This window comes from Ascaphus truei, chromosome 1, assembly GCF_040206685.1.
Source record: "Ascaphus truei isolate aAscTru1 chromosome 1, aAscTru1.hap1, whole genome shotgun sequence".
Taxonomy (NCBI): domain Eukaryota; kingdom Metazoa; phylum Chordata; class Amphibia; order Anura; family Ascaphidae; genus Ascaphus; species Ascaphus truei.
Genome location: NC_134483.1, coordinates 398,241,808 through 398,313,896, shown reverse-complemented (window position 1 = coordinate 398,313,896; position 72,089 = coordinate 398,241,808). Strand labels below are relative to the sequence as shown.

General features: G+C 42.7%; 2 protein-coding genes and 1 long non-coding RNA gene across 4 annotated transcripts; 1 reads left to right on the top strand and 2 right to left on the bottom strand.

The window, feature by feature from the left end:
- Positions 1–12,974: 12,974 nt before the first annotated feature.
- LOC142501906 (uncharacterized) lies at positions 12,975–18,946 on the bottom strand. Its single transcript, XR_012803600.1, has 2 exons — positions 18,784–18,946; positions 12,975–13,181 (listed from the first exon to the last, which is right to left on the bottom strand). It is a non-coding gene; the product is annotated as an uncharacterized LOC142501906 (long non-coding RNA).
- A 917-nt stretch (positions 18,947–19,863) lies between these two features.
- On the top strand, positions 19,864–41,319 carry ETFDH (electron transfer flavoprotein dehydrogenase). Of its 2 annotated transcripts, none has more exons than XM_075612461.1 (13): positions 19,864–19,883; positions 21,784–21,930; positions 23,013–23,242; positions 23,736–23,817; positions 26,316–26,434; positions 26,676–26,753; positions 29,143–29,289; positions 31,498–31,638; positions 33,693–33,836; positions 35,913–36,081; positions 37,053–37,235; positions 37,886–38,107; positions 40,419–41,319. In XM_075612461.1, exons 3-13 carry the CDS (start codon positions 23,021–23,023, stop codon positions 40,580–40,582), a joined length of 1,671 nt encoding a protein of 556 aa, XP_075468576.1. In that variant the 5' UTR covers positions 19,864–19,883; positions 21,784–21,930; positions 23,013–23,020; the 3' UTR covers positions 40,583–41,319. The 2 variants fall into 2 exon arrangements, with proteins under 2 accessions (XP_075468576.1, XP_075468568.1); XM_075612453.1 differs by lacking the exon at positions 19,864–19,883 and adding an exon at positions 20,133–20,302.
- Positions 41,320–41,479: 160 nt separating this feature from the next.
- Positions 41,480–70,558, bottom strand: PPID (peptidylprolyl isomerase D). Its single transcript, XM_075612473.1, has 10 exons — positions 70,356–70,558; positions 65,718–65,858; positions 64,771–64,877; positions 61,448–61,636; positions 48,793–48,915; positions 47,786–47,892; positions 46,084–46,225; positions 42,894–42,980; positions 42,771–42,813; positions 41,480–42,029 (listed from the first exon to the last, which is right to left on the bottom strand). Exons 1-10 carry the CDS (start codon positions 70,438–70,440, stop codon positions 41,941–41,943), a joined length of 1,113 nt encoding a protein of 370 aa, XP_075468588.1. The 5' UTR covers positions 70,441–70,558; the 3' UTR covers positions 41,480–41,940.
- Positions 70,559–72,089: the final 1,531 nt, after the last annotated feature.

Genomic DNA, 72,089 nt, shown 5'->3' with positions numbered 1-72,089 from the left:
CTGTGTAATTATTGATCTTTTTTATGTTCTAAATATTTTGTGATATATCTCAATGTTATTACCCCTCCCTTCTTCCCCCCTTCATATAGTTCTCCTCTAGTTCTTATCCCTTCTTCCTTCTTTTCCTCCGCCCCCCCACTTCTTTCCCTCCCAACCCCCCTCCCATTTCCCCCCCCCCCCCAACCATTTCCCCCCCCCCGGCCATTTCCCTTCCCCCCCCCGCCATTCCCCCCCCCCCCCACCTTTTTTTCCCCCTTGCCCCCTTCCCTTTAGGGGTATGTTGTAATTTTTGATGCACCAGGTGTATATATGATTATCTGTCTGGGATTTTTGTATCTATATACTGTATATGAATGTCGGATTAAGATGATATTTAACATATTATCTCTATAACTATAATTGTTCCTATTGAAAAGAGTGGTTAACGTATGGTATTTAAATACTGTTTGTTGGATATGGTTATTATGTATCCCTCATTCCTTTGAGGTTTATAATTGTTTGATAACACATTCATAAGAGGAACTATATCCTGTGTTTTATATACTGCCAATGTCCTATTATGATAGCTATGAGAATAAAATATCTCTTAAATATTCAACATTGATTAATATTAAAAATATTGAGTATAATCTATGATGGTCTATAAATTTGTAACACTATCCTGGGAACTATGCAGAACTTGAATACATTGCATATACAGTATGGTCTGTGATGTTTGACAACATTGGTTGTGAGATATAGGGTTTTGAACACACCTTATAGAGGGTAATTAATGTCCTGTCAACACTGGTTGTTTCGATGTAAATTTTTCTTGGTTGAATCGTTTGGAAATCTGTTTAAAATCATGGTCTGTGTAGCATATACTATGAGCACCTATATCTAAATGCATTGGGGATATTGGAACCTTCTCGATAGATTAAATACTGCACTGATTTATATGTAGGAATTCATATGTCTGAATACAATGCAGATAATGGTTACTTCACTTGAACATAAGTTATGAGGTATTGGTTCATATCATACACTCTATTTGTGTTATTAACTTGTGTTATAATGCCAATTTAACATTGCATTTGGATTTAGTTTTTATTTTTGATGTCTGTATTACCATTACTTACCTGATATAGAACAGGGTAGTGGATAATTACTGGAAGAATGCCCACCTGGTTTTAATTACTGGAGTGGTATAAATACAACCCCTCAAGGACTACACACTCACCCCCTGATGAATTGTTAAATCAACACGAAACGCGTAGAGGTAGAGTTTGCATTCAGTGACGCCTGAGACCGTGACGATGGACACCGGCATCCTGCACTCCCCCACGAGGACACCGTGATAAGCTGCCTGTGATTGCAGTTGTGGCTGCTCCGACTATTCACCAGGACTTTGTCTCCTTTTGAGGTTACTACTTCTCCCCCATTGTGTGTGGGACTATCCACTTACTGAAGTTTACATCTGTGACCTAACTGGGAGATCTGAACGTTTTTATTGTACGTTTTGTTATTTGTTGTTTTTTACATAAAGTACTGCTTTCTTTTATTGAAATGGTCTCTCTGTGCACTTATTCTTTTAATTTTAGTGTTTTACCTTTGACCCCGTTGATCACGGGAGGAGCATTAAGCTGCAGGAGAGATAAGGAACCGTAAAGAGGACAAACAGTTACTTACTATCTACAGCAATATTCAGAACATGCAGAATAAAGTGCGAGGGCACAAAAACTCCCACTGTCATCAATAGGAGTTTCCGTGGGAAAGTAGAGTGATTGGTACTTCCAGCGCTTAATAACACCTTGTAAATTACAATGTATCTGAACCCGAGTCCAAGTCTGCATGATACAAAGGAGAAACCAGCTACAGTGTGTATTGTTCTGAAGATGTGTGTGGTGGAGATTCTCAGATGACAGCACAAGGTCAGAGAGCAATGACAAACTGTAAAACCCTTGTTGAATATGCCATAAAAACTACTTCCAAAGCCCGTTTTCCATCCTAGATTTTACGGCTATTGGGAAAACTGCAGCAGGATGAGAACCTGAAGTATAGCAGAGTGACAAGGAATATATGTTCACTATACAGATGTAAAACAGGGACAATGATAGGTGATCCAACTGCCAGTCTCGACAGATAAAATATTTGGATGCACAGTAATTCTTGAGGTCTCTGTATCCCTTTACTTATTTTATGAGCTACAACAAATATTTTGCTGACACCCCTATAATCACACCAGAGAAGGAATCGTTGAATTGTAGTATTTTCCCATTAAATTATAGTAGCAGGGAGGTGGGGATTACATATATGTGCATCTGTGACAGCTATTATATAATAATGTGATTTAATAGTGTAACCCCCTGGTCTGCCCAGTAATAAGAGAACACTGCCCCTAGAAGGCACATCTCCATGGACATATCACTGAGCTATGCCAGTAAAAAGGCTGGTGAAAGAGGAGGGACTATAAGGGGGAGTGAGCCTGGAGTGCTGGGGGAAGCCATCACAGTTTAGATCTACAGTTAGCTGATACAGTGAGGCTGTGTGCAGAGATTCCTGCACAGAGGGACCTGCATGAGCCTCACAAGGTGAGATGAGAAAGGATAAACAGAGCCCAGCAGCCCAGACTGAGAAAGCAAGCAGACAGGAGCTAGGGAGAGACTCTGCAGAGGATAGCCTCAGTCAGAGATAGCAGCAGCAGTCTGACAAGGCCACAGACAGACTCCCTGAGTGGAGTACTAACGGATCATAAGCCCACCACACTAAGGGAGCTGTGAGTAGAAGTAGAGGGGATCCTCACTACAGAAAAGGGAACTGAAGTCTTTGTGAAGACAGGCCTGCAATTGTACCACAGTGAATATAAGAGCTCCAACGTTCATGCTAGCACTCACGACTGTGCAGCCCCCTATCAAAAGTGTAATTGTATGTATATGACCCTCACACTGATGTTTTATATTGTTGGGGTTAAAGGAGTTGGATATATAAATGTAAGGCTGATGTGGAGGATGTGAGAAGACACCTCCAGGAACTAATGGGAGCTGGCATAATATCTGAATCCAGAAGCCCGTATGCATCACCCTTAATGGTGGCCCAGAAAAAGAGTGGAGCAGTGAGAATGTGCATTGACTACCACCCACTGAATATAAGGACCATACCAGACCAGTACACGGTGTCATGTATAGACGATGCATTGGATTGCCTCACTGGGAGCAAATAGTTTTCAGTCTTGGATCTTTGTAGTGGGTATTACCAGATCTCAAGGAGCAAGCATGATAAAGAAAAGACTGTGCTTATATGCCTGTTGTGGTTTTACCAATTTGAGCACATGCCCCAAGGAGAGTCAGGGGCCCAGCTACGTTCAAAAGGCGAATGGAACGTGTAGTGTGAGATATGAATCTACTCTAAGTATTGGTATATCTGGATGATATAATAGTATTCGGAAAACCTTGGAGAAACATGAGGTTACGTGAAAGTGGGCTAAAATGGTCAGTCGGCAAATGTCAGTTCTGCCGGACATCTGTCACGTATGTAGGACACATCGTATCAGAAAGAGGAGAGGCTACCAATCCCTCTAAATTAGAGGCCATTGCATCTTGGCCAAAGCCTACCCAGCTGACAGACTTGCAGTTCTTCCTGGGGTTCTGCAGATATTATAGACTGTCACGTACGGCACACCTGTGAGCATGTGACCTGCATACAAGACAAGGATTAATACACATCTCGCAAGCTGTCCCACTTTTCACCTTCGCAAAGGTCCCTCAAATTAATAGTATCTCTCCTAAATCCGTCCCCATATACCATCTATCACACAAGTTAGCACATCACTTAGATATGCAACCAGAGTTAATACACACGGCTACTCTAGCCATCTGTCTACTCCCACTACACAAGAGATGTGCAAAAATATGTAATTAATATATCTGCCAGGGTCTCAGGTCCCTGTTTGTTATAGAAAAAACTAAGCACTTAACACACAAAACTCTGTTGCAGCAAAATGTGTCCAAAAATGTAAATACTCCAGAGCGTGCAACAGTTCATTCAGAGCGCCAAAGCATCACTTATTAAATGTTTTAAAATATATATAAATACAGAACTTAGATTACAGAAAAAGGATTACAAGAACATACAATTACAGTAAATGCAGTACAGTTACTTAAAATAACAGGATAAAACATAAAACAAAAATCCCTACACTTGTTACCATATGTCAGGATTTTCTCCCAGAGAGATAACTGGCGCAGAAATAAGACCACGTATTTGGTCCAAAACACACCTCTGTTGAAATCTGATTTTCATAATACCTTGCTAAGTCTTATGTACTATTTTTTCCCCATTGAAACAAGGATAAGCCCACTCCTGTCATAAATCAGCTACAAAATTTACGGTTTTATGACAGAGTAAAAAAAAAAAAACGTCTACCAAACAACGTTTAAGTTTTGCCTCAGTATATAAACGCACTCATAACTTCCCTTCTCTAATACCTAGATATGTGAATCAGATCAATAGATTCAGGTGGTCATGACGGACACAACGAGACTAAGTATAACCGTCTTGCCCCTCTATTTGAGTGACAAATGGATATCTGTCCCTTATCTGCTAGACCTCACATATCTGGCCTCATTGCATGTGACTCCATGCCACGATTACACACATGTAACTTAGTATGCAATGTAGATGACATCACGTGATATTATCTTATTTAATAAAGTCCTCCAACGAAGGCATACCCTGTGTGTCACCTCTCTCTGGAATGCACCAGTAATTATTCACAAACCTTTAGTTTTCTTTGAGGCGGACAGAATAGTCTCCGCTTATCGCTTATGACCTTCTAAACAACACATGTCACTTTTAGTGGGCCATGCATGATAGCTCCCCCCTCCCCCCATTCAGTCCTCTTTGAAGACCAGCACAGACCAAGGAAGAGTCTTGACCTGTCATAAACCAAATATATTGTATTTTTAAACCCAAACTGCTGCCATATTAACCCCTGAAGCACCAGATTGATTAAAATACATAATATCTCATGATATTATCATAACAGACAGTTCCTGAACAACTTTTCGCCATAGTACAGCCTTTGACACAGTTGACAAAAGGTTATCCACCACCAAAAGGATGCAGCATGACCATGGGGCCACCAGTCAAGACTATTTTAAAATGAATGAGCCGTTTGCGCATAGATGGACTCAGAAGTGCAAAGAGGCTTTTCAAGCCATAAAGGCCCACATTTGCAGATCCACAAAAGCCCTACCTACTGCATGTAGATGCCAGTCTCGATGGGATGGGAGCAGTGCTATACCAAGAGCACCCCGAGGGACTAAGAGCAGTTGCATTTATGAGCCGGGGGTTGGTGCCATCAGAAAGAAATTTCCTAGTGCACAAACTGGAGTTTTTGGCATTAAAATGGGCGGTAATGGACAAACTACATGATTACCTATATGGAACCACTTTTGTAGAACACACAGACAACAATCTCATTACTTATATTCTAACATCAGCGAAGCTGGATGCCATGTTGCACAGGTGGTTAGCAGCATTGGCTACTTACAACTTCAGCCTAAAGTACAGGTCCGCGAAACAAAATATTGATGCGGATGCATTGTCGCGAATTCACTGTGACCCTCAAATCAAGGATGGACATTGAAGAGACATTGCTGCAGCTGGAGTGCACGCATTGTGCCATCAAGTAGAAGTACCGAGACAGGTCACGACTTCAAATCCGAATAGAGTGGCTGACATTCTGGGGATCTCTCCTGCCGGAGTTCCCTTAGCGCACTCTCACCCTGCAGAGTTGACCATGGAAGGATAACCCCGACTAAACTGACAGGGTCTACCCTGATCTCAACAATCAGACTCAGGCTTGAGAGAAGTGCTCAACCCTGAGGGACCAGATGTTGCCCCAGGCAGTCATCAGAAAGTACCCAGAAAGTCAACTCCTTGTGAAGCAATTGGATAACCTGTTGCTTAAGAGTGGGGTAATGTTCAGAGTTGCTAAGAAAAGGCAGCGCCTGGTAACTAAGCAACTGGTACTTCCATACCAGTATAGACAAGTGGTCCTACGTTCCCTACACGACAATCATGGCCATTTGGGCACAGACAAAACAATGGGATTCGTAAAAGATAGATTGTATTGGCCCTGGATGGCGCGGGATATTGAGGAATATTGTAAGAACTGCGGAAGGTGTGTGCCCAGAAAGACTTTGCCTAACTGGGCTGCACCATTGACCAATATCATCAACCACTGGACTTTGTCTGCATGGACTTCTTGTCCTTAGAGCCAGATAGCAGGAACACCAGTAATATTTTAGTGGTCACACATCACTTCACCCAGTTTGTGCAAGCATTCTCAACAAAGGACCAATTAGCCACTAGATGCCAAAGTGTTATGGGACACGTATTTAGTCCATTTTGGACTGCCAAGGACGCGACTTCGAAAGCCGGCTCATTAAATAATTACTGCGCATCAGTGGGATAAAGAAGTCCAGGACCATGTCTCACCACCCACAAGGTGATGTGCAACCCAGGGAGATTCAATAGGACCCTATTAAATATGATCGGTACCCTAAATAACCAAGGAAAGAAATGATGGACTCAACATGTGCACCACCTAGTTCATGGGTATAACTACACCAAGAATGACTCCACCAGGTATTCGTCCTATTGTCTAATATTTGGATGGGAAGCCTGATTACCCATTGACCTGTGTTTGTGGCGGCAGATGTCACATCCCCAACCACGTATTTGCATTATATACAGAAACTCAGGGACTAGTTACAAGAAGCATACAGGTTGGCTACTAGTGCAACTGATGTAAATAATCATGGAAACAAAAGCCATTATGACAAGAGAGTGCACGGTCAAGAGCTACAAATACAGGACCGAGTCCTTATCCAGAATCTGGGCATACCAGGAAAACACAAAGTAGCAAAGCGCTGGAAACTACAGCCTTATGTGGTAGTAGAGAAACAACAAGAACTTCTAATATATCGAGTAAGACCCAAAAAGGGAAGTGGGCCCACAAAGAACCTACATAGGAACCACCTTCTACCAATAGGTCAGTTAGTACCCTGCCCTTAGAGAGAAATATTCCAGGAGAACCAAATCAACCAAGGAGAAGTGAACGACTGAACAGAGGCCAGGGTTCTGGTACTAATCCATTAAGCCGCTGTAGGCGGGACAGTGATGAGGGTTATCCATGAGAAAGAATGTTAGGACATCTATCCAATATTCTGGAAAGGAAAGAACTATCTCCCCCTCAACAGGGTCCCCCAATGCAGCCAGTAGGGCCCCAGGACAGAGAAACAGATGTTATCCTCGGGTTGGATCCTGAGGCAGAGGAATTCACCCCCATGGGTCCCGTTGAGCAAGACAGTGAATCTGAAGGAGAATCAGTGATAGTTGCGAGCTCTCCATACATGAGTCACCAGTACCACTTGGGTTCCTTGAAGGGTCAAGGGAAACAGAAGTCGTACCCCCAGTAATAGCATCACATCCCAAGAGGGAAACTAGGCAACCCATGAGATTGACCTATGCTTCTCCAGGAGTTTCGACAGAGATCCCCACGGTTAGTATGGCTAGATGGGTGGTACCCTTAACCTGGAAATAGGAGGCCTTGGGGATGGTAGAACTCTGTGGTGTAACAAGGATGCAATATGTAGGAACTGCTGGAGTATTAGTTCTACTGTTCCCTTGATGCTATGTGCATAGGCAGGAGTTATTTATTAGTTTAGACTGTTGGGAAAAAAGTTCCTGGCCTATTTGATCAACTTTTTTTTTTAGCAGGGGGAGGATCCAACCCCCTGGTCTCCCGAGTAACAAGAGAATACTACCCCTAGCAAGTACATCCCCATGGACATATGACTATGTTAAGCCAGTAAGAAGGCTGGTGAAATAGGAGGGACTATGAGGAGTGAGCCTGAAGTGCTGGGGGCAGCCATGACAGTTCAGATCTGCATTAAGTTGATGTAGTCAGGCTGTGTGCACAGCCTCCTGTACAGAGGGACCTGCATGAGCCTCACAATGTGAGGGGAGAGGGGATAAGCAGAGCCCAGCAGGCCAGACAGACAGGAAGCAGACAGGAGCTAGGGAGAGACTCTGCAGAGGATAGCCTCAGTCTGAGATGGCAGCAGCAGGCTGACAAGGCCACAGATAGGCTCCCTGAGTGGAGTTACAGCGGATCATCAGCCCATCAGACTAAGGGAGATGAGTAGAAATAAAAGGGTTCTTCGCTACAGAAAAGGGAACTGACGTCTTTGTGAAGACAGGTCTGCTACGGTACCATAGTGAATATAAGTGCTCCAACGTTCCCGCTAGTACTTACCCGCGGAATCGTGGGGACTCTGGGTCATACACACACACGACTGCTCAACACCCTGTCAAAAGTGTAATTGTATGTATATGACCCTCACCCACAGGATCACACTGATGTTTTATATTATTGGGGTTAAAGGAGTTGGATATATAAATGCTTCTTTGGTTATTCAGCATGCGGTGTCATGTCCTCTATTCAGACTTGTGGTCGCGTGAGTTTTGCATATCTTTATTCTTCAGAGCTACACAGGTTAAAATGAGGTTGCCTTTTCATGAAGTTACATAGTTAATGATGGACGCATGTCTTTTTTTTCAACCTCAAGTTCGACCTCTGCTAAATTTAGACATACTTTATCCTATATCTGTACTTACAGTATATTGATCCAAAGGAAAGCAAACAAAAAACCCCAGTGAAATATCAGCCAATGATATCTCATAAGGGGGAAAATAAATTCCTTCCTGACTCCAAGAATTGGCACTCAGATTACTCCCTGAATCAACATCCTTCCCATGTATACTTATTTGGTATATCCCTGTATACCTTCCCTTTGTAAAAAGATGTCCAACCTTTTTTTTAAACAAATCTATTGTATCTGCCATCACAGTCTCCATGGGTAATGAATTCCACATTTTAACTGCCCTTACCGTAAAGAACCCTTTCCTTTGTTGCTGGTGAAACCTCTTTTCCTCCAACCTTAAGGGGTGACCCAGAGTCCTTTGTACTGCCCTTGAGATGAATAGTTATTTTGAAAGCTCCTTGTACTGTCCCCGGATATATTTGTATATAGTTATCATATCCCCTCTTAGACGCCTCTTTTCTAATGTTAATAAATCTAATTTATCTAGCCTCTCCTCATAAGTTGTCCAACCCCTGTATTAATTTGGTGGCTCTTCTCTGCACTCTCTCTAGTTCCATGTCTTTTCTAAGGAGCAAGATAAGATCTGGTTTGCCTTTGCAGCTACTGCATGACTTTGGGCACTATTGCTAAGCCTGCTTTCTACAAACACTCCTAAATCCTTCTCCATCAAGGATTCCCCTGATATATCCCCATTTAACTTGTAAGTCACCTGTTTATTCTTGCTTCCCAAATGCATAACCTTACATTTATCTGCCATTTACCTGCCCAAGTTTCTAGTCTCTCCAAGTCCTTCTGGAGAGAAATTACATCCTGCTCTGATTCTAGTTGGCAAAGACATCTTGGGGTTGTCAAAGTTAGACGAAAAAAAGCTGATAAAGGAATAGTATTTTAGAGAAGCTTTCAGTTAGCAGTATGCTGAATTACCCACTTTATAAAAAAAAAAAAAAAAAGGATCAGTGGCATCTCCATATTCAACACAACATATGCAACAAGGTAATAAAAATGAATCAAGCAATTTAGTTAAATATTGCCTAACGCGGTATATATTTGCCATGATCCTACTTGTTTACATATGTAAAAGTACAGAAGGGTAATCAATTTTTTCATACGCATCTTGACCATTACTTAAAAAAAACTATTAAATCACCTTTATGCATATGTCATGTTCCGAAGACTATACAATATATGGAAACTATGAACTGGCGACTCCAAACGTGGGCACCGTCTGGCATTGCTTCAGATTGTGCCTTTTTGAACCAATGTTAACATTTCAGTCTATGGAAAACAAAAATACAATTCCAATGCTCCTCCCAAATTGGCTTGCAATTTACTCCACATACATACACATTTCTCTTATTCCTGTCAGCCAGACACTCACCACCTCTTGTGTCAGTCTAAATTTCACGCTCTACGGAAGAGGTGGCGTGTGTCTGTGGCTGACAGTAATGAGAGAAATGTGTATGTATTGTTATTTTTCACTAGGGAATTTGGTCACCTCCAGTTTTCCTTCACAATAAGGGAACTGTGTTACTGGATTATGCATGGTTTTAATTGCACTGTGTTAATGTAAATTTGAGCATCCATTTTGTGTTGCTATAATTTCTAATTTCAACCTAGCCTTTTTAGAAGACTGAACTTTGAACCTGTTTTGTACTCAGCAAGAAACCTTATCTTTTCTTGCAAGATGTTTGTTAAGTAAATGTCCTGGAACCAGATTCCATATTTCTCTGTCTCCCTTTGCAGTTCATGGGATTCATTTCTCCCTAGTTCAGCTGCCTGTTATTTCCCGTCCCAGCAGCTTGCATGTGAAAAGGCAACATTTTGATACACATGTTGTTTACTCAGACATAGTCAGTGAGTTGCTATAGCAACCTCAGCCTCTCTCTCAGAATGGGCTAGTCTGCTCTCCCCCTCTGCCTTGCTCACAGATGGTCTGTCCCCAGGCTATCCTGCTACCAAGAATTCCCTCACTTCCTTTTACTTCCAACACTGGCTGAGTGAGTACCTTCTGTTAACTCTCTACTGGCAAGGCCTTATCCTTTTCACCTGCCCTTACTACAAAGCACCCACAGAGATACACCTTTCCAGCACAAACATCTCATCCACAAGTCCCTTGAACAAATCAAATTGCGGGAATCCCGCGATGCAGCCAACTGGAGAAAGATAACTTTTGCCGGCGACGGGTGACGTCACCCATCGTATCGCCGTCGCCATCGGCAGCACTATAAGCGCAGCCTTATTCAAACTGCTTGACTCCAGGCCTGCTTGTTCTCTATCCACACATTGAATGAGACACCTCGAGAGAGAGCTTTCGGAACTGTGGAGAGGAAACGCTTGCTGCGGGGCAGACAGGCATAAAAGCATTATAAATTTACACAAATTGCATTATGCATCATTAATGTAACCCTTTCAGGGCACTCACATATTTTACCAAGCTTAGGCCATAGAACAGTAAGAAATTGTATTGAGTGTAGGTGCTGACTATATTTGGAGTTTACCTTGACTTGGGTTAGCAGGCTTGAATCATGTTTTGATCAAAAGATGGAACTAAATTACTCCTTGTTTATTAGACTTCGGCTCTAAATGTAGAAATGTCGCTAGTAAATTGCAAGCCAATTTGGAAGGAGTGCAGGAATTATATTTTTGTTTTCCATAAATGTAAGGACAATCTTTTTACCAGCTGCATACTTCATAAAAGGGAGGAGCACACAAGTATTGTGTATTTGCATTTAAAAATCTATGCAACAAGTAAAGCAAAGCATGGTTAAAGGTACATTTTATTTACATTGCATACACATTAAGCTTGTGTTAAGTAAAAGTGTAATAGACTTTAGCTCCATAGCAAACATATGTATGTAAAATACACATCAAGGTTCCACATTTATTATGTTAGTCTTGTCAGTCGCCACCCTTCATAAAGTAAACAAACAGCAGTACTCAGGATCAAATAATCTCTGAGACGATACAAAGGTCGCCCACCTGTACTAACTTACCACCTCTCTAGGTTAAGAGGCAATGGGAAACACAGCACAGAAGAACTCACAATAAGACAACACTTCTCCCATAAATAAGTCCCATTGTTTAGCTTTATAATGACGTAGACTGTAATGATAGTTAGATATCATATCTTTACCATGACTTACTGATCAGCACTTGACATTGGCAGAACTTAGTGGGCGGTACAATTTATTAAAAAAAAAAAAAAAGCCATACAATGTCAAATTGTCTTTACAGTGACCTGTCTACATCCCCATTCTCTTTTTTGCCGATAGCAACTCAAGGTCATGGAGATATCAACAAGGAAAATGAGAGACTGATGTAAAAGACTGTCAACAAAGAGTTGATAGTCTTTTACATCTGTGAACACCGAAACCTCCCACATTCCCATCACTCCACCAGAAAAAAAAAAAAAAAAAAAGCAGCTGGCCATTCTGCATTTTAGCAATATAGCCTATAAAAAGATGGTGAGCGGTGCGAAGGACTCCAAACTCCTACAACTCTTCCATGCTCGTTACTGTGCATCTGATGCTCTGCAAGTCAGATGAGCAAATATTAGGATCCCCAATGGCTACTAATTTAATATACTTCTACTTGCAGAAAAGCACCAAGATGTAACCAATGCAACAGATTGCAGCCATTCATTCACTTTGGTTCCAAGGTCGAACTAACCACTAAGTGAAAGGTCATGGCAAACACCAAAAACAGCCAACTTAAGGTTATGGTTTATTATTTGGGGGGGGGGGGGGAAATCAAGAAAAATGTCAGACAATGACAAAAACAAAAAAAACATTCTATAATGGTTGCCCTGGTTCTATAACTAATGTATGCACAAGTGGAAAACAGTCAATAAATGGTCACCTTCACATGTAGGCACCCACACAGGTACCTATCACCACAATGAAAGCACAGCATCTGCTTGCAATTAATATAGCACACTGACAGATAATAAATCCCTTCCTAGAACAAAATGTTGCTATTCTTATTTAGTGTAACCTGCCAACGTCTGAACAAATAAAAGAATGTCCTTTTAAAAGTATTAAATCAGATACACAATAATTTGGGCAAAGTACCGTAAAAAGAATCTGTTGAATAACAAAATATGCCAAATTAAAGCATTATCCACCAATAACTGTATGGGGGAAAAAAAAAACCATGAGATTCAGTTAGAGATTGTGCCCCAAAATATGTTGCAACATTTCCCATCTCAAAGGTTACTGCATGTAAACATCAAAAATGTAACCGCAAAGTCCTTTAGATATTTTTGTCAGCCCGAATGTGAACTGTCGTTATTGAATATAAAACATAACACTTGTGAAACTTGGATTGAATTATGCCGTGTATCCTTTATGTGGATTCAGAAGTTTCTTTGTGATATCAGCTGGTGGGTTTTAAAGATTCATAACCCTCTTTCAAAAGGTCTCGCCAAGTCTTTAGGAAGCGGGCGTTTTCTGTGCATCTGGCAGCAAGCTCTTCCACCTGGGATGATACAGCTGAGGTTATTTCCAGGAGCTTGGTCAATGAAAAGGCAGCCTGCAAAGCAACAGAAAAATAAATAGGTTTATTGTATATATGTGTGTATGTGTGTATGTGTGTATGTGTGTGTGTGTTCAAAAACAAACACCTTTTTAAATTAAGAAAAGTTAAATTATAAAATGCAACACCAACTAGTCATGAACTATGCAAGAAAATAGCAGGAAACCATCATCATAAAGAAGTGGGTTTTTTTCATCATTTTAATTATATCCATTTCATCAAATGAAAAGGATATAATTAAAATTCCCTAGATCAAAAATATGCTGCTGGCGTTTTAATGTCAATCACTAGTTTAGTTTACTTCTCACAAAAAAACAATACTGCCTAGGAAAATGTTAAATCAGGAGGGAACGTAAATGAATATCCTTAAAATGACTAGTACACCTAAGGAATATAAAGCGTGGGCACTGATAGAAGAAACGTTTTCATGTATGTCTAGTATAAAATTCATTACAACGTTAACGTGTATGAGCGGGCCCTGTGATTAGGGACACTAATAAAAGACGGTTGTACTACAAATGTTATTGGCGCCTATACAACCTCGCTACCTCATCACCCAGCTGCCTGAATCCAGCACCTGTGTCATGGTAACCCATACGGCGTAGCCATATATAACACAGATGCTGTCTCCCTAGAAGCCCGGCAGAGGGTTACATAATAAAAGGACATTCTCTCACCTTGCAATTTAGGCAGCAGGTAGAAAATTACCCATCACAGATTAGACAAAATCAAAACCTGCCACTGTTGCTTTTCTCCTCATATCTCCTATGTACTAAAAAAAAAAATCTGGTTTTGCAAACACCTCCTCCTGAACATTTGTATCAAAAGAAAGGCATTTACTACTTACTTTGAATGCAAATTGAACAATTCAGTGATAAGAAGGTCATTTCCTGTCAGTTTATATTAAGCTTTGCAGGCCCCATTGTCAGTGATGCGATTAAAATTAAGTGATTGACACATTTTAGTTATACTTATCAGAAGTATTAAAAAACGTCTGATTTCTCTTTTGCAGCAATTTTAAAGGGGCAGCCCAAACACTGTCTTTCTTTATGTGGGTTTTTAAATATGTTTGAAGTAGGGGGTCTCCAGAGCTGAACCAAATTAAATTTCAGTTCCGGGGACCCCTTGCTCCAGAGATACAGACCTCTGTGCTGTTTAAAGGTCCTGGTCACCAGGGCCAATAGGAAGCCGCACCGGGTGACGTCACAGCTTTCTATTGGCTCACAGAATGCGGGAGCTTTGCAGCGGCCATTATGAGAAACCCAGCTAGTGAGCCGGTACTGCTACCGGCACCCCCTACGGAGGTATCTCAGGAAGCAGGGGGTCCTGCTTCAATCCTATATTATTAATTTTCTTTTTAAACACGCATCGCTTGGACTGCTTCTTTAAGACAATCTGGAAGCAAAGGCCTCGTTCAGACAGAAAGCGATGCGATGTGCGCGCGCTTACGTGTGCGCACACGTTTGCCACTCCTTCGCTGTGTTCTATGGGAGTTTTCAAATTGAAAACGACGGCGAAGTACAGCGTTGACGCCGCTGCACTTGGAGACGAAAAAACGACAGGGATTAGGGAGTGATCAACTAAATCATACAAATTGTAGTATAGAAAAATAATAGCTTCCAATCGATAATTATCAATAGAAGTAGGTGCAGCTGTGAATTGAAGTGAATCAAGGAAAATAAGGGATACAAAGTGTTTGTATCCCTGGAGAAAATGCACTTATATGCACACTACTATAGTGTAAAATATAACCTTTAATACTGAATACTTAAAACATATATTACCGAAAAGAGTGATGTAATAACCATTAAAAATAGATTAAATGGTATAAACAGATGCACCGAGATAAAGCGCTCATAAATATAGATACTCCAGTCTATAATTGCTACTGGAATCCTAGAGGCTAAACAGGGTGCAACCAGCCAAGGTGAGCCTGAAAGCTCAGCACTTACAAACACTAGCACAATAAATGCGTTGCCAAAGTCAGCAGCAGGGATTGAACACTACATGCCCATGAATCCAGTTAGCAACACTGTATCAGTGAAACCATTCCCTAGCTGCTACACTGTTTTTATATATTTGGCTATGCTAGTGAACTGCTGGAAAAACACTATGTTAAAACAGCCCCATAACGGGGGCTGATGACATAATCACGCGCCCAACGCGCGTTTCCCTCCTATTACGGAGCTTCGTCAGGGACAATTTTACACATAGGGGGAAGCGGACGCTATTTAAACACTCAGGTTGTCATGGAAACAATAACAACACGCCGCTAGGGCGCATGCGCAAGAAAACGCATGCGCAACTGCCAGTGAACATCCTAAACATGTCTTTTGTTACCTTTTGTAATTAACTGTGATAATCCTTTGTACCTGGGAGCTTGTAGTCACCCTCCAAGCCGTGATAAAGGGACAACACAACGCCGAGCCGATCGTAGAACACTACTGCGCATGCGCAGGGTAATGTAATACAAATGCATCTCCCTGCCCTACGCACGCTCGTGCTCGGCTTCAGTTGTCATTGCGCATGACGCGCCTGATAGCCACTGTAGCCATCAGGAAGCCGTTAATACTGCGCATGCTTGAGGTGATAGATAAAAAAGGCTAAACCTACTGAAAACTGTGCATGTATAGGCAGATAGATTTAATCCTGCCTTACATCCTTTTCATCATACATATATATAAGGTGATGGAAATGTTCAATAGGTACCTCATCAAGGTTCCAGAGCACAAAATAAATGTTGCTGCTCAAGGCAGCAGAGGAAAGAATAAAATCAAGGATGATACATGCAGTATTGCCCCTTACTTTATAACAAAAAGCGCAACCATGTCCATAAACACAGTGAAATTAAAATAATCAATTACACTATATTTAACACACAAAAGATGACATAAGTAAATAAGTGTCACTGTAAATACAATGTGAGTGGTTATTACAACAAGCGATAAACCCATAACAAAAAGAAAGGAAATGGGTTTATAATTCAGGCAATATAGTCACTAGTTCTAAATGAAATAAACCTCAATAATGTAGTGTATATTGTATTGTATTGAATTGTATGTCTTTATTTATATAGCGCCATTAATGTACATAGCGCTTCACAGTAGTAATACATGGGGTAATCAAATAAATAACAGATAATATAAATAACAGATCATGGGAATAAGTGCTTTAGACATAGAAGTAACATTTCGGAAGAGTAGTCCCTGCCCCGAGGAGCTTACAGTCTAATTGGTACGTAGAACGTACAGAGACAGTAGGAGGGAGTTCTGGTAAGTGCGTCTGCAGGGGGCCAAGCTTTATGTATCGTGTTCAGAATATCCACAGTGCTATTCATATGCTTCTTTAAGCAAGTGTGTCTTAAGGTGGGTCTTAAAGGTGGATAGAGAGGGTGCTAGTCGGGTACTGAGGGGAAGGGCATTCCAGAGGTGTGGGGCAGAAAGTGAGAAAGGTTTAAGGCGGGAGAGGGCGTTAGATACAAAGGGGGTAGAAAGAAGACATCCTTGAGAAGAACGCAAGAGTCTGGATGGTGCATAACGAGAAATTAGGGCTGAGATGTAAGGAGGGGCAGAAGAGTGTAAAGCTTTAAAAGTGAGGAGAAGAATGGAGTGTGAGATGCGGGATTTGATCGGAAGCCAGGAGAGGGATTTCATGAGGGGAGATGCTGAGACAGATCTAGGAAAGAGTAGAGTGATTCTGGCAGCAGTATATCAATATCATGTAGGTATAACACAACCAGGTGGTAGGACTGCTCTAAAATAAAACATAAATAATATATGTAATAACCAGAGGTTCAAAAACATGTGTAAACGATGTAGGGTAGCAAAGACACCATAACCAAACAGCAAGGGATGGAAAGGGGGGGCAGAGATCAGATGAATGGAGTATAAGTGAATCCTTCATTAAAGCTCAATATCCTGCATGTGTGTTTTTTTTTTTAATAAATCAGTTCTGTAGTAAGAAAAAATACTTTTAGCATTTTCTGTTTTTAAAAAAACAACTTTGAAAGACCAATTTTCTTGTATTCTATTTTAACAGCCATTTGCTAAGGCACTGCCCCTTCATGTCCTGTCACAAGCCCTGGCACACCCCTTTGTCAGCCCTGCCCTCCCTCTAGCACATGTCAGTGCAGGAGTGCTCATGAATATTCATGAGCTTCCACTGAGGGAGTGAAGCAGAATATAAACAGATCCCTTCACTAATTATGTCACCAAATTTCGACCTATCAATACATGGAGAACGAATTGACCTGCAGCTATACAGTTCTTTAGGTAATTAGAGATTGCACACATGAAACTATTGGAGTAAAAAAATAAATAAAAATAAAAAAAATAAAAAAAGACTGAACTGCAGCTTTAAGTCCAAAGGGACTTCTGGTCTTCAATTTATAAATCCATTCAGCTTCAATTCTCAACAGCATCTGATCGACATTGCCACCTCTTGCCGGACACTTAAGATGGTAGATGCCCATAAATTTAAGGCTGTCAATATCTCCATTATGAAATTGCGTAACGTGTCTGGCACTTGGAGACAACTGAAGTTGTAATTTCAAGCAGCAGCCGCATCACGTGTACTTCAGCAGCCAATCACAAACACTTTTTTTTTTTTTTTTAAAGTCTCGCCTTCAATTGTGTCATTCTGTCTGCTGGGGATGAGCGCACATCGCCCAGCAGACATACGCGCGGACGCGCAGCAAGGTAGCTGTTTGAGCTCAGCCTAAGGCTGGAGCCATGGTGCCTTTGCCCGTGCAGAGGCAGGTCAGTGAGTGGGCGCTTACCTGGCCATGGTGGACGGGCAGTGGGGGGCATCATGGAGTTGGTTCGCCCTCATTGGCGTTCACATGACCGGCCTGTCGCGCCTAGAAATCAGTTTGAACTGATTTCTTGCGCAACGCGCGCCACATGGACGCGAACATAAGGCAGTCTGTTCTCTTAGCGCACGGTCTGCTGTACCATGGCCCCAGCCAAGGCTGCGTCCCTGCTAGCGCTGAGCGTGTGGCGCTTGACGAGGTGACTTGCATATATATATATATATACATATATATATATATATATAGATGCAAGTCCCCGCTCACGCGATGCGCGCGTATGCACACACTCACCGGTGCTCGGGTAAACAAATTTTTTAAACTTTCTAGCGCGCTCAGCTTCCCCTGCAGCGTCCCCAAATGCTAATGGCCACTAATGGGGAGCTCCTTCCCATTGCCTGTGTGACATGGCGACCGCAGGGACATCAACTATTTCCATACATCACAGTGACAGGCGGATTCTTGGCAGTATTAAATACATAATCCACTTTAAATTTATTTTTGGACCGTTTAGGCCCTTGGGGAGCTGAATGTCTGCATTATAACTTAGTATAAATTAGTACGGGATGTTAAAGCTGCAGACAAAGGGATTTCTCCCACAAGTATTTCAATTAACAGCTAAAAACTTCCAGCCCCGCCACACAGCCGCTCCCTGACGTCACACAGCCGCTCCCTGACGTCACACAGCCGCTCCCTGACGTCACACAGCCGCTCCCTGACGTCACACAGCCGATTGGCCATCACGCAGTTACAACGATGACGTAGCCACAAATAGCATTCACTTTCCCTCACATCATCGATCTGCATCTCCACCTCCTCCAGCAGCTCCTGCGGGTCACGCAGCTCCGCGCGCGCATCTCCGCCGCCGGTCTCAGCCATTCCACCAACGTCACGACTCCCAGGCTCCCGCGCAAACCGTTTTCGAAAGAGCAGAGGGAGGAACTTCATCGCAGCCAATCAGACAGCGTTCTGCTCTCTCGCGCCTGCGCAGTTACTGTCTGCAGGAAATAATGTGACGCTACACGCACGCGTGTGACGGCAACACACGACTGGCCTCTACCAAACTAGAGCTGGCAACTGCCATGTTTCTGTATGTGATGAATAACTGCCCCCTCACCCCTCAAAAAGGGGCAGTTTTACATTGCACAACATTAGACGAATAAGAGTCAAAGTGGCTTATTCATTACAGATCGGTAGCGCTGAGTCGCCGCTATCACACTCTATTGAATAAACCCTTACATCTGTTTTATGAAAAACGTTAATACACAGAATGATACCATCCCTTCTTTTCTGTAAATGTCAAGTAAAACCTCCCAGAACATCACAACACACGCTTCCCATGTGGCAGCCTTTAGATGTGTGTTAGGTATCCTCATCCGCTTTAAGAAACACTGCAGTGGACAGTAACTGCATAGTGTGAAATCCTTCAGTAGTTCACTGTTTTTAAGATTAGTCTTGTCAGATAACTTGTGTTTATTTAGCCATTCCCTGCTAAAGGGAACAGGTGCACATTGGTGTTAAATAAGTATATTCCATTAATTCCTGTAGGATACTTTTATTATTTAAGAGCGCGCCCGTCACCGACATCAAAACTTTGCATCAAATCACGTTTAATGTCATTCACAATTGTACTTATTTTTTTCTATAATGCTGACACTGTGTGCTACATTTATACTGTACATTACAGAATCTCATGTCAAGTCTCGCTGATCTTCTGTGAATCACACTGATTTGAATTCACTCTCACGCAATTTTAGTGCACGCTGCTCCATAGAGTCTCAATGATAAATATATATTTTTCATTAAAATGTTATTTTTTCAGCCAGAGCCCCAGTCATTGGAGGTCGACATCTCTGGAAGCAGCATGTTTAATAAGAGGTGCTACTACTTAGGTAAATTCATTTGTTCATTGCAACTCTTTGCTAGGTGGCACAATCGCATTAAAGAGGCACAGAGAAGACACAGTACTGTACTGTATTGCCTGAGTCCTCCAAACACTGTTACTGGTAGGCTCCCTGGTACCCACTAGTGCTCGCCTCTATGGTTGTAGTCCACCTCCCTTTGACGTATTCTACCGGGGGAGGCCCCGCACACTACATTTCCCATGAGACTCCGCGGTCGGTCACGACGCCTGTGTTTTGTGATTGGGGCAAGGTTAGGTGCTGCTGTACTGGGACCTCAGTGCGCTGCAGGCTGACACTGGAAGCTGCTGCCAGAGGAATAGTGCTGCGACCTTAGAGGCGCCTGCCCTCTGGTCAGTGAGGGAAGGAGAGAGACAGCATGCTGCCTCTTTGCAAACACACAATGCAAGGTAAGCACATGTCACAACTAATGTTGCCAGTAACACGTACCTGGCTGCTAATAGCTGCGTTCATTTCATTCTGGGTATGGTACATCTGCGCCTGCGCTGGGGCCTGGGATTGACTTGCATAGAGAAGTTAATAATCTGTTTCCAGTTGTCAGTTTAATAGATATGTGCGTGTGTTTATATGTATTTGACACGTGTGTACACACATATCCACACACTCCCACGCACCAACACTCCCTCCCCTTCTCTCTCTCTCCTCTCCCCCCCTTCTCCTATCCCCCCTTCTCCTCTCCTCCCCTTCTCCTCTCCTCCCCCTCTCCCCTTCTCTCTCTGAAGTTAGGTAAATATCAAAGTATACATGTTATTGGTGCCCAGGATGTGTCCTTTCCTTGAGCTGAGTTTTTAACATTGACATCCACACAATAGCAGTAGCACTGCCCCTCCTGGTCACATCCAAATCTAGGGGAAAGGTCAGTGGTTTTATAAGTGGTGTATACAGTACCTCACTCCTTTTTATAATAAAGTCTGCGAACACCTTTCACACCAATCCTGCCTCTTAATTGGTGTGGGGCGCAGGTTAGGAGCTGGCAGAAGATGTCTGTAACCTTATCGGTTATTAACTTGCTAACAGAGCGTAAGATGGTTAAAGGGCGCAGTTTTTTTACGAGTGATCTGTAACTGCAGACTATGCATCATGATAGCTAAATTAATAATGGCAAAGGTGCATGTGACTTACATTTGACCAAGATAGTAGCATTGCATATGATTTCCACACTAACACTGTGGACAGTACATGGGGATTTATGGGTGACCCAAGATAGAGGCCTCATTTGTTGTTATTTTTTGTAGAAGTGTTATTTTAAATAAAATGTAGAAACTTTGCAGACAATAGGAACTGTTAGTTGGTGAGTGATCAGCTGTATAAAGAAACCCTAACCTGTATTGCAAGACAGCACAACTGCGTGCTAGGCATGAACCACTTTTCTACAGCCACCCTATATAGAGCAGAGATAATGTATGCAGGACCAGACATGGTCCAATTTGCAGGCAAAATCCCTGTCCCAATGACTTTACACCTATTGTAATGTTTGCCACAAGTAGGTAAGTGTACGTTCCCAGGTAGCAACCTGTGCTGTTAGAAATAGTCTGCCCTTACTCAACAAGGACCACAAAAATGTCTAACTTTTTTTTCTTTTTAATCACTAAGGGAGTAATCCTCTTTCTGCTGTAGTGACTGTTTACGGCGGCAAATCTCCATTGGCGTCTGGGGATTTTCGTCCAAAAACATCCTCAACTGCTGCTTTGGCTGATGTAGAATAAAAAGGATCAAAATGATGTAGCAATGTTGTTGTTTTTTACTTTTTTTATTATGATTATTATTGCTTTTAAGAATTGGAAAAGTGTCTTCCTTACCTGTGACTCCTTTTATTTTTATTTTTTTTATCCAATGTTACATATGACTTTTTTTTTATTTCTCGACACAGCACATCATTGCTTGCATTCCTTGAAACCGTTAAGAAAGCGTCTGCCGTCCTTCCGCATTTGGAGGTGGGCTTCCTCCTCCTCCTCCGTGCCTCGCATCACCACACACTACACCATCTGCGACCGAGATAAAGACAAAAGATGGGCCGGTACGTCGGGCTGAATGCAGTTCAATTTGGTAGAAGGATTGGCTACATTAGGCTGGGGACGAAAGCGAATGAGGGCTCCTTTAAAAGTGGTGGCAGGAGCAGTGTGAAGCAGAGTAAAGGATCTCCTTTTGTGGATTTGGCAGTGCGGGATGCTCTAAAAGTGACGTTTCTCCAGATTCTTCTTTATTTTGTAGTATATTGTAATCATTATGAGGATAACCAGCCTGAACTTTTTTTTTTTTTTTTTTTAAATTTATATTCTGAAGCCGCAATCTGCACTGTGTGCAAAAATAAGATTTCCTCAAGCAGGGCTTTTAAATCACTGGCCCAGGTGTTGCTCACCTCTGACCTACCAGTATTTGCCAGACGTCCAATTGGCTCCTTGCAAGAAAATTGCTAGAGAACAGTTGTTGCCTTCTGTCTCTACTGCCATGTCGCCATCTTTGTAGATAACAAAGCCCTCTGTAATGAGGGTCTAAAAAATAAAGGGTTGGGTGGCAAAGTAGGGATTTCCATATTCTTTGAAGTAATATAGACATGGCTGTTCGTCTGCTTCCCGTTTTGGGTGACCTTTGGTGGCAGTGAGCTACCGAAAACAGCCTATGTTTCCCACACTGGTGACCTAGGAGTAATACATTTGTAACTGGCCATGTTGTTCATTCCAGGTCACCAAAAGCTTTAGGGTAAAAAAAAAAAACACAGATTTCCAATGTACTCGTTTGTCTACTTTTAGCAGAACAGGTGTTTTATTGGTGTGCCTGGATTAGGATTATTATAGTACGTACAGTACATATAGCATTTTTATAGTACGTATAGTATGTGCTGACATTATTTTGGTTGGACTCTGAATGTCTTTATCCATTGTGCACTCATGTATCTCTTACTGGTGTGCTTCATCCACCATATTTTGATTCAAGGTTTTTTTTACATGATATCAACACAGTTGCAATAAAGATATTGCTTTAAAAAATATTACCGTTCCTATTTTTATACATAATGTGCAGCAGTCTTTATGGCCTAAAATCATTCACACATTAACTCCCTCCTTTTTTTTTTTTTTTTCTTCACGTTACTTCTGGAAGAGGTGAACATGGAAAGGTTTGCAGAGGAGGCTGATGTGGTGATAGTGGGAGGCGGTCCTGCGGGACTGTCTGCTGCGATACGTCTCAAGCAGCTTGCAGCAGAGCTCAACAAAGAGCTGCGTGTGTGCCTGGTGGAGAAAGCCGCCCAGCTTGGGACTCACACTCTGTCCGGGGCTTGTGTGGAACCCGGATCCCTGAAGGATCTTTTCCCAGACTGGAAGGAGCGAGGGGTAGGTACATGCAGTCAGTATCTGGGCCATGCTGGAGACTGATACAGCAAACTGTGTGGTATGGCTAAAGAGGAAGAATACTGAATTCAAAGATGCATTTGAGCCAACATTTTTGAAGTTTGCATATGCAGAATTATTGTATTAAAGACAGGGGAAATGGGAAATCTTTCCTGCAGAGCCCATGGGACGTGTGTATCAAGATGATGCCGTTTGTGCCTTGATGTTGTACAAGAATTGTCCGGTCAGTTAAGCACAAGTATCATGTCTCAAACGTTCACCGAAACGGACATTCAGTCCGTTTTCAGATGAAAATCCCCATTGAAGAATGGCCACATTGGACCATATATTATTAATGCCATAAAGTATACAGAAACCCTTCCTCTTCCTATACATTTCCTATACATTTTACAAGTCATTGACAGATGCATTTACACTGTTAAATACTGCTGTGAAAGCAAGGCTTAGGCTTGCTAAAATTCTTCTTTATTCTTAGGCTCCTCTCCATACCCCGGTAACCGGAGACAGGTTTGGAATATTAACAGAAAAATACAGAATTCCAGTCCCCATTCTTCCAGGTATGATATCGGATGAAAACATTCCAATTATAATATATTTTTGGCCCTAAAACTCTTGTACATGCAACAACATCCTATGTTATGACAGAAGGACCTGCAGTGCGCTGCCTTTGCTGTAGACTTCTTTACTACTGAATGGGTTAATCAACTACAGTGACTGTTATACATGTAATAATGTTCCTAAGCCATTAACGATAGTGTTATTCAAAAGCAGACATTACCATACCCATGCATATTAAACTGCATTCAAGGCTGTATTTGATTTATATAGCTGGATTTGACTCATACTGATGGTAGGTTACCAGAATTTGGTACATGGGATTAATATTTTCTTGCACCAATGAGGAGTCTCAAAGCGACTGTAATGCAAATCAGTAAGAAGCTGAATGATCTACTGAATGGAGGGAGTATATTGCTCTCTAGAAAATGTGACTTTGTTGTCTTTACATGCACTTGTGATCACTTGTAAGAGCGATCTTTAACAACCGCATACTTTAAATAAAAAAACCTCTTTAACTGAAGAGTAATGTATAATACGTTTGCATATTTTGCACAGATTTTTTTCCCCCCATGCTATACTGTACACATTTAATATGTACCTACATCGAATGGGAGGAAATAAGCTATTTTCTCTTTTGGAATACTTCAAAAACGATTAACAGATTTCTCTGCAATAACTGTATACACAAGCAAGATAAGGATTACTATAAATAGTCTGAAATGGTTTGTAGTATGAAGTCCCCCGATCTACAAACGCAGTACAAATTGCTGTTACTTTTATTACTATCACTTTTCTTTGCAAAAAGGTATTCTGGTACTTTTAAGATACATTTTGTAGTTGCAATTGTATTATTTCCTTGGAATCTATATATTGTTTTAATGACGTACTGAAAGTACCTGGCGTTGCCCGCGAATTTTAAGAAACCAAAAATAACTGAGATTTATACATTTCCCCCCCCACCGCCCCCTTTTTTTTTTTTTAATTTTTTAATTTTTTTTTAAAATACATTTTTCCCAGTTCCCACTCTTGACCATGTGCAAAACGTGGATTTTCTCAATTCAGCTCAGCTATTTACAATCCTGCTGAATTTGGCTAAAATCAGGGCAGTTTTGAAAGGTTTAGTATGCCATCTTGATTCAAAATGGCATCGAATTGTATCCAAACATTGACAAAAATCTGCTCCTTGACCTGAGGAACCATCATGCAAAATGTGGTTACGATATGTTAAGAGGTGTCCAAAGGCATAAGCGAACAGACAAACCATTTCCCAAAATATATATTAGATCGTGATCTGTTTTTTTTTTTTTTTTTTTCTTGTATATCCTTTTTGTTGGAAATTGCGATGCAGTTTGGGAGGACACACTGGATACTTTAGATATGTTTAGTTGCTATAGCTGCTTTTTGACATTTGCCCATTGTGTGTGCTATTCTTACAACTTCGCCCTTCTAGATCACACACCCTCAGACGGGTCATTTGTCTAAATTGTTCAAATTGGCAATCTTCACCTTGTTTGTCTTACAGTATGTTGGTGCAAAATTACGGCAATAGAATTAGGCTTGTTGAGGGAAACATCTGATCCTGTCACATTCCTCATTGAATCTGGGTACATTAGTGATCACCCAAGTTCATAAAAGTGCAGTCCCATTTACCAACATAAACCAGAGTTACAATAAAGGGACAGCGCATAACTCCATAGCATCTTCTCTAACATATATTTACCAGAGGTTTTCTAATTTGACATGTTTAATAGCTTTGTAAATGTACACTCTGAAGCACAACAATAACATATATCACAGAATATAGGATATATGCTGCTTTAGATGAAAGCTGATGACCAGCTCAGTTGTAGCTAAATAATATGGTGCTTCAGCGACACTGCTGTCGCATACTAAAAATATTCCTGTCCCAATGGTGGCAATTAGAGTACCTCAGAACAGATACCTTCTGATATATCTGTACATATTGTAAAATTATCCAAAGGTAAAATAAAGGCACGTTGTAAAATTAATTGCAGGGCTATATCTGAAATATTTTTTTCAGGCAGCTGGAAATATAAATATGTTTCTCAATATTCAAAACATAAGAGACCGCAACATCATATGTTAGGGAAAAGTATAAGTGTCACGTTCTGGACATGGATAATAACATGCCTCCCATATAATAGGCTGCGGCACCAGGCACATTGTATAACGTTTAGAGTACTAGGCACTCATTTTTCTTGGAAGATTTATGAGGTAAAAAAAAAATCATTATTAAATGTTTTACATATAAGGTATAATGAATGTACAGTATGTCTTTCCTGGGTAAATGTGAAGTTTAGAATGAAGTGAATAAGGTGTCTTCCAAAATGGCACCGCTTCGTAAATATGGCCAATATTCCTCCACGAGGCTGTGGTCTTGGGAGACTGTTCCCCGATTTTTTTATGCATCGCTGAACCTCCTTTGCTGCTTATATTTTTAATGACATTCTGCTCTCTGTGCACATTTAAATTCTAGGACTTCCGATGAATAATCATGGAAATTACATTGTGCGTCTTGGGCACCTAGTGAGCTGGCTTGGGGAACAAGCAGAAGCTCTTGGAGTTGAGATATACCCTGGGTATGCAGCAGCAGAGGTAGGCGGTTTCCTCTCTTATGCTCATTGAGCATGTGCTACATGTGGATTTTTGGGGCTCTGAGACTTGGGTCTTATTGTTTATCCGCTCAAGCAGCTGTTTTTGGGTGAAATTCACCATTGACGTCAATGAGCAGTGGCTGCTTCGGCAGAGATAGAATTGACCTCTTAACCAATAGGTGTCTGATACACACAGACCAGGCCACAATGTAGTGTAATATGTATTTTTTTTACCTTTTCAGATACTTTATCATGAAGATGGCAGTGTTAAGGGCATAGCGACTAATGATGTAGGCATTCATAAGGACGGCTCCCCAAAGGTAATGACACATTTCCCACACACACATGAAAGGGGACTCGGAAAAGAAAGGTTTATGGTAGTCTCTGCATAACCATCAGAATTAAATGTGAGAATATTAATGTACCATTTTTTTCTCCATCACAGAAGATTGATGTGTAAGAGAAGCTTTCTCGTTGTGCCATTACCCACATATTGAGATACTCTTGAGTGAATTACTTCTTCGGACAGAGAGTATGAATAAAAGGGTGTCCATCGTGAAACGCGTTAGGCCTTTCACTTTGGATCCATGTACACAATTAAAATGTTTGCAATAAAGCTTGAGGATTTTTAATCGTGATCTGTCTGGGACTGCGTCAGTGACGGCATGAGATTTTTCACAGAGTGCAACGTCGTTACGTTTTCGGTATGAATAAATGAGGGCTTGTACTTGAATGAATCTGATTTTTAAGAAAATGATGGTTGATCTATGAAACAGCCTTTTATAAATTCCAGTGACGCATGGAAGAACCCCCCAAATTAAGGCGATGAAATGGTCAGTGATGATGTAGATTTTATAGTGTTTGTGGTGAGGTAGAGTTTGGAGAATAGGTGGATAGAATGGGTTTTGTGTTCCCCATGTGCTATCAATTTCTTGCTGCCCTAATGCTGCATTGTTATCGGAAATTGGTATCTGTCTGTAGTTTCTTCTGCTATTTTGCACTCCAAGAGCTAATGAAAATCGTAATATATGATCATCTGATAACATTTGAAGAACAGTGTTTCTGGGAAATCTGTTTAAATATTATTACCTGGTTTCATTAAGAAAAACCTTTCACTTAATGTTTTTCTTAACTCGCATGGATGCAGCACATTTGACATAAACTTTTAACATCTTATATCTTTGAGCCATCAGCAATGTTGTACAAAAAGCAAATTCTATTCTAAACATGTTTTTTCTTCAATAACATTGTTCTACAATTGTAAATAAAATGTTTTTATTTTACATTGTAAAGTTGTATCCACTTTTTTGTGTGATACGGGCTGATGAATTTGTCCAGACTTTTAATTGAGGTGTCTTGAAGAAGAAGAAAAACTCTGGTCGTACCGATTTTTTTTTTATTTTTATTTATTTAAATTTGTTTTAGAGAAGGGGTTCTAAAACTTTAAAAGTGTACGTTGTAGGGGAGGAGGAGGCAGGATTGCTTTAGGCTGTTTGTAATTATTTCTCTATATGGGTAAACGCATGTCACTGTACCTTTTTGTTATATAGCTCTATTGGTATGTTTTATACTAGTATAATTGTGCATCTGTCAAGACACAGCGCATGGCTTAGTCTGTAGAGTAGCTAGGACAGAGACTCATCTCAAACAATATTTTGATTGCTCAATCTCCAGAGCTGGCAGTAACTTCTATGCTGTCGGGTGATTTGTGTGTATCCTGCCAAGCTTTGCACGAGACCTTCCTGTCTTCTAATCTTCTTCAGGTAGATAAACGGCAGCCAATGTCGTGCTGTAGAAAAGGAATTGAACTAAAAATCTAACTCACGTAGGCTCCTTTTTACTAAGCGCTAGAAAACACCTTATTGAAGTGAGTGAGCCGGAAGGCGTCTTATGGGATAACCCTGCTTAGTATGTATGGCGCGTGATGCCTTTATTCCCAGAATTTTCAATTAAATTAGCCTATTGTATGGTCGTTTGATATTCCCATTAAATGCTTTGAACCCCTTCAGTGCTGGTGCATTTTAAAGTGATGGTGTTATCTAGAGGTAATGGAACTGTCTTTATTGTGGGCAACAGAAGCAAATCACTGTATCTCCTTGAACTTTAGCAATAGACTCTAAGCTTATTGTTACAGGTTTATATTCCTGGTGTAGAGTTGTACACAGGTATAGAAAGCTGCTCGACCATTGCACAGAGCCTAGGTAATAGCCTGAGCCAGTATCCGGTTAGGTTTTAAGTTTGGCCCCTTAGATTACTGCTTTTCAGTGAGGGGGGGGGAAGGGGGGGGGGTAGATAAAATCCTGGCCGCATGTAACAGAAATGTGAGTTCATTGAAAGCGCCTTGTGTTAAAACTATTTATCAGATCTTTCAAGCATGTTCCATCAGATGTGATAGGATCAGATACAGTCATCATAATTAATTGTACTGTCTATTATTTGTTTACACGTGTGGTTTCGATACTTCTTGGAACTTTGCTTGTGACCGCAACTATAAGAAGCACAGGAAAAATGTGATTTTTAAATTATTTTCCCCAATTGAAAACTAGGTTTGATGATGATATTATTGGTTTAACACCATCTCCCCCTCCCTGTGCTGGCAGTGTCGAAAGCTTTTAGGTGATGTTGATTTACAAATCCGTGAACTTCTCGTGGTTCTCACAAAGCAGAGGCTGAATTGTGTGACTGACTATTTTGTGTTCATTCTAACAGGCTACTTTTGAGCGGGGACTGGAGCTACATGCCAAAGTCACAATCTTTGGAGAAGGCTGCCACGGGCATCTTGCCAAACAGTTGTACAAGAAATTCAATCTGAGGGAGAGCTGTGAGCCCCAGACATATGCAATTGGTCTGAAAGAGGTATTGGCCATTCATTAGCATCTTTCTTCTTGAGCGACTTCTGTTGAATAATGCTCTTTGCTGCTGGCACATGGTGCATCCAGGTTCTCTATCCTGACACAACCCCAGTACTGATTATTGGTTAAAATACTTCAGCACATCCTGGATGTTGTAGAGTGAACATAATTCTCTAACCGGAAATACCATTATCTGAACCGCAAATTACTGTTACAGTTCACTTTTTGTTTTTTTAACACAAAAGATTTTTTTTAAAAATGTTTTCACCATGCAGAGCACTGCCCCAGTTCTCAGTGTAGTAGATATCCTTCTAAACAATGGTCTTGTGCAGAACTATCAATGAAATGGTGCATAGCTTCACATAGCTTTTTAATGTATTCTAATCTAACAAGCATTTTTGTTTCTATAGCGACCATTTACAAAGTCCTTTTTACTAAGCGCCTTCCTCTTCTGAAAGAGGATCTGGCACACTCCTTTTTTTTTTTTAAAGCACTGCCCTCTCTCTAGCGGTGCACCAATTGTATCTAGTAACTTCCTGGTCACATGATCTTCCCCACAGAGCTTTGCATCTTTAGTCCTTTCCTGAGGCACTGACAGCCATTTAGTGAACCCCCGAGCCAAATCTTCGCTGATCGATCAGCAACTAAGCTAATTACTTGTCAGTGTGCAGATTATATTGATGCACATATTGAGTGAGAAAAATTCAATATATTTTTTTAAAACGGCAGCTTGAACTTGCTGCTTTAAAACTAGATTTGCAGAGTACTACAGGATCAAATGTCCCAAAACGTTTAGTTCAATTTGAACTGTGTGATGAACAATTTAAACTTGGGGGTAGAGCTCTGGGGCGATAGCAGTTTATTTTAATTTTATTTTTTCACGACTGACAACTTTGAAATGAGAAAAGTAGAGCCAAATCTAGATCAAGCAGAACAGCATAAGTACCAGGTACATAAACTTTGTAAGATATTTTAGTCAGGGAACCACAGTCGTGGTTCTCAACACCTAGGGCTATGAAGAGCATTAAATGAATCAGCCCAAGATGGACCTCATGATGCTTGGATTTATTAAGAGCAGCAGCATGGCATAATATAGCATGAGGCTGACTAACTCGGTGCAGCCCAAACACTTGCATATTGTTTCATAGCAGAACAGAATTAGGGGAACTCAGACCTACCCCTACAACGGGCTGTATCAGTAACACTATAACTTTAAATATTTTTATGGAGTATGCTGCTAAGGAAAGAGAATTGGCTATACTTTTATGGAAAACCAATACAAAAACCCTGCACTCCTCCCAAATTCGCTTGCCATTTATTGGTGAAATTCTACTTTTTCATCCTAAACCTTATAACAAAGGAGTCATTTAGTTGCATCTTTTGATCAGAAAATGATTGAAGCCTGCTATCCCCGTGAAGGTAAACTCCATTTTAGCAGGTGCCTACACTAAATGCATATTTCTAATTGTGGACCAAACATCGACAAATACTGTATGTGACAGTGCCTAAAGGTTTAAATGAATGACGCATTTATGCGATCTGTGATTCAATGCAATTAAAACTGGCATAAAAACAGAAATCTAATTCCCAATTGTTTCATGCCTTTTTTCTTAATAAACGACTTTGGCTTGGGATAATTCATTCAATGCTCTTCCTACCAGACCTACTGCAGGGATTGCTACCTATGACTGTAGTATTTCACGAGTGGCATTTTACAAAGTTACAAAAGCTCGGTTTTCTTAGTCATCACCATGCACAACTAGTCACAAAAAAAGCAGTTAGATGTTTAATTTAGGTCGACTTTATTTTCAATATAGCAAAAAGGAAAAGAAGTAGTGATGCAGTAATCTGTACCTGTCTCTCATTAATTCGCTATTAAACCCCTTGAAAATGTCATGGTTTTCATTATGTAATTGAGACAGTTCTGGGAATGTGTTTACTGTTACAGTAGCGGTCGGTGCAATTTGTACTGCACATGTAAGATTAAAGAATTTTGCTCGCGTCTATTTTCAATATTGGTATATCTGTTGGGATCTGCTATATTATTAGCCATATACAGTATGCATTGTGTGAAGTTCTAGTTCTCCATATATGGGCCCTGCTTACTAGGGAAGGTTAATGTTGCCATTGCGGTCGCACCACCTTTGTACAGTTCTGCAGAATATGCTGGTGTGCTCGTTTTTATTGACTGATTTATCTGTATGTTTCCTAGCTGTGGCTTATTGATGAGAAGAAATGGAGCCCTGGCCTGGTTGAACACACCGTGGGCTGGCCTTTGGATAGACACACCTATGGTGGATCATTCCTCTATCACCTTAATGAGGGAGAACCTCTTGTAGCACTTGGCTTTGTGGTAAGCAATTGCCCTTTTCTAACATGAAGCTGAAAGGTATGGGAAGCACTAAATAATAGTACTCTGTGCCTTCAGTTTGCCATTTCTGCCCATACTAAATTGTTCTCTCAATTGTCAACACGTTTTACCTCCTTGTCAGTGAAGGGGTATATTGTTCTGACGTAGTGTTTCTCTTGGTCATTGGCAAGAATTCAACCTGTCAGTGTGTGGGTACGTTATAGAGCTGTGAAGAAGCTTTTTTTTATGTAGGACGGTCAAAGACATACAGTATTGTTCACAAATGAGACTGTGCTGGTGAGAGAGCAAGATGTAGACCAGTGTTTTTCAACCGGGATTCCTATGAGCCTTTGGGTTCCCCAGGCATTTGTAAAGGGTTCCCTGTAATTTCCAGGGCATTTAAAATTGTACCAAATACCGAAGAGTTTACAATGCATCTGATCTTGGACATGGAAAGAGTGTTATATCTCTGGCACTCTGCACATTAATCAAACATATATAAAGGATATATACAACCAGAGTCGATGGTACTGGCAGATCCAATGTAGTACTCCACGTGTAGATGATCAAACATGAAACAAGAATAAATAAAAATGCATGGTGTAATATTGTATGATAACCTGAACAAATATAACAAAAACACAATACAAACAGCAAATGCTGAGAACAGACAGGTGACTGATAGTTATACAAAACACAATTAATAAAACACAAATGATAAATACAAATGATAGTGCTATAGATTAAAATGTGGAACGAGTCCCACTGATATACTCCTGCTGTAGCTGAAGTACCCGCTTACCAGAAGTGAGAAGGTAACTGTCAGCGGATATTCATAGAGTATCCCCTCTCATCTGTGGCTAGTCTGCTCCGAGCGTTCCTCTGTGGCATCAACAGCGTGCTGGTGTTCAGTGTCGGCTTCCGGGTGGAGCACTCCCCTGCTCTCGCGGGGACAGACCTCCTGCGGGTCTGTGGCTCCAACCTCTGTGGCTCGAACAGCCTGTGAATGTGTAATCACAACTGCAGATTCTCCAGGACCCTGCCCGACAGTGACATGCGGATGGTAACAGCAGATTCGCTCGTGCTCCAATCGGTGTAATGACCCAAATCGATGGTCAGCGGGAATGTCAGCAAGATGTTAAGCAGTAAAGTGTAAAATCGGGACCACCCTACGCGTTTCGGAAGACGCAGCTCCCTTCCTCAGGGGTGTGACGATCCGCATGTCACTGTCGGACAGGGTCCTGGAGAATCTGCAGATTCACAGGCTAGGTTGGAGCCGCAGAGCCGCAGGAGTATATCAGTGGGACTCGTTCCACATTTTAATCTATAGCACTATCATTTGTGTTTTACTAATTGTGTTTTATTAATTGTGTTTTGTATAACTATCAGTCACCTGTCTGTTCTCAGCATTTGTTGTTTGTATTGTGTTTTTGTTATATTTGTTCAGGTTATCATACGCTATTACGCTATGCATTTTTATTTATTCATGTTCCATGTTTGATCATCTACACGTGGAGTACTACATTGGATCTGCCAGTACCATCGACTCTGGTTGTATATATCCTTTATATATGTTTGATTAATGTGCCGAGCGCCAGAGATATAACACTCTTTCCATTCACTCTTTCTGACCTGGGTTCAGAGTTATATCACAGGCAGCCAGCCATTCTTTTCAAATGAATTCATATAGTTCCATATCCTATACATTTAGAAATTAGCGCTACCTTATTTGTTTTTCTGATCTCAGACATGCTATTAGAGAGGGTTGGGGTTCCTTACGATGCATCTGATATCAGATGCACTATTAGAGGGTTGGGGTTCCTTACAATGCATCTAATATCAGATGCGCTATTAGAGAGGGTTGGGGTTCCTTAGAATTTCACAATATAATTATAGGGTTCCTTAATCAAAAAAAGTTTGGATAGCACTGATGTAGACAGTATGGAGAGTGAATTTTAGAGTTTGCATATAGGAGAGGGGGATTAAAATATATTGTGTACATTGTAATTTCAACCTTATCAGTTGTCCACATGATTAAGGCTGTGTTTTGTTTACAGGTTGGTTTAGATTATCAGAACCCATACTTGAACCCATTCAGAGAATTTCAGAAATGGAAACACCACCCCAGTGTGTCACCTACTCTGGTAGGCGGGAACCGGATCGGTTATGGAGCTAGAGCACTAAATGAAGGCGGACTCCAGGTAACATCTGTGATTTTTATTTTGCTGTTTAATGCACTGACATGTATAAAGAAGTACAGGCTTATCTCCATATCTAAATGTACAAAAGATAATGGGCTCCGTATATTGGCTACAGATAATTGTGCAAACATTTGCAGATGAATGCACGGTGTAAGTTTTCTATACACACCCCTGCTGCTTGAAGTGCAGGGGGCAGTAGGCTGTGATTTCACAGTACTGTGTTTGCCTCATTTTATAGCAGTGCTTTTCACTGTGCAGTGATTTATAAGTTATGAGGAAAAAATATAAATTTGTACACAGTGATAAAAGCTGCACTTATGAAAGGACTACAAATGTATCTGTTTTACATGTAAAATAGTGATTTATGTATTCAGCTTTTTGTAGCTGTATTAGTCCCAGAAAGAGTAAGGCCTCGGGCATAGACACTTTGCCCGTGCGGAGGCGCGCTCTAAGGCCAGCGGTGCTTTCCCTGGCCTTAGAGCGCGCGCCGTCCGTGGGCGTATCTGGGGGCGGGCCAGTGACGTCACGTAGCTGGTTCGCCCTCATTGGGCGAACCGCTCACGTGACCGGCCCTGCGCTCCGGCGAGCGCCAAATCTGAAATCTTTGTGAGACACACGCTTCCACAAGCGTGCGCGAGTCCCTGCTAAAGCCGCTCTCATTGCGGCTGCAGGGGCTCAGTGCTGAGCGTGAGCGCGCCTCAGCACGGATCAGCAAGGCTGATACTACTATGTCCCAGGCCTAAGAAAGCTTATACACAAGACAACCTTGTACGATTGCTATGTTGGTCAATTTAAAAGGGTATCGCAACCCACAAAGTATCTTACCCAGAAATGGTAAGAAATGAAGAAAACCTTCTTATTTATTTTTTTGTGTTGAATGAATGCAAATTAAAGGCAGAAAACCTAATCATGCCACATTTAATATACATGTGAACCTTCTTTAGTTTAAGTTAAGCATCATTCACATATTGGTTAGTACAAAGCACCTTATTAAAGTGTGATTCTAAGGCAGTGGCATTCAACTCCTTCACAGATGTGTAGGGAGTCCGTGAAAGCAACAGAACAGTTGTTGTGTTTTGTTTTAAATAAGAGGTTAGCAGGGGGACTTCATTGCTGAACCCCATTCATTTCAGCCCCAGGGACACCTGCTTCCCGAGATACAGACCTCCCAAAGGTGGTGCGGGTAGCAGCTCCGCAGGTTTAAGGCTTGCGGGCCAATAGGAAGACACCCAAGATGATGTCACGGCTTCCTATTGGCCTGTGTGATACGGGACATTTAAGCTGCCGTTTCAATAGCCCCACATAGACCAGCTACATACGGAGGTAAGTATCTCTGGAAGCAGGAGTCCCCGGAGCTCAAATTCACACGGGTAAGCTCCAAAGACCCCCAGCTTCGAACTATATAACAAAAAAAAGCTGTATTGCTGCTTTAAAAATATATATATTTTGACTTTGTAGAACCTGAACTTGTATATCCTACGTATGTTAAGATACTATTGTCATTATTGGGCTTACGTTTTCCAAATCGAATAAGCCCTTTCTATATTATATAATAATGCTATAGAAGAACATGTAAGTGCCATATTTTTTTTTATTATTATTATATCAAAATGGTTGTCATTACCAAATTTGGGCTCCCGAAACCCACGGGTTCCATTGATCACAGGCTGAAAACCTCTTCCTGGGGAACGGAGGTTTAGCAGGGTTATACATGCAACATTTTTTTTTGGTCTTGATCATGTATGTTCCCATTAATTTGCATTCTGTGCTAGTGGTCTGCGTTGCAAGAAACTATGAAATCAATGGCAGTTAAATGAAATGTAAAAAAAAATGTCAATTACAATTCTGTGGCGCACACTGGCGATGAGCTTTCCCCGCGTTCAGCGAGACTGGTAGAACAGCAGAAAACATTACTGTCACTTGCCTCTTTTTCTCTATTCCCATTTACAATACAATAGCAAGATAATTGTCATAGACATTATCCCATATTTACCAAACGGTGCTACTCCAGCAGAAATAAAAAATAAAGTGTGTAGAATGGAAGGAAATAATCTGAAACTTGTTCTCACTTTTCAGTCCTTGCCGAAACTCACCTTCCCAGGGGGGCTTTCTGTGGGGTGCAGTCCTGGTTTCATGAATGTCCCCAAGATTAAAGGGACCCACACAGCAATGAAAAGTGGCATGATGGCTGCAGAAGCCATCTTTAAACAGCTGACCGATGAAAACTTGCAGTCAAAAACTCAAGGTTAGAAAACCTTTGTTGCTATAATAAAGCTCAAACAAACAAGCCTTAAAGCCATAACCCACCCCAGAAATGTAAAAAAAAAAAACATGGCTAACCTGAACAGTAAGGTTCCACATTCCAAATCCGTTGTCCTCTAACCACTGGACACCCATGTTTGCTGATATATTTATATTCTTTTGTGCTGGTTTTGAAAGAAAAAAAAATCCACAAATAGAAAATCACAATGGCCACTCCCAATGATGTTGCAACTTTCTATTGGGCACATTAGCGAGCCTTGACTCTACAGTATATTTTATGTACACCAGGCAAGTATTCTCGGTATACATAACAGCTCCCCGAAGGTTGGGGGACCATTACGTTTATGGGATCCAGTACTTGAGCACCATTACCACTGCTTTTTGCAAAACTCTCTAAAGTCTTAAAGAATGGGCTGTTTCAGTTGTTTTCAGAATCACATTTCTAGGCAACCTGTTTCCTTTTGCCATTTCAAATAAATAGTGGTGTGTGTGTGTGTTAAACTTACACATTAATTTGTAAGTGAAACATATACATTTTTGAGGTGTAGCATTATTCGATTGGGCTTCAAAAAAGATGTCCAACTTTAGCTTTTTGTAAAATTCTAATTTGGCAAGAGAATCATCCTATATTTATGGATTAAATATGCATTTATATTGATGATGCAAATAAAAACCAAGTGAACCCATTTACCAATTTCCGATTTTGAAAAAAAAATAAAACATTCCTTCCTGACCCTGGTAACACAGATGAGTTCTTCCCTCCAGTATATGCTGTAGGACTGAAACATTACCGTTCTAATCTGGATATTTGGTCATTGGTAGTCTGGCATAATTCATATTCTCCCCTTTTTATAAACCATAACTAAGCGAAAAAAATAAAATGCATTTTCACCTGTCCTTTTATATGTCAAAAACGATTAAATCTCAACTTGCTTGGTGATGTGATCATCTTAGGTCTTTATGTCCCTGAATATGAAGAGAACCTGAAGAAATCCTGGGTGTGGAAGGAGCTTTATTCGGTGAGAAATATCAGGCCTTCCTGCCATGGGCCGCTGGGTTTGTATGGTGGCATGATCTACACAGGAATCTTCTACTGGATATTGAGAGGAAAGGAGCCCTGGACACTAAAGCATAAAGGTAATTCCTTTGAAGAAACGAAAGACCATGTGTCACGCTCTCTGCATCGTCCAACCTTTTTGAAATCCAGTCTTGTTATACAGTACATCATAAAAAGCTATTCCCGAGTACTTTGCAGGAAAATGTATGACATTTGGGGGTCAAGTTAAACAAATCTGACACAACCACTTTGGCCATTTTTGATCACTTCAAACCTTACAAATTAAAACGGGTACTTCATCACTTTTTTAAAGTCTGCCATCTAAAGGCCGTTCCTCTGACATTCGTATCCTTTGCATTACATCAAACGTATGTGTTTGTGGTCGTGGCGCACCTTTCACTTGTAGAATATATTCAAGGACTCCTGAATTTTTTTCTAACATCCGGTTCCTACAAATGTTGATTAATTCTAATCGGACACCAGTCTCTTGCTGGTTTTTATTTTATTTTTTTTCCTGTAGGTTTTATTAGCACACTCCGGATTCCCTTCACTTCTGTTCATTATACTTTCTTGAACTAGCTTTATTAAATATTGTTTGGGTACAGATTTGTGGAAATAAATGGGAACATGCTTCCATATTCCACAGTATGGTAGGAACCTGGATCTTTGGGGCTGACTAGAATAGATGTATGAATAATGGTTTTATGTTCTTATCTCCTCGTAACATAAGGTTTGGACAGTGATCAGCTAAAACCTGCCAAGGACTGCACACCAATTGAGTACCCAAAACCTGATGGGAAGCTGAGTTTTGACCTCTTGTCTTCTGTGGCTCTCAGTGGCACTAATCATGAACATGACCAACCGGCACATCTGACTCTGCGGGATGACAGCGTACCAGTGAACCATAACCTTGCAATATACGACGGGCCAGAACAGAGATTCTGTCCAGCTGGTGAGTAGCAGAAAATACAATTCTGTGCAATATACAAGCTTGTGCCGTATATTAGAAATGGAATGGTGACTGTCTTCAGAAAAGATAATACATATATCCCAGACATTTTTATTTTCTATAATACTTACCATCTACATATTTGAACATTTATATTTTGGAACGGCTGTAATCTTCCTGTGTCTGTTAACTAGGAAAAGGGTCAGTCCGATTCGTTGCTTCTATTTTATATCTTCTAGCAGTTGATTTTAATTTCGCCTGGGAAAATTGTTAGTTTGTAAGAACATTTATCATTCTTGTTCTACTGAAGTTGCTCAGGTTTGTTTCAATCCTCAAGTTTGCCTGGCACTCACAAGGGAATCATCTATTGCTGATGCAAAACCCCTCCACTAAAACTACATTTGTATAGTTATAGCAGCGCATGACATTTCTGGTCTAACAAGAAATTACAGCATAAAGGGGTCCTGCCGTTTGGGGGCCAGTAGCTTCTCAAGGAAGTACATTGTTAGGCTGCGCTTATAGTGACAGCGATGCGACCGATGATGTCACACATCGCCATTGCGATAGTTGAATTTCAATTTTAGGTGAAGTCGCTGGCTACAAGGCCACTGACGTCAGAAAAGGGGGTGGTGGGGGGGGGGGGGCGGGCGCAGAGGCACGGAGACGCTCCTGATTGGCCGCAAGGGGAGACTGCTGCAGGGGGAAAAATGTAAAAAGAATCAAATATCAGTGACTACCGGATTGTTGGTAGCACTCATTCCGTCGCGTGCACTATAAGCGACAGCGACAATGCATGTTTTGACGCGACGGTCGCGTCAACGTCACTATAAGCGCAGCCTTAGGAAGGCTGTAGCGCAGTCACCACAGTGGCTGGAAAAGTCACATCACGTGTTGTACCTTTCACAGCATTTTAGGGGGACTTTTAACTTCGGGTGGGGGGGATGGCACGGCTGCGGTTCTTGCATTCCAGAACAGCATCATACAATAAACTGGGGCAAAATTGATTGATTAAACAAAGTAATAGAGCAGGGGGTTTTTTTTCCCCCCAGTCCTTTATATTTATGCACAAGATTGTTTTGTTTCGTCTTTATTACTCATAACCAGATATTTTTAAAAAATTATGGACGGTGAGAAAAGTGACAACCTCCATCGTACAGAAAACAAATACCACTTATGGTGCATTTGCATGTCAGACAGGTCTGCAGCCGTCTTTCCCCATTATCGCTTCCACTGCAGCCAGGGATTCTGGGTAATGCCATGCAAATGCGTACCATTCTGGGTAATGCCATGCCAATGGCTTATCCATTTTAACATGGACCCCTATAAGCTTATGCCTGCCTTATAACGTATTATACAGATTTAATTTTGTGCGTTTTGTTGTAGTAAGGGACTTTTCTATTTTTTTTTTCTTTCTGTTTTGGTCTTGCAAATCCTCCCTTTGTACCTTTTTTTTTTTTGTATATAAATTTAAAGTATAGCTTTGGTACTTGTTTAGATGGATGCCTTTAGTGGCCCTGCATGTTTGTCCCCTCATCTGTAGGATAGGTAGTGGTAGAAAGCTGTGAACGTGTTGTATAAGGCAGTCTCTCAGTGACGCATGCTTGAGGGGAGTGGCCATTCGGTGCAGAGACACGCACCGTGGAACTTTTTCAGCATCTTCAGGGTATAAATAAAATTTGGGCACTTAGATTTAAACTGGATAAAGTTGCTTGTCCCAGATTCGTTGCATTTACACCGCCGTCTCCATTTTTTGATTCTCACGTCCATTTAACTGCCGTTTCCATATATACATTTAATATATTGTTCTTGAGGGTAGTGTACGTATGTCCTGTTTATTGGGATATTCAACCTGAACATTTTAAAGCAGTGCCAGCGGTATGGTTTTGTTCATACTAAGAGAGCCTGGGAGGGAGGAAGTTGTCACTTAACCGTAAAAGGGCCATTTACTGAAGTTGTCCAAATTTGTTATGCATGGCTCAAATCTGAATGTTGGAAGTTTTTTTTTTTTTTTATGCTAATTAAAGTCATGCCCTGGTTTATCAAATGTTAAGATCAAAGGTTACCATCTAAAACATCTTGCCAATAAACGTATTAACTGCTATTTGTCTGTAAATGTCAAGGCCAGAAAACCACACTTGTACTGTACACGTTACGGTGGCTGGCTAACTAGATAACATCACTGCTCAGGATGCCAAGCGCTGCTTTCATGTACATCTAGTACTAAAATATTTGGTGAACAAGATTTTAAAGTTGCAGCACGTTCCCAGTGTTTTAAAAATAACACATCTAAATGTTTGTTTACTTTTCTTTGCAGGAGTATACGAGTATGTCCCTGTAGAATCAGGTGAAGGATTACGGTTACAAATCAATGCTCAGAACTGTGTCCATTGCAAGACATGCGATATTAAAGATCCCAGTCAGAATATTAACTGGGTTGTACCAGAAGGAAGTGGTGGACCAGCTTACAATGGACTGTAAACCACACAAGCAAGCAACATTGTTGTCTGTTTCAATCACTGAATGTGTTCAGCCTTCGGAGACCTGCTTTTTAAGGGGCAGACGATAATGGCCTAATGAAGTTCTAGTTGAATGTGATAGCCCCTGGTTAAATATTACTGCTTTCTGATGGTGGGTGGAATTGACTAACATACTTGTGGTGTTATCAGCATCTGATTTTTGTTTTGAAACGTTTCTCCTACCTGGAATTGCCTTTTTTTTTCTAAGCAGTTTCTCAGGGTTGGCTTGATGGCACCTGCAAGGCATGCGGCGCACCAAATTGCAGATGCATTCGCTGCAAAGCCTTATTTGTGGATTCAAATTAAAATGGAAATTCTTTACATGGTTTTTTTTTACAGTGCAGTTAAACTGCTCAATACAAGTAGTGTTGTTTTAAACTGTTAATCCCACCTGTGACTTGCTTTGTATATAGAACAGCGTCCAGTAATAAGTGTACCCACTCTACATATTCCTTACAAAAGGAAGTAGCTATCTTATTTCTCATGAAATAATTGCAGAGTTTTAGCAAACCCAAGAAACCAGGTCATGCTTCAACTTCAAGCTGTACATCTTATAAATTGACTTAGTACTAATGCAGTTGCCTTTGTTTTGTATTGAACACTTTTTTTAAAACAAAACCTTCATGTGCTCACACACGCAGATTTTCTACTTCATTTGTGTCCAAGTGTTTAAAATAAATCTTCAGATTTTATACATTGGATTGACAATTGAGAAGTAACAGCCACTGTTTCTGATAAGTGCTATCAAACATCTGATGGAAAAATTGGAGCAAAAACACTTCTAAATGTGTTAAGGTCTGCAAGACCATTCAATTAATACAAATCTACAATAATGGATGAAAACGCCAAACATGTATAGTTGTGGGGTAATTAACGGTCTTTATTGAGGGGCGTGAAATTGAGATGTTTCTTTATAATAAACAACGCAGTTGCTACAGTATGAATGCAGATCTCCTCAATTAACAGTTACACAGGAAACAATAGCACCCTTTTTCTAAGGGCTTAAAACATGTTCATTGTAAGCATCACCACTTCCAACTGAAATCTTCAGCCTAAAGGAAGCCAACACAAGCTTCACTGTAACTCCCACCTTTGCATAGTTCATGCAGTGACAGAACAAAAAACAAAGGAAAGGGATAACAGAAAACTGTCAACGGCGATGAACATGTATGAAGAAAACACTCTCCCGTATGCAACATTTTATATTTTTTTTTTGGTTTGATATCAGAAAACAGGTCTGCTTACAAAACTGGCACTTCTACTTGCAGAAGCCTGTCCCGTCAGTAAATTGCATGCCTGTTGACACGTAAACATCAATATTCATGCAAACATTTTTGCATACACTGCTTTTTCTTTTTCTTTCTGTTCTTTAATTCTCTGCTTCACCCGAAGTATTTCACCGCTTATAGCTGTAAGACAAGGTTAAAGTCAGGATGCTGTGTGGGATAATGACATTTTCGATATTGGGAATCGGCTTCAATCAAATCTTTGCAAGTTAAGTCTACACCAGGAGCGCAACTTTAAATTATTTTTTTTTTTTTTTTTTAGCAAGAACACCCCTAGATTTTTAATAACTAGTGTTGCTACTATTCAGAGCACATGCATTCTTTCCAGCTCTCACACACCCGTGTCACAATCATACTGATCCTTCTCGCACAGGGCACAATCACCACCTCTCCATCATACACACCACGTTCACTGCTGGGAGGCTGCGATCTGCCTTTCCGCTGGGCTGAGAGAGGAGAGCAAGTAAGGTGGATCAAAGCCTCTCAGTCTTCAGACAGCACAGTACACAACAGCTGAGTAGCCAGCAGAGTGCTTACCCCAGGGTGCCTCTGGTTGAGAATAAACTGATATGCCATATTTGTCACAAGACAACATTGTTAGAACTTAGGGACACATTTTACATGTGTGATTTTATGATATACCCAGAGTAGGAGTCCAACTCAGAAAATTATGTATTTTGTTCAGAACAGAAACAATTGGATAGTTTTCAATTTGAAATTAGTAAAAAGGAGGGGGGGAAATGATACATCAACGAATTTGGAAGTCTCCAGCAGGAAACAATTGGGGAAGCGAAATGTTCAAGCTCTGGTAGATCAGCATTTTTGAATCACACAAATGACCAAAAAAAAAAAAATAACCTGTACCTTTGTCCTCTGGTGCTATTTCATGAGCCTTCTTAAGATCCTCCTACAAGAGAAATAAATGTGAATTACTAAATTACCCACCAAAGCATAACAAAAGCAGTCCAATATAAACAACTAGCTTACCAGTGCCTGCTCGTAATCTTTCAATCCTTGCCAGCCTTGAGCCCGTCGGTAAAGTGCTTTGGTGCTAGATGGATCAATTTCGAGAGCCTGTAGCGCCGAACAAAAAAAAAAAAAGGGAAAATCTTGATTATGGGGACAGCGTTAAGTTGAGTTTGACATTCCTAAAACCACAGGGCTAAGAAAGTTAGAAGACCAACTCTTGCAGTTCTGCAACATTATATTATACAGTTAAAACATACAATATACGATCTGTCCCTCTCCCAATTTATTTTCTGCATATTGCCTTGTGTGTTCCAAGGGCTCTGCACCCCCTGGCTCGATAAAGGATTAGAAGATGTGATTAGTAATACAGATTTGGTTATTAAACAAGCCAATATAAGTGGAGGTATATGTAATACAGAGAACATTGCTTTTGAGAGCTATCCTGGAAGCCACTTTGATAAAAAAAAAAAAAAAAAAAAATTATCTTTAAGAACCCCACCTTTACTTTTCAATTTAAAAATATTTTACATTCAGTTTAAGACCACAACATTAAAGAAACATGTTCTAGACGTTATCCTAGTATTGAGAACAACAACAATAAACTGCGCACCAAATGCAGCTTAATATATATAATAAATAAAATTGTGGACAATTTACAACCCAAATAAAAGTTGTGAATTAAAAGTGCTTTAATAGGTTTAAGGGAACACAATCTTGTGTTCCTCTAAATGTGAAATAAATTAAGATGAAAATAAGATACAAAAAAACTCTAACATCCGTGGAGAGTCTGCAGCCTGTCAGAGTGAATGGCTCAACATCACACAGGGCACATGCAAAAAAGAGAAAAAACACAGCGCACGACTCTGTGTAGTAAAGTAATTATATTGCGACAATATTAAAATGTAAGTTATTGCACGTACAAGATATATTAATCATAAAAGCAGGACATGTTTAGGGTACATGTTACCACTCTGGAGATTGATGACTTGCTTCGTGAGGATCCCTCAGCATACACTCCAGCTGGTCCAGGCAGGAAACTAAACCCTAGTTGCAGCAAGAGTATCCAATCACATTAGTGTAGCAAAGTCTGTTACATAGTACCCACAGGGTTACAGTGAAGACAGCAATGGAGCAAACCTCTACACCGCTAGACCCACTTCAGCTTGGACCCGTCAGTCAGCCACAGACCTCCACCCTGTTGTGATCATGAATCAGGGTAATGACGTCACCTCAGTGCGTCGCAAGTCCGCAGCAGCCAATTCAATAATCAGCAAAACGGTCCCGTAGGCAGCATGTGCAAGGTCAAAAGCACGGTGATAATTGCAGGAGAGTGTCCAGTATACAGCAAAACAATCCTACGCACGTTTCATAGCAAACTACTTCGTCCCTGACGTCCCATAACAGGTTGGAGGTCTGTGGCTGACTGGCGGGTCCAAGCTGAAGTGGGTCTAGCGGTGTAGAGGTTTGCTCCATTGCTGTCTTCACTGTAACCCTGTGGGTACTATGTAACGGACTTTGCTACACTAATGTGATTGGATACTCTTGCTGCAACTAGGGTTTAGTTTCCTGCCCGGACCAGCAGGAGTGTATGCTGAGGGATCCTCACGAAGCAAGTCATCAATCTCATTTACATTTTAATACGGTCACAATATAATTACTTTACTACACTATGAGAGTCGTGCACTGTTTTTTCTTTTTTTGCATTATCCTAGTATTCCAATATATTATCATTTGTCCCAAATTAATAAACCTCTAAACAACCCACCAGGGATTCCAATAATATCTGGAATAGGTTCACTCACTGCCAATCACACAATTTGTAGATTATTATTTGCAGAGACGTGGTATCTCTTAAATCTTATTCAAGGAATACATTATATAAAATAGGTATGTATCAGATGATAACCAGAGCTAGAATGCATTGATTTCAGTTCTGGGGACCCCCTGCTTCCCGAGATACATGCCTCAGTAGGTGCTACGGATATCTCCATAAATTCTCAAGCCTCCCGCGGCCCCATTGGAAGTGGTGACTGGTGACATTGTGGCTTCCTATCGCCTCCTTTACCACGGGGGATTAAAACCTCCATTTTGTCTACCCAGCCAGCAATGCTATCAGGGGCACCTTCAATGGTTAGTATCTCGGGAAGCAGGGGGTCCCTGTACCTTAAATTAATCCCCCTGCCCCCACTCGGGGAAAAAAAAAAAAAGTACCACCGCGGCACTATTAGGTCATTTGTATATTTATATGCGCATTTACATTTGCTTTTCTAGATTTGGACAACAAATGATATATGCAGAGCTATTTCATTATTTTTGCACATCCTTTTAAAGAAAGTGTCCAGAGAAGAAACAAACGCGTTGTGCCTGCTTGCAATAAGTTTGGTTTGTCCCTGACAGTTAATGTTGCTGCATTATTGCACTGACAGCACCCTGTCGCTGGGAGGTGTGGTTACTGCTTGGGAATATTCAGAGACTGGCATTGTGTACATAGCACCACCTGGTAAGCCAGCTACATTATTATACACCCTCATTTTTGTTTGAGCACATTCATTGCATCTGTTAATCTTTCTCTTTTCAGTAAGAACTTCCTACCACTATGGCATGCACCTTTTTTTTTTTTTTTTTGAGGTACAAATCAAACAGTCAAGTGAGAGACACTAAAAACATAGGAAAACAAAAATGTGGGAAAACTATCCCGTTTGTTCTTAACCGTATTGCCCACCTGCACAGTCACCTTTGAAACATGTCTGACTGACCAGGAACAATTTTGTCTTTTTTTGGTCTGTCTCAATTAACATAAACGTACACAGTTTAGTTTGATATGTCAGTTTCCAAATTTTGTAAAAGAATTAAGAGCAAAGTTTTACAATACATCCATTTGTGATTTCATAGACACAATATAATAAATGTAACATTACACAAATCACAGGAGACGTGGGGACTTTGGGGTCCTCTGTAGCCAAACGCTCCTCTGGGGACATCCCAGTTCCAGAGATGCTTACCGGTGAAGTAAGAAAGGTCTAAATCTCCCTCCAAGTGAGTCAAAATGGCTGCCAAATCTTGGACCAATAGGAAGCCGCAACATGAGCAGTTGTGCCTTCTTATTGGACATCCATTTAAAGCAGCAGTCCTGCTTTCTAATTTTTTTTTTTTTTTTTTTTAAGCATAGGTTTGAAGCAGGGTACCTGGAGATACTGTGGTAATTTACCTCATGACAGCTTTCAATCGCTGCTCTCCAGTCAGACATCTTCAGTTTACAGGCAGCATTGTTCAAGTTACAGCTCACAGCTATAGGATTTAACTTCGATATGTTGTCATCTCCCGTGACATCTTTGCAGCTTTCTACATATCTGCAAAACAAAAAAAGAGTTATTTTATGTGCTCCAAGCCCCTAAATTGGCATGTAAATAAGAAAACAAGGTACGCGAAGCGCACCGCAGGATTACTAAAATGAAAGTTTAATACAATAAAGATATCCCAAATAAGGGGCTAACACGGCACATATGTGCTACAAAAAAGGTCTAATATGTGAGAACACACCACAGTGAACAAGACACAATATACATATATGTTTTTTGTATATTGTGTCTTGTTCACTGTGGTGTGGTCTCACATATTAGACCTTTTTGTAGCATATATGTGCCGTGTTAGCCCCTTATTTGGGATATCTTTATTGTATTAAACTTTCATTTTAGTAATCCTGCGGTGACGCTTCGCGTACCTTGTTTTCTTGTTTCAATTGGGAGACTCCCCCTTTGTTGGGGGTTCTCTCCTTTTATAGGGGCCTTTTGAGGAGTGACCCCTTACGTGTTAGCTGCAAGCGGATTACATCATTTCATCTGATTGACAGCTCGAGCACAGATACCTTTTGCTTTGCTTTCTGGCATGTAAATAAAACCAGATGTTAAAGTAGGGAGTTCCATTGTAAGCCTTGCCTATAGTCATCACCAGCAATTGCAATAAACATTTCATAAAACTGGAAAAGCTGCGATAAACTAAGCGGAGGGTCTCACAGGTTTATGTACAGATTAACATGACACACCACTTAGTCAATTATATCGTGTATACAGAAGGCAAATTAACCCTTCGTGTGTCAGGGGGGCTGCAGCACCCTCTGACAAACGGTGATCACGTGACCGTAGGTTTCCTTAACCCTGAAACGTTAAGGCGCTCTCCTCTTCCATCCCCTTGCACTAACAATCGTGTCTTGCGTCCCATAGGATCTCCCCTAGAAACCGAGCCCTACAAGAGCAGGAAGTAGCCCCCCCCCCACCCCCCCGGGTGCCACACCTCATGATGTAGTGGCTACGTCTTGGGGCACCCAAAGGGTTACTACAAATGCTCTTCCCAGTATTTAAGGAGAAACAACTCAAGCCACTTCTAGCATGCAGTTTGCACTGCAAAAAATAGTATTATTAAGGAGTCAGGAAATAGACAAGTTATTTTCTGTCAAGTTTTAAATTATGTAAAAATCTCAAATTATTATTTCTGTAAACTGTGCATCAAATAGACTTAATACTTTGCTTTAGGAGGGCTCACTGGTGCATTGCGGGACCTTCTTTTAGTAAAGCTTTAAAAAAAAATGTACACAGGCAGTTTAGAGGTATAGAAAAACAGGGAGTGTTCAAAGCATATGGTCTGCCGAAGGGTGTATTTTAACTATTGTTGATTCTTTCATAAAAAACATTACCATTCTTCGGGCATCAGGAAAAAAACTCAAAGCACAAACGCAAGATAGAAATACACGGGTATGTACTACAAGTGTTGGAATCTTCCCATCTTACACACATTAAAGAGGAAACATTTCTCCCCTAATCAAGTGAATTCCAATACAGAACCGGAGGCCGAGCCGCTGGTGCACTATTTCTCTACACAGTTTGTGACTTGTTCGCATTGTTTAACCGCAGTACCGCAGAGCCTTGAGGTACTTCTTTGCTGCCATCTCCCAGTTCTGAGACTTGAAGAAATGATTTCCTATGTTCTTAACGTCTTCAGCTATCGCAGTGATTTTAACAACCTGACAGGAAGACATTGCGACATAAATCAATGTTTTGTGTTACAGGACAAATCATTTTAATGGGCTAGAATTACACATTGATGCTCTTTACATACACGCTGCTGCAAGCACCAATGCAAAATGGTTAAATATCCCATTTCATCACGTAATCTCAAAAGGCAAAAAAATCCATGAGTTTGGAGACAACGGAGCACGGGTGCAAAAATGGAAGGGCTACAATACTGGAGCCAAGTTAAAAGCAGTTTAATGAATGAGTGACAACGTGGCAAGATGTAATAAGCAACTCTAACGCGTTTCACGCATCTTTCAACGCTTCGTCAGAGACGCTAACTACATCTTGCCATGTCGTCACTCATTCCTTAAACTGCTTTTAACTTAGCTCCAGTATTGTAGCCCTTCCATTTTTGCAGCTGTGCTCCGTTTTCTCCATACTCCTGGAGAATCTTGGCATTCACCTGTACAGTGTGAGGCACGCCCAAGGAACCGCCGGCATTAGATTGTGAGTACATCATATCTCCTCACCACATTATAGGTTATACACAGTGGGAGGAATCTTTCTGGACTGTATACAAAACCTCTAGGGTGGTGGTCCACTAAGGAAGAGAATCGGCAAGCACGGTCTGTACGATCAACCAAGGACACTATACTGTATGTACACCTTTCCCTCTTTTTGAGCCCTATACTCAAGAATAGCCAAACTCCAAGATGCCTTGAATTCCTTTTTCTCTCAAGCAAGTTGATATTTTTCATCAGTAAATAGACTGTTCGTGTGTGTTCAAAACTTGGAAGCACTGATCTTTGAAACTTAGTTTCTTTTTTGCCTGGTTAATCTCAAAATGCTTTTCAGAAAGGAAAAGTAATGGCAATGATGCAGAATGCAACTCATGTGTGTGTACTTACATCATTTAATTCGACATCAGAGTCCTCAGGAAAGTCAGAGTACGTGTCACCAGAACCATCCAAGGGGGACGCTACAGACTCATTCCCGTCCTTCAGTTCCCCACACTCTGCTATCACACACAGCTGTAACAATACAAGTGGAAAGCAGCGAAGTGTTCAATTGGCCAAACTCTCAACTTTAGTGTCTTGCTTTGTTCTGTATGGATGCATTTTAACGCACTAGATCGCAATGTGCTTCAACTATGTGGCAAATCTCTATGGCGGTGTCCAACATCATGGCAGAAACACGTGCACACTAATCGATGGCTTAATACAAATAGTCACCTGCCGTTATTACTCTTAATGCTTTTCCTTCAGGCAATGCTAGCAACACAAGGGCAAAACTAAACAAAACAAGCAGAGGGCGGTGTGCACATCCCAGCTGGCAAGTATACCGGATGAAATCCTCGATGTGAATACTAAACTTAAAAACTAAAACAGCCATATACAAGAGTTTTGAAACAAAATTATTCACCTTGCTTAAGGCCTTTATTTAAAGAGTCGTTTGAGCTTTCATGCATTTTAAAGGTGCAATCCTCCTATACTTTATTAAACTATTAATTTAAATATTTTGTGATAAATGAGAACACTAGGAATTCTTGTTTAAAAATCAATGCTACATATTTTCAGATACTTTGTTAAAAGAAATTGTCAAAATATTGTGAGTAAACATTGCGGGTTTCCGCTAACTTTGTACTTTATTTTATAAAAATGGGACATTACTTTTTTCAAAGCCAGAGTGCATCCTTCCTATAATGCCATTCTAAGAATATTACAAAGGGTGGGTGGGGGAGTGAGGGAATAAGCTCTTGCTACTGTCCTGAGAATGGTGCCAGGGGTTAACGAAACTGGAGAACACAAAATCCTTGCAAGAGCAAGCAAAAGAACCCCTTTCAACAAGCACTCATAAAGTGAAAAAATGTATTAAAATAACTAAACCTTTAATGAATACTAATGGGTAACAGTGAACACAAAACTCTTAAAAAACAAATTAAACAGCTAACTTCCAGTCCTTAAACCAAGGCTGGTTGACATGTGGAGCTAGGGAATAGTAATATCCTGGCAAAAGCAGAATGGATATTTAGCTAATGCCTCAGTGTGGTATATAGCTGTAGAAATAATTATATGTTTATCACGGACAGACCGGACCGGACATATAAATTCGTACCTACACTGACTAAATTGATTCAAAGAGTATATTCAGACCAATGCATTAAAGTGCTTAATGTATATGAATCAACCAAGATATATATAAAAAAAAACTAGAAACGGCGCGTAAATATAACATGGGTTAAAAAGGCTACTATGTAGCTAGAAATGGGCTGAGGATTGAATGTGTAGTGTAATGAAAGTATCAGCATATCACTTTACATATTATCTATTTATTGTCAAATACCTCAGCGTGTATAGGAGTTCTCACAGAGATAAATCTTAAACTAGTGAGAAACTTCCCACGGGCTTCCGTGGAAACAGCACAGTGTAATGGGACAGAGTTGTATGAGTAATTATTGATATAAAGTGCAATAGTTCATATGCCCACAGTATGCAAGAATATAGTTTGCAGATCAGATCTAAATATTCAGATGTATATATTGTAGCACTAGAAAAAGCTCTAGGCACCTCCCACCCGGTGTGGTGTATTCATGAACACCACCGGACATTATATTATCCGGGTGAGGAAGAGGTTAACCTTAGTATACCACTGGAGTGCTATATGTACCTTCCACCCGGTGTGGTGTATTTGTGAACACCACCGGACCTTTAATTAGCCGGGTAAGGAAGGGGTTAATATAGGATTATAAACTAAGCCCCCTATGTGTATACTAGATCCTCTTAATGTATCATGCCTTTGGAGAGGACTTTTAACTGAAAGTCATCAAGGACCAGTTTAGATAAATTGATCACTTGACTCTTCTCCTCTTGAATGTTTGTTAATACCTGCGTCTCCCCCTCGATTTGCTCTTCCCTCCCTGGCCTCTGGCTCCCCATTGGTCTCTTTCTTGAGGATCTGCTCTTCTGGCCCATTCTTGTCTTGTGTTTGGGTAGGGAAAAGGGAGGGTACTGTCCGTGTCCTTTCCTAAAAAAGGAGTACTAGCTCCTTCAGCCCCTGTGCGTCTTGACCCAGACTCACCCTCATCATTGGACGTGTTCCAGTCAGTGCTGGAATCATATGTTGTATGTCTAGTTGTTTTTCTGGGATTATTGTGTTTAAACACATAGCCTTCTGTATAGTCTTTTTTTGTCACGTAAATATTTGCGTTGTTTCCGTGCTTTAAGATCATTAGTAAACTTTGATACATTGTTTTTTAATTTAATCTCCAATGTATCAAAATCTTCACTCCCTTTCCATGTTGGTACGTCAGTCAGGCATTTATTTAATTCTTCAGTCGTTTTTGCTAATTTGTCTTTTTCATGTGATATGATTAGTTCCATTAATTGTATAGAACATTGAGTTAGGATTTTCTCCCTGCGTGTATAGGAGTTCTCACAGAGATAAATCTTAAACTAGTGAGAAACTTCCCACGGGCTTCCGTGGAAACAGCACAGTGTAATGGGACAGAGTTGTATGAGTAATTATTGATATAAAGTGCAATAGTTCATATGCCCACAGTATGCAAGAATATAGTTTGCAGATCAGATCTAAATATTCAGATGTATATATTGTAGCACTAGAAAAAGCTCTAGGCACCTCCCACCCGGTGTGGTGTATTCATGAACACCACCGGACATTATATTATCCGGGTGAGGAAGAGGTTAACCTTAGTATACCACTGGAGTGCTATATGTACCTTCCACCCGGTGTGGTGTATTTGTGAACACCACCGGACCTTTAATTAGCCGGGTAAGGAAGGGGTTAATATAGGATTATAAACTAAGCCCCCTATGTGTATACTAGATCCTCTTAATGTATCATATACTTTGTACAATTCTAGTCAGGTGTGGTGTATTAATAAACATCACCAAACATATTAATAGCAAGTCTGAGTAGCGCAAACCCCCTATGCAACTAGGTATAATAAGTTATACATACGATAAGTTATACATACGATCGTAGTTGTTCTATGTTAAAGCACAGAGCACAAAATATATTCTCAATATGTGCTAAGTGTAAGTTGCAGGGACTCCACCCGGCGGTTACCCCGCATTCTTTGTAGCTCTTAGCACGTCACTACAATATGGCAGGTTTTCTTACGACCATTACTGACTTGTCCAGCTGGCAAAAAGAAGCAAGTGATATGTTTTCATCAGAGTCATGCACTAATCCCACCCCAAATGATGACATCAAAAGTTATTTTATTAATCTAGAACGTCTTCGAATAAAACAAGCCAAAATGTGGTGGGAAATCACCAGCATTGAAAATTACCTTCTGAATAATATTACACCTAGGGGATTGAGGGTGAATGTGGCCCCGTCTGCCCCGCCCTCAGAAGTGGACTTTCTGAAATCTTGGGAGAAAATCCTAACTCAATGTTCTATACAATTAATGGAACTAATCATATCACATGAAAAAGACAAATTAGCAAAAACGACTGAAGAATTAAATAAATGCCTGACTGACGTACCAACATGGAAAGGGAGTGAAGATTTTGATACATTGGAGATTAAATTAAAAAACAATGTATCAAAGTTTACTAATGATCTTAAAGCACGGAAACAACGCAAATATTTACGTGACAAAAAAAGACTATACAGAAGGCTATGTGTTTAAACACAATAATCCCAGAAAAACAACTAGACATACAACATATGATTCCAGCACTGACTGGAACACGTCCAATGATGAGGGTGAGTCTGGGTCAAGACGCACAGGGGCTGAAGGAGCTAGTACTCCTTTTTTAGGAAAGGACACGGACAGTACCCTCCCTTTTCCCTACCCAAACACAAGACAAGAATGGGCCAGAAGAGCAGATCCTCAAGAAAGAGACCAATGGGGAGCCAGAGGCCAGGGAGGGAAGAGCAAATCGAGGGGGAGACGCAGGTATTAACAAACATTCAAGAGGAGAAGAGTCAAGTGATCAATTTATCTAAACTGGTCCTTGATGACTTTCAGTTAAAAGTCCTCTCCAAAGGCATGATACATTAAGAGGATCTAGTATACACATAGGGGGCTTAGTTTATAATCCTATATTAACCCCTTCCTTACCCGGCTAATTAAAGGTCCGGTGGTGTTCACAAATACACCACACCGGGTGGAAGGTACATATAGCACTCCAGTGGTATACTAAGGTTAACCTCTTCCTCACCCGGATAATATAATGTCCGGTGGTGTTCATGAATACACCACACCGGGTGGGAGGTGCCTAGAGCTTTTTCTAGTGCTACAATATATACATCTGAATATTTAGATCTGATCTGCAAACTATATTCTTGCATACTGTGGGCATATGAACTATTGCACTTTATATCAATAATTACTCATACAACTCTGTCCCATTACACTGTGCTGTTTCCACGGAAGCCCGTGGGAAGTTTCTCACTAGTTTAAGATTTATCTCTGTGAGAACTCCTATACACGCTGAGGTATTTGACAATAAATAGATAATATGTAAAGTGATATGCTGATACTTTCATTACACTACACATTCAATCCTCAGCCCATTTCTAGCTACATAGTAGCCTTTTTAACCCATGTTATATTTACGCGCCGTTTCTAGTTTTTTTTTATATATATCTTGGTTGATTCATATACATTAAGCACTTTAATGCATTGGTCTGAATATACTCTTTGAATCAATTTAGTCAGTGTAGGTACGAATTTATATGTCCGGTCCGGTCTGTCCGTGATAAACATATAATTATTTCTACAGCTATATACCACACTGAGGCATTAGCTAAATATCCATTCTGCTTTTGCCAGGATATTACTATTCCCTAGCTCCACATGTCAACCAGCCTTGGTTTAAGGACTGGAAGTTAGCTGTTTAATTTGTTTTTTAAGAGTTTTGTGTTCACTGTTACCCATTAGTATTCATTAAAGGTTTAGTTATTTTAATAAATTTTTTCACTTTATGAGTGCTTGTTGAAAGGGGTTTTTTTTGCTTGCTCTTGCAAGGATTTTGTGTTCTCCATTCTAAGAATATGTCACACTATTAAAAAAACTCTTGTACAAAGTTGTGTTTTGTATTTGCATTATATTCCTCCAAGCAACAGCTCTATGCGTTTGCCAGTTGCGATCAGTGGAAAGAGCTCTGCCTTGTACATATAGTTTTACTAGCAGACACAAAAGGTGCAGCTGCTAAATTGGATTCTCCCTATTATATACACTTGAAAGAAAAGTAACCCAATTATTAGCGCTCACCTAAATGGATGATTAATGTGATCGTTAAAATAGTTTAATTGGAAATAATGATCAAATGTAGGGCTTTCATTGTTTTTTTTTTTTTTAACAACGCACTATGAATCCAGTAGGAGTAGGTCAGGCCTGCCCAACATGCGGCCCACCTGGACTCCCTGTGCGGCCCACGATGGCCACACCCCACTCCCCCGTCAGAGGAGGGTGGCAGGGAAGGAGCGCGCTCTAGCAGCGTGACCCGGAACTTCCAAGGGGACTGCTGAAGGGACTGAGGGGGATATGATAGGGGGTGGCTAATGATGATGAGGGGGACTGCTGAAGGGACTGAGGGGGATATGATAGGGGGTGGCTAATGATGATGAGGGGGACTGCTGAAGGGACTGAGGGTGATATGATGGGGGGTGGCTAATGATGATGAGGGGGACTGCTGAAGGGACAGAGGGTGATATGATGGGGGGTGGCTAATGATGATGAGGGGGACTGCTGAAGGGACTGAGGGTGATATGATGGGGGGTGGCTAATGATGATGAGGGGGACTGCTGAAGGGACAGAGGGTGATATGATGGGGGGTGGCTAATGATGATGAGGGGGACTGCTGAAGGGACAGAGGGTGATATGATGGGGGGTGGCTAATGATGATGAGGGGGACTGCTGAAAGGACTGAGGGAGATATGATGGGGGGTGGCTAATGATGATGAGGGGGACTGCTGAAGGGACAGAGGGTGATATGATGGGGGGTGGCTAATGATGATGAGCGGGACTGCTGAAGGGACTGAGGGAGATATGATGGGGGGTGGCTAATGATGAGGGGGACTGCTGAAGGGACTGAGGGTGATATGATGGGGGTGGCTAATGATGATGAGGGGGGCTGCTGAAGGGACTGAGGGTGATATGATGGGGGTGGCTAATGATGATGAGGGGGACTGCTGAAGGGACTGAGGGTGATATGATGGGGGGTGGCTAATGATGATGAGGGGGACTGCTGAAGGGATTGAGGGAGATATGATGGGGGGTGGCTAATGATGATGAGGGGGACTGCTGAAGGGACTGAGGGTGATTTGATGGGGGGTGGCTAATGATGATGAGGGGGACTGCTGAAGGGACTGAGGGAGATATGATGGGGGGTGGCTAATGATGATGAGGGGGACTGCTGAAGGGACTGAGGGAGATATGATGGGGGTGGCTAATGATGATGAGGGGGACTGCTGAAGGGACTGAGGGAGATATGATGGGGGGTGGCTAATGATGATGAGCGGGACTGCTGAAGGGACTGAGGGTGATATGATGGGGGTGGCTAATGATGATGAGGGGGACTGCTGAAGGGACTGAGGGAGATATGATGGGGGGTGGCTAATGATGATGAGGGGGACTGCTGAAGGGACTGAGGGTGATATGATGGGGGTGGCTAATGATGATGAGGGGGACTGCTGAAGGGACTGAGGGAGATATGATGGGGATGGCTAATGATGATGAGGGGGACTGCTGAAGGGACAGAGGGAGATATGATGGGGGGTGGCTAATGATGATGAGGGGGACTGCTGAAGGGACTGAGGGGGATATGATGGGGGTGGCTAATGATGATGAGGGGGACTGCTGAAGGGACTGAGGGAGATATGATGGGGGGTGGCTAATGATGATGAGGGGGACTGCTGAAGGGACTGAGGGAGATATGATGGGGGGTGGCTAATGATGATGAGGGGGACTGCTGAAGGGACTGAGGGAGATATGATGGGGGTGGCTAATGATGATGAGGGGGACTGCTGAAGGGACTGAGGGGGATATGATGGGGGTGGCTAATGATGATGAGGGGGACTGCTGAAGGGACTGAGGGAGATATGATGGGGGTGGCTAATGATGATGAGGGGGACTGCTGAAGGGACTGAGGGTGATATGATGGGGATGGCTAATGATGATGAGGGGGACTGCTGAAGGGACTGAGGGAGATATGATGGGGGGTGGCTAATGATGATGAGGGGGACTGCTGAAGGGACTGAGGGGGATATGATGGGGGGTGGCTAATGATGATGAGGGGGACTGCTGAAGGGACTGAGGGTGATATGATGGGGGGTGGCTAATGATGATGAGGGGGACTGCTGAAGGGACTGAGGGTGATATGATGGGGGGTGGCTAATGATGATGAGGGGGACTGCTGAAGGGACTGAGGGAGATATGATGGGGGGTGGCTAATGATGATGAGGGGGACTGCTGAAGGGACTGAGGGAGATATGATGGAGGGTGGCTAATGATGATGAGGGGGACTGCTGAAGGGACTGAGGGAGATATGATGGGGGGTGGCTAATGATGATGAGGGGGACTGCTGAAGGGACTGATGGTGATATGATGGGGGTGGCTAATGATGATGAGGGGGACTGCTGAAGGGACTGAGGGTGATATGATGGGGGGTGGCTAATGATGATGAGGGGGACTGCTGAAGGGACTGAGGGTGATATGATGGGGGTGGCTAATGATGATGAGGGGGACTGCTGAAGGGACTGAGGGGGATATGATGGGGGGTGGCTAATGATGATGAGGGGGACTGCTGAAGGGACTGAGGGAGATATGATGGGGGGTGGCTAATGATGATGAGGGGGACTGCTGAAGGGACTGAGGGAGATATGATGGGGGGTGGCTAATGATGATGAGGGGGACTGCTGAAGGGACTGAGGGGGATATGATGGGGGGTGGCTAATGATGATGAGGGGGACTGCTGAAGGGACTGAGGGAGATATGATGGGGGGTGGCTAATGATGATGAGGGGGACTGCTGAAGGGACTGAGGGAGATATGATGGGGGGTGGCTAATGATGATGAGGGGGACAGCTGAAGGGACTGAGGGGGATATGATGGGGGGTGGCTAATGATGATGAGGGGGACTGCTGAAGGGACTGAGGGGGATATGATGGGGGGTGGCTAATGATGATGAGGGGGACTGCTGAAGGGACTGAGGGAGATATGATGGGGGGTGGCTAATGATGATGAGGGGGACTGCTGAAGGGACTGAGGGTGATATGATGGGGGTGGCTAATGATGATGAGGGGGACTGCTGAAGGGACTGAGGGTGATATGATGGGGGGTGGCTAATGATGATGAGGGGGACTGCTGAAGGGACTGAGGGTGATATGATGGGGGTGGCTAATGATGATGAGGGGGACTGCTGAAGGGACTGAGGGGGATATGATGGGGGGGGGCTAATGATGATGAGGGGGACTGCTGAAGGGACTGAGGGAGATATGATGGGGGTGGCTAATGATGATGAGGGGGACAGCTGAAGGGACTGAGGGGGATATGATGGGGGTGGCTAATGATGATGAGGGGGACAGCTGAAGGGACTGAGGGAGATATGATGGGGTTGGTTTATGATGAGGGATGCTGGGGGGGGGGGGGGTTGTTTTGTGCAACTGCGGTCTCACCAAATAAACCCCATTTTAACAATGTTGTCCTACCTAGTTGATTGATCCAGGAAGATGTTAAAAGTGCTTGTCTTCTGTGACAGGCTTTTAAAAAAACGAAATGTATAAGTGTCTATATAATTCTGTTTGAAATTAGACTACATTGTGAAAATATAAATCATCATCATCACTTCTCCTATTTCAAACAATAACTACAGCTGCAATGAGTGACAAGAAAAAAAAAATAAGAAGAAAGTTGGGATCGGAGAACAGTTCTTTTAACGCTGAATGGACAAAAATATATTTGTTTACTATGTTCCGAGACAAATTTCTATGCCTCGTGTGTTGCGAAATGGTAGCTGTTCCCAAGGAATATAATATTAGGCGGCACTTTGAGACTAAACATCCCAAAGTGGCCAAATTGGACGCACATGAAAATAAAATTAAAGCAGTGAATTTTGTGAAACGCCTTCGTGCAGAACAACAGATTTTCAAGAAAGTGAACACTGAGAACGAGGCGGCCACCAAGGTCAGCTTTGAAGTTGAGGGAAATTGCTGCTGCTGGAAAAAGTTATACTGAGGGTGACTTTATAAAGAAATGCCTGTTGATTGCTGTTTCTGGGTTATGTCCACAAAAGAGGGGAACATTTGGGAATGTCAGTCTATCACGCATGACTGTACAGAGGAGGGTAGCGGACATTGCCACCAATCTTACTGATCAGTTGAAGCAGAAAGCCAGTGAGTTCCGCTTCTACTCTCTAGCAATGGACGGAAGCACAGATTTAAAGGACACGGCTCAACTTCTTATTTTTATTCGAAGGTGTTGATAGACACTTCGAAATTACTGAAGCGCTTGTTGGAATGTGCTCCATGACAGTTCCAACAATCAGAAAAGAAATATCCACTGAAGTAATAAAGTGCGTGGAGGATAAATTGGGAATAGATTTTGCAAACTTGGTGGCCATTTGTACTGATGGGGCAGCGGCAATATGCGAAAACATGTTGGAGCGGTTACTCTTATTGAACACTATCGGTAGACAAATAACCAAACATCACTGTATAATACATCTTCAGGTTATGTGTAGCAAAGTTTTGACGTTTGATTATGTAATGTCCAGTGGTAGTTTCTATTGTTAACTACCTCCGTTCTAGGGGACTGAAACATAGGACATCCCGAGATTGTCCTGAAGAGGTAGACGCGAGTGCTGCGACCTTTACCATACGGAAGTGAGGTGGTGGAGTCGAGGACGAGGCATCCAGCGTTCTGTCGCTTTAATAGAGGAAGTAGCCCAATTCTTAGAACAAGAACCAAGACAATTTCTTGAGCTTGAAGAAGAGTCCTGGAATCATGATCTTTTCTTCTTTTGTGACGTTACAACACATCTCAATAACCTCAACATTCAACTTCAGGGGAAAAATAAGCTTATATTTCAACTTTATGCAGCAGTGAAGGCTTTCAAAATGAAATTGAAGCTTTTCAGAAGTCCGCTGTTGAAAAGTGAAATGAGTCACTTTCCCACTTGTGCACAGCATATCCCTCAGCACAAGCACACCGAGCTCGGAGAAAAATATGCTATGAAAATTGATGTTGTGATTGAAGGATTTGACAGAAGACTCACTTTGTCTAAAGAGGACATTCAATTGAAGATCCCTTTTCAGTGGGTCCAGCAGACTTGCCATTCCAATTGCAGGTGAATGTTATTGATCTTCAGCATTCGACAGATTACAGAAATAAGCACAGAGAAAGCAGTCTGCAGGACGGTGTGTGGGTAATTATCTATACCTCAGATCTCTACCGACACGTTTGCTGTACACTGCCTTCATTACAGAGCATGGCAGGTGTGTGCTCTAACACAATAGCATTCTCCTATCAGCTGTTTGCATTTTATCCATGGTATTTTAGTTATTACCCCCCCCCCCACCTTCATTGGTGGTTCTCCCTCATAGAAGGTTCCACATAGGATAATGTTTGTACACATCCATACCTTATCCTGAACTGTCTACAATCCAGGGTTCACCTACTCCTGCTGGATTCATAGTGCATTGTTTAATTGTTTATTTAAAGCCCTATATTTTATCGTTATTTGCAATTAAACTATTTTAACTAATCACATTAATCATCCATTTAGGTGAGCGAGTGCTAATAATTGGGTTACTTTTCTTTCGAGTATATATATTATTCAATACCCGTTATTCATTATCCAAATCAGCACCATCATCCCATTACTTCATCATTAAGCTGAAGCGGGGGTTCTACCCAGTTTTCCCCCCTATCTCCCTATTATCACAGAACGTCTCAATGATTGGCTATACTTGGAGAATCCCAAAAATGATTTAAGAGATGAGCCCCGTTTATTAAAAAAAAAAGTCAATTTAATGTGGCACTGATGAATGTTTTTAAGCCTTTGTGCCACACCACGTAAAAGGCTAAACTATATGGCCTGGAACTATCTTCTACTGGTTGCCCACTAGAGACTGGCGAATTTTCAGTCAAAATCCGAATCCCCTGCGGGATCAGTCTCAAAAAGGGCAGTCTGTTTTTTAAAACCATTAATAAAATTCCATTAGTAAAAATCCAACCGGATGCCACAGAATTAGTCAATGGATCCAAATCCGATTGTCTTGAATCAGAGTCCGGATTCTTAAAAATACAAAAGGTCGGATTTGAATACCTGAAATATGTTTTTGCATGTAGGAAGGAGGAGGAAAGAGAGCTTTAGCTCACACTGCTGCCCCGAATAAGAGAGGTTGTGTGGGTTCTAATCCTGTTGGGCCTGATACCAGGACACCATTCCAGCCACTAGATGCCCTAGACTTGTCAAATCAATATAGTTGGTGTGTGTGTGTGTGTGTATTTATTTTTTAAATATATGCAGCTTTTGATTACCTTTATTGAAAACGAATTACCTAAGCTGTCGATCGATTAGTTCTCCTGTGATTGATCAACAAACCTCCTGTTTTCCATGGTTCACTAAATGGTTGCCTTTCAGTTTCAAATGAATCCTTCAGTGTAACTCAGCAGCTACAACATATTCTTATATTACTACGGTAACATTATCTATAGTTACAGTTTACTGCTCAAACTGCTGGGAATATTGGCAACAAATTATCACAAACAGGAAAGTGTTACAAAGATCTTGCACTGCTGGGGAGGTGGGCCAACACCTGCTATAGAAATCAAAGGATTATCCATATATTAAAACTGTCATTAAGAGTTGAAGAAGAAAAAAAAGCAGTAAGTGTTATCTAATACTACAGAACGGATATAGATAGAGAGAGAGAGATAGAGATATATAAAATCTTATGGCTGTTTATTGTTGATACTGTACTTGCTTATTTTGTACCCTTACATTTTGCATCCTGCATCCTTTCCTCTCTTTCTAATAATGTGTTCACCTTAAATGTTGGTGGCATTGGTAATTACTGGAATAGTAACAGAGTTTCATGCAAATGTATGTTTCCTTTTGTGCAAAGTCTCCCTCCCCCCACTCCAAAAAACAAACAAAATGGAGACTCAAGCCCCCATTATTAAAGCACTCCAAAAATTATAAATGCAGACCCTGTCTGCCCACTGCTACGAACTTCTAAATATCAACTATGAGACACGTACAATACCATGAAGCATTCTAGTGACTATTACTGTGTATTTAGAAGAAGTGGGAAATACACATTGCCTGAATTTTCAGTTTTATGCAGTGCTGATCTGCAGATTTAAGGCTACTCCAAGCGCCGAAGGACATGTGAGAGGTAAGCGTGTAAAGGCCTTCACCAACGCAACATAATGCACCATGTTCATTTTCAGGAGGCAGTGGATTCAAATTCATCCCCACACAAGCTGGAAATGGTTTAAATAAAACACTAGTATTTTTGGATTAATTCATCCCCTTTGTACTTTTAACCAAAGAGGGGTTACACTTCCATATTCATTACTTACCTTAATAGGCTTCTCTTCCTTCACTTCAATGTTTTCCAACATTTTAACCACGCCAACACCTTTAAGCACCTGGCCAAACACCACGTGCTTCCCGTCCAGGTGGGGGGTGGGCACAGTTGTGATGAAGAACTGAGACCCATTAGTATTGGGGCCAGCATTGGCCATACTGAGCAAGCCCTCTTTGTCATGCTGCAGGAAGATAAATACAACATGTGTAAAAAGAGCACCACACTGCATATGCGAACATATTTAGTAAACAGCAGTAAATCTAGTAATCCCAAAATGTTACCACTTTAAACAATGTCTACTTTAGTTGCCATCTGTAGGACAGCGTTTCAAACCCTCTTCTCGGGGAACCCCAGCAAGACCAGGCGTTATGAATAACCAAGCACACAGGAATGCACTGGTCCATGGCCCGGCGTTATGAATAACCAAGCACACAGGAATGCACTGGTCCATGGCCCGGCGTTATGAATAACCAAGCACACAGGAATGCACTGGTCCATGGCCTGGCCAGGCGTTATGAATAACCAAGCACACAGGAACGCACTGGTCCATGGCCCGGCGTTATGAATAACCAAGCACACAGGAATGCACTGGTCCATGGCCCGGCGTTATGAATAACCAAGCACACAGGAATGCACTGGTCCATGGCCTGGCCTGGCGTTATGAATAACCAAGCACACAGGAACGCACTGGTCCATGGCCCGGCGTTATGAATAACCAAGCACACAGGAACGCACTGGTCCATGGCCCGGCCCGGCGTTATGAATAACCAAGCACACAGGAATGCACTGGTCCATGGCCCGGCATTATGAATAACCAAGCACACAGGAATGCACTGGTCCATGGCCCGGCGTTATGAATAACCAAGCACACAGGAATACCCTGGTCCATGGCCTGGCCAGGCGTTATGAATAACCAAGCACACAGGAATGCACTGGTCCATGGCCTGGCCAGGCGTTATGAATAACCAAGCACACAGGAATGCACTGGTCCATGGCCTGGCCAGGCGTTATGAATAACCAAGCACACAGGAATGCACTGGTCCATGGCCTGGCCAGGCGTTATGAATAACCAAGCACACAGGAATGCACTGGTCCATGGCCTGGCCAGGCGTTATGAATAACCAAGCACACAGGAATGCACTGGTCCATGGCCTGGCCAGGCGTTATGAATAACCAAGCACACAGGAATGCACTGGTCCATGGCCCGGCGTTATGAATAACCAAGCACACAGGAATGCACTGGTCCATGGCCCGGCGTTATGAATAACCAAGCACACAGGAATGCACTGGTCCATGGCCCGGCCAGGCGTTATGAATAACCAAGCACACAGGAATGCACTGGTCCATGGCCCGGCCAGGACATTCCGAGGAGAGGGTTGAGAAACACGACCGTAGGACTTTCACATGTGAAATGCTAAGCATTAATACACACTTCTGAGAGATTATTAGCCAGGCGAAAGAGATGGAGCTTTGGTTTTATGGCTGCATAAGGGTTAACAGATTACTGTAGCATATGATGTATATGTAGCTTTAAATCTTGCATCAATGGTAAAAGCAAAAATCGCATAATATACCGGGATAATACAAGACTAGGATAAGGACATCAACTGTAATAAAAACAAAAATATGGGGGGAGGGGGGAATTTTTAGGGAGACCTAGGTTCCCAAGATACTTGGCAGTACAGTATTACTTTCTGGATTTTCCCTGAGATTTAAGAGCGGCTCAGTGAGTAAAGACATTGACTGGGAACCTGGTTGAATTCCCTGTGTCGGCTGCTTGTGACCTGGGCAAGTCACTTTATCTCCCTGTACCTCAGGCACCAAAAACATAGGTGGTAAACTCCAGGGGGCAGAGACTGTGTCTGCAAAATGTCTCTAAAGCGCAACTAAAAACTAGCAGCGCAATACAAGAACAATCATTATTAATATTATTATTAAATGGCCATTCAATAGGATGCTGCAGTTTACTATATTGGCTTGGGATACACAAGATCTAAATGGCCATTTTGTTTCCCCTAGAGTGGCAGAGACAAGTAAATATCAGGACACAGTGGGCCCAGGTCCTGAGAATGAAGTGGTTCCACCTTCAGAGAACCTCTTGGCTCCAAACGTGAATATAGAATGTGAGCCAAACAGGTGTTTGAATAAACACACTTTGCCAGCTACTCATGTAAATGAGGATTACACGAGCATAATTAGATCAAAGCATACTGGTGGGAATGTTTTACTTCCATGCAGCTGCAGAACATAAACCTGGAACGTCCCAAATCTTGCATTTTGCAGAGAGTGTAAAACATTCAACTCTATGGGGCTCATTCAATAAGCTCAGAAGTGGCCAATCGCAGGATGAGCAAATTGAACACTCCCATTCAAGTCACCGGACTGCAGTTGGCCACTTCAGAGTTTATTGAATAAGCCCCTATAAATAATAAGACTTGCATTTTGTTCTAAACCTTGCCTGACTGCACTATTACGCCCCAATCACAATCTTTGTTATCTTCCATTTACACGTTCGTTCTAGGTCATTTTTTGATAGCAGCTGGTTATGGCTCTTCTGTGTTGGACACAATAATAACATTAAAAAAGCAGCAGTTTCTCCTGCTTCCTGAGATACTTGCCTGTAAAAGTAGGTTTTGCAGTCTCCTCCAGTTAAGACAACGTGTAAATCTCACTACGTCATGAGGGTCAATAGGACCCCCCATCATTATCATCCGCTGTGGCTTCCAATCGGCACGCGTGATTTTAATACCAGAAAGTACTGCCGGTCCCATTACCGGGATCTATCGCAGGCACCACTGGATCTGCGGAGCTACAAAAACGTGCTTCAGCTTCGAAGACCCACTGGTTCTTATACCGCTAAAAAAAAATAAAGGGTGGGTTTGGTAGGGCGGACTGCTGCTTTTTTAATATCTAATGAGCTTTTGAAACGTATGTGATCTCTGAACCCTAAATTGGCAATTATACATACCCTACGACCCCTTAATAACTAACTTACGGACTCCACATAGAGGTTCGATGTTTATGGACATTTTGACCTCAGTTGGATTGTTTTAAGGCGGTCCAATGAGTAATTGTGTATTCACCAGCACTTCCCTATCTCTCCTCGTTCATTTATGTGATCTCGAGAGACCGAAAAATTCTGAATGGGCTAGGTCTGAGCTTGGAAAAACAGATTTATTTTCTGTGCATGACTTTACTTAACAAAATAAAAAGAGTATTACAACTAACAAATCATCCAGTAATGCACCTCCACAAATATTTCCAGTCACACAAGTATGTGGCACAAAAGCGTACCACTTTCTGCGAGAGATTTACCTTATAGTGAAAGTTCTCATCTTCAAATTTCTCTCCGTAAATACTTTCTCCACCTGTCCCATCTTGGTTTGAGAAATCGCCACCCTGGATCATGAATTTCTTGATAACTGAGAAATAGGAAGTGGAGTCATGTGAAAAACGGGTGTTGATTTATCATCACACACGTCCTTGTTTCTCAGATTTTATACCACAGGCTCTATTGAATTCCAATGTACAGTCACAAAAGCCCAAAGTGTATTTTGACAGATTCCTCAAGTATTGCAACCTAAACTGAACTAAAAAAAAAAAAAGATACAATTTCAAATCCCTTTGAACTGAAGAGAAAAACAAATGTCATAGCATCCCTCAGTAACAATATTTGCTGAACAGATACATATATAATTAACGTAAAATCAGTGCCTCTAATAGCAACCAAAAAAAAAATAAGTTATATACAACACATTCAGGTGCCGTTGAAAGATTGGAGTATTAAGGGGTTCCTGACTGCAAAATGGTTTAAAAAAAAAAGTCGTTACAAACAAAGCAAATCCCATTTCTGTAAATTAGGCACCTAATCAATATGAGGCCGCCTCCCCACTGTTTGGAAAGATTTCAGCGCCACTCATATGAACATAGTTTAAACTAAGAGAACACAGCTTTATATCATATTAGCGGAGGCGGTTGTTTGAAGTGAAAACGTTTAGGGAATCAAATGTCACAATATAATAATTCACAAAGGAATTGAAGAAAAACACAATGCCCACTAGACATTTATTCCAGGGATATTTATGAAATTACTTGCGCATGAAACAGAAACATAACTTCAGATACGGCAGGAACAAACGCTGAACAATGCTCCATAATAAATAAAACGTGTTTCTATGAAAATAGGATTGTGTGTTATTAATAAAAGTTTGAAAAATAAAATCCACATTTAAAAGCATAACATTAAACAGAACAAGGCTTACTTCTATGAAAAGGACATCCTTTAAAATGAAGAGGCTTTCCCGTCGTCTTCCCTAAACCTTTCTCGCCGGTACACAGAGCCCGAAAATTCTCTGCCGTTTTGGGCACAATATCTGCGAACAATTCTAGGACGATTCGGCCAACTGAGAAAAAGAACAAATAAAACCTTTAAGTAGTTGTAGGGCAGTGTATCCCAACTCTCCTACGGACCCCCTGACCAAAACAGGTTTCACCGATATACATCATTCTGTGATTAGCTGGTTAAGAGTGCTTGGTAATTCATTGATTATTCCTTAACTCCCCCTCCACATAACACACAATAACCCCTTGCAGACCACACACATCCCACCCCCTGCACCTCACATCACCCCACAACACCTCCCCCCCTGCACCTCACTTCACTCTCCCCACTACATCTCCCCCCTGCACCTCACCTCCCCCCCCTGCAACTCACTTCACTCACTCCCCTGCACCTCACCTCCCCCCCCGCACCTCACCTCCCCCCCCCGCACCTCACATCACTACCTGCATCTCACCTCACTCTACCCCTGCACCTCACCCCACTACACCTCCCCCCTGCACCTCACTCACCTCCCCCCCTGCACCTCACCTTCCCCACCCTCCCCACCCTGCACCTCACCTTCCCCACCCTGCACCTCACCTCCCCCCCCGCACCTCACATCACTACCTGCATCTCACCTCACTCTACCCCTGCACCTCACCCCACTACACCTCCCCCCTGCACCTCACACCTCCACCTCACGTCCCCCCCTGCACCTCACCTTCCCCACCCTGCACATCACCTTCCCCCATCCTGCACCTCACCTCCCCCCCACCTCCCCTCCCCCCCGCACCTCACCTCCCCCCGCACCTCACATCACTCCCCTGCACCTCACCTCCCCTCCCGCACCTCCCCCCTCCCCTCCCCCCCACCCCCCCCTGCACCTCCCCTCCCCCCCACCCCCCCCTGCACCTCCCCTCCCCCCCACCCCCCCCTGCACCTCCCCCCCACCCCCTGCACCTCACCTCCCCCCCGCACCTCCCCCCCGCACCTCACATCACTCCCCTGCACCTCACCTCCCCTCCCCCCTTGCACCTCCCCCCCCTTGCACCTCCCCTCCCCCCCCCTTGCACCTCCCCTCCCCCCCCCTTGCACCTCCCCTCCCCCCAACGGCACCTCACGGAGCAGGCAGGACTAGCACACTCGTGCAGTCCTGAGAGCAGGCTCGAGGAGGATGGGGAGAGCGGGCTCGCGGCCGGGAGAGGAGGGGTTTGTCGCGGCTCGCGGCCGGGAGAGATGGGGGGGATAGAGCCTCCCGGCCGGGCGAGGAAGGGGGGATAGCGGCTCGCAGGCGGGAGAGGAGGCTCGGGAGGGAGGAGGACAGGGAAAGTGACCGCGGGCCGCACAATGAGTGCAGACGGGCTGCGTCTTGTGCAGGCCTGGTCTACACAATGAAATATATATCTACTTGGTATAACTATATTTATACAATTCTTGCTGGAAAGCTATTAAATCTGTCTAAGTCGGTGTTTTCCAACCGGGATTCCTAGGAACTCTTGGGTTCCTCTGACAGCCCTAAAGGGCTCCCTGCAACTTTTCACTAATTTGAAAATTGTACCAAATACAGAAGAATGTATAAGGCCTCGGACATGGTCAGCGCTTATGCGCTGACCCGTGCTGAGGCGCGCTTACGCTCAAGCACTTAGTCCCTGCAGCCGCAATGAGAGCGGCTTTAACAGGGGCTCGCTTACGCTTCTCTCCCTCCCCCTCTTTCACCCTTCTCCACCCCTCTCTCTCTCTCCCCCATTGCTCTCCCTCTCCCCCCCATTGCTCTCTCTACCCCATTGCTCTCCCTCTCCCCCTCATTGCTCTCTCTACCCCATTGCGCTCTCTCTCTCTCTCTCCCTTCTCCCCCCACCACTCCGTTTGCCCCCCACCACTCCGTTTGCCCCCCACCACTCCGTTTGCCCCCCCACCACTCCGTTTGCCCCCCCACCACTCCGTTTGCCCCCCCACCACTCCGTTTGCCCCCCCACCACTCCGTTTGCCCCCCCACCACACAGCAGCACTCCGTTTTCCCCCACCTCCTCTGTCCGTTTGCGCCCCCTCCTCTGTCCGTTTGCCCCCCACTGTCCGTTTCCCCCCCCCGTCCGTTTGCCCCCCCCCGTCCGTCCGTTTGCCCCCCCCCGTCCGTCCGTTTGCCCCCCCCCCGTCCGTCCGTTTGCCCCCCCCCCCGTCCGTCCGTTTGCCCCCCCCCCCGTCCGTCCGTTTGCCCCCCCCCCCGTCCGCCCGTTTGCCCCCCCCCCCCGTCCGCCCCCCCCCTTTCCACTTCTCTCTGCTGAATTCAGTGCTGCTGAATTCAGTGTCAGTGTGTGTGTGACAGCAGAGTAGAACACGCCCCCTCTCTTCCCATTTGTCAGAGCAGGGTCATGTGACCCTGCTCAGCACGAAAGTATCTCTCCCTTGTCTCCCCAAGCAGAACGCTTGGGAGAGCGTGTGTGCACGCGCATGAGCGCGCGAGCACAGCGGGAGAGGGGATGTGCTGATCAACATTGAAGGTAAGCGCGCCAAGCGAGCTCAGCGCCAGCGAGGACTCGGGTGTGAGACAGAACTTCCAACAGTAATGTGAAAGGAGGTAGTGGGGCCAGGCTTGGGATGAAATATGAGGAGCTCTGTTTTTTACATATTAAGTTGGCGGAGGGCCAACCAGGATGACATCGCCTAGAGACATTCAGAAACTTTGGTCTGTACAGGTAAGGTCAGGGATCTGATCTCAGACGTGCTATTAGAGAGGGTTGGGGTTCCTTACAATGCATCTGATCTCAGAAGCACCTTTATAGAAGTTTGGGGTCCCTCGGAATTTCACAATATAAATTATAGGGTTCCTTAAAATAAAAACACAAGAAGAGGTTAAAAACCATTGATCTAAGTTATAAAAGGACTATTGAAACTATTGCCAAAAGATAAATGGCGTTATGATATCCACACATACTGTGGACGCCACTGAATACAGTCAAGCCCACACGGAGTAGATACAATGTTCCTGACATCTATTGTCAGTTGTTGTTTACATATGGTTGCTTGGAAACAAGGACAGCCCTGTGGCCCCTGGGTTTCTTGTTTCTTTTATCTCCCCCTTCCCGGTAAAAACCCTATTTATTCCCCACAGTCCCATAGACTAAAACGTTGTTTTTGTTTAAGAGACAATATATTTATTGTCATTATATATATTTTTTTTCAATTTCTCGCTATGCACCATCCCGACCCTTGCGTTCTTCTCAAGGATGCCTTCTCTCTACCCCCTTTGTATCTAAAGCCCTCTCCCGCCTTAAACCTTTCTCCTCAAACCTTTCTCCTCGACTGCCCCACCTCTGGAATGCCCTTCTCCTCAATACCCGACTAGCACCCTCTCTATCCACCATTAAGACCCACTTGCTTAAAGAAGTATATGAATAGCACCGTGGCTAATACTATACACGAAGCTTGGCCCCCTGCAGACGCACTTACCAGAACTCCCTCCTACTGTCTCTGTACGTTCTTCCTACCTACCGATTAGATTGTAAGCTCTTCGGAGCAGGGACTGCTCTTCCTAAAATGTTACTTTCACATCTGAAGCACTATTTCCCATTACCTGTTATTTATTATTTATATGATTGTCGCGTATTACTACTGTGAAGCGCTATGTACATTAATGGCGCTATATCAAGACATACGATACAATCTATTTTAAGCAAATTTCCTGCAGTGCTGTATCGTCTTCATAAAACCTGGTTTGGGGTGAAGTATTTTTCGCTATATACACATCATTTTTACATACTGATCATCCTCAATGTTCAAAAGTGTTCCCATCTTCATCAAACCCCATATAATGCTTGCTTACATTTGTCCTTACATTTACAGTAGTTATGTGGAGAATCAATGCATCCTATTGGCTAATGATTTGTGTCACATGGTTAAATACTGTATGGAGGGACAGATTGTAATGCACAAGTAGGTAACGGGCAAACTGGTGCTCCCCTACAGCTGGGGGAGGCTGCACAATGACTGGTGCTCCCCTACAGCTGGGGGAGGCTGCACAATGAAAGGAGCGCAGGATATGGGGCGAAATTGCGGTGTTAACACGAGACTGTATGCAGTGATGTGACGCGCTCTACTTGGCCGCTCTAGGCACCGCGAGATGCCGCTTCATGTTTAGAAGCAGCACGGTGACGTGACAATGCCCGGTAGCTCACACCCGCATTGTGATGTCATCGCTGGAACCTTCCTTCCGAGCCCGGCGCCCGGCGCTCTCCTTCCTCCTCTGCCCCCCGCCCCCGCCATGCGCTACCCCAGCACGTGACATCCAGCCCGCCGGCAGACCAGCGCTCCCCGCGAGAATGTTCTATCGTGCACGCGCCCAAGTCATTCATTCATTCATACATCGCCGGAACCCGGCCGTCCATTGTGCACGCGCCCAGTCACTTATTCAGCTCCGTTCCCCCCTTTGTGCTGACGAAGCCCCCATTGATTGTAGTGTAGGGCCCCCTACGCCTAGTTCAGCATCCCGACACCGTGCTGACAACGCGCCCATTGTCCCCTACACTGTACAACACGGTGCTGAGGCCACAGTCACCGCTCAGCTCCCCTCCCCCTCACTCACCGTGCTCCCCTCCCACCTCCACATCGAAGAACACGCGCGGGTTGGCGGGGTCGGACGGCCGGGTGGTGGGGCATGGGTGAGACATGTTCCTCCTCTCTGGTTGCAGGTCACTCGGATCGCCGGCTTCTCAGCAGCACCTGAGCGCACTTCCGCTCCGGCAGGGGCGGGACTTCCGGCCCCCCTCCATCCTGAGCGCTGCTTCCTGTCACTCACCCCCCGGGATAACTGCAGTGATACAATGTGGGGGTAGGGAAGCGGTATACCCGGGAGATGATAACTGCAGTGATACAATGTGGGGGTAGGGAAGCGGTATACCCGGGAGATGATAACTGCAGTGATACAATGTGGGGGTAGGGAAGCGGTATACCCGGGAGATGATAACTGCAGTGATACAATGTGGGGGTAGGGAAGCGGTATACCCGGGAGATGATAACTGCAGTGATACAATGTGGGGGTAGGGAAGCGGTATACCCGGGAGATGATAGATGATTTAATACCGTGCAGCGGTGTACAGAAAACTGTTACATATAACTGTGAGGAAGGCGCTGTGTGCCTATGTGAGGGATCGCACATTACTTGGCCCCAGGGGATAGTTCGCTACCTAACAACACGGGTTTGGGCAAAAAAAAAGCATGTATTGTAATAACAGTATATGACTGCTCAAGTTTCTATTCTGCAAACCTGGGGCAATATTGGTGCAAAATAACTGCACTACAGTAATTGTATATATGTAGCCCCGTTTCCCCTGAACACAGGGGGTCCTTTTACCTGTTGGCTCCCAGGAGCCTAAGCCTCTGCCACGGAGAGCCTGGGGTGGTTTGCTTACAATACGGTGCAGCGCCTCCACCTGTGAGAGATCCCAACGGAATGGAAGGAGCACCTCACAGGACCTAATCATGACAGTGGATATTCACAGTCGAGTGTAAATAGCCGCAAGAGTACAACTGCCCACACACCATGCAAGGCGTATCCCAGTACCCCCACCACCGTGTATCCCACATTGGTCCACAGTACATCCCTTCCCACCCTGTCCTGTGGTCAGCGCTGCCACTTTGAATGTGTATACTTTGTTGGTGCACATATTAACGATACCTGCTGGGCGCTCCAGCACCCGGGCCTGCAGATATCTTCACAAAGGATCCGCCGATCCACGATCTCCTCAGTGACGTCCTGGACTCCGCTGCAGCAAAAGGCCATTAAGGGTAGTCCCACCCTGATGACAGTCTCTCTCTCTATGACTAGGCCTGGTCCCAGACCTCTCAGGGTATTCAGCTTCCGCTGTGTCCCTCACTTTGTAAACAGCACTAATGGAGCAGGTTCCCTATCCTAGGGCCTGTCCCTAAAGCAGCCACAAGCTTAATCAATGTCTCAGGGCCTAGGGGGGTTCTGGCCTAGTGCAGAGGCTACTTGCCTCTCTGCACCTCCTTCCCCTATCCTCTCCTGGCACCTACTGACACTTGTGCTCCACTGTCAGCTTCCTACTTCCCTTCTCAGTACAACCCTAGAGCCCTATTGGCTGGCATGGTCAGGTGACTGTTACTAAGGCTCATGGGACTTGTAGTCCCCGCTCAGAGCCTTTATTTTATTGACCCCGCTTTGCGTGCTTGTCCTGCGCATGCGCAACATCCATGGCCGCTGCAACTCCTGGCACTGCTGCGCATACGAGCACATTGAAAAGAAGGAAGAAGAGGTAGAGAGAGGGATAATATGAGGGGCCCTAAACACAGACCTGTT

Excerpts from the sequence above, each read along its gene's own strand:
- ETFDH (XM_075612453.1), top strand. The coding sequence starts at position 20,272 with ATGCTGCCTCTTTGCAAACACACAATGCAAG. Across the intron at positions 23,818-26,315 it reads TCCAGTCCCCATTCTTCCAG|GACTTCCGATGAATAATCAT; the intron begins GTATGATATCGG and ends TTTAAATTCTAG. Across the intron at positions 33,837-35,912 it reads TAAATGAAGGCGGACTCCAG|TCCTTGCCGAAACTCACCTT; the intron begins GTAACATCTGTG and ends CTCACTTTTCAG.
- PPID (XM_075612473.1), bottom strand. The coding sequence starts at position 70,440 with ATGTCTCACCCATGCCCCACCACCCGGCCGTCCGACCCCGCCAACCCG. Across the intron at positions 65,859-70,355 it reads GGAGGTGGGAGGGGAGCACG|TTGGCCGAATCGTCCTAGAA; the intron begins GTGAGTGAGGGG and ends TCTTTTTCTCAG. Across the intron at positions 42,981-46,083 it reads CGATTGAAAGCTGTCATGAG|GCTCTCGAAATTGATCCATC; the intron begins GTAAATTACCAC and ends TCGGCGCTACAG.